This window comes from Brachyhypopomus gauderio, chromosome 7 (assembly GCF_052324685.1).
Source record: "Brachyhypopomus gauderio isolate BG-103 chromosome 7, BGAUD_0.2, whole genome shotgun sequence".
Classification (NCBI taxonomy): domain Eukaryota; kingdom Metazoa; phylum Chordata; class Actinopteri; order Gymnotiformes; family Hypopomidae; genus Brachyhypopomus; species Brachyhypopomus gauderio.
The window spans coordinates 28,595,670-28,667,758 of record NC_135217.1 but is presented as its reverse complement, the minus strand read 5'-3'; the positions used below and the strand labels follow the sequence as shown (position 1 = coordinate 28,667,758).

The 72,089-nt window shown below is 41.8% G+C and overlaps 3 protein-coding genes and 1 long non-coding RNA gene across 25 annotated transcripts; all 4 read left to right on the top strand.

The window, feature by feature from the left end:
• The first annotated feature begins 13,789 nt into the window (after nt 1-13,789).
• On the top strand, nt 13,790-43,632 carry LOC143519515 (uncharacterized). 19 transcript variants are annotated; one of them, XM_077013049.1, is made up of 9 exons: nt 13,790-13,960; nt 14,964-15,136; nt 15,706-15,857; nt 17,422-17,532; nt 34,069-34,263; nt 39,138-39,486; nt 39,864-39,912; nt 41,953-42,063; nt 42,209-43,632. In XM_077013049.1, exons 5-8 carry the CDS (start codon nt 34,126-34,128, stop codon nt 41,993-41,995), a joined length of 579 nt encoding a protein of 192 aa, XP_076869164.1. In that variant the 5' UTR covers nt 13,790-13,960; nt 14,964-15,136; nt 15,706-15,857; nt 17,422-17,532; nt 34,069-34,125; the 3' UTR covers nt 41,996-42,063; nt 42,209-43,632. The 19 variants fall into 19 exon arrangements, 13 of the variants coding, with proteins under 13 accessions (XP_076869164.1, XP_076869163.1, XP_076869161.1 ...); XM_077013048.1 differs by having other exon boundaries at nt 42,137-43,632; XM_077013046.1 differs by having other exon boundaries at nt 39,138-39,743; nt 42,137-43,632.
• Nucleotides 43,633-46,461: 2,829 nt separating this feature from the next.
• Nucleotides 46,462-50,907, top strand: LOC143519514 (protein kinase C delta type-like). 2 transcript variants are annotated; one of them, XM_077013035.1, is made up of 11 exons: nt 46,462-46,757; nt 47,307-47,399; nt 47,585-47,896; nt 48,580-48,710; nt 48,976-49,143; nt 49,380-49,471; nt 49,653-49,715; nt 49,822-49,960; nt 50,077-50,265; nt 50,448-50,573; nt 50,739-50,907. In XM_077013035.1, the coding sequence occupies exons 1-11, from the start codon at nt 46,562-46,564 to the stop codon at nt 50,895-50,897; spliced, it is 1,668 nt and encodes a 555-aa protein (XP_076869150.1). In that variant the 5' UTR covers nt 46,462-46,561; the 3' UTR covers nt 50,898-50,907. The 2 variants fall into 2 exon arrangements, with proteins under 2 accessions (XP_076869150.1, XP_076869148.1); XM_077013033.1 differs by having other exon boundaries at nt 46,464-46,757; nt 47,304-47,399.
• A 4,483-nt stretch (nt 50,908-55,390) lies between these two features.
• Nucleotides 55,391-56,605, top strand: LOC143518279 (uncharacterized). 3 transcript variants are annotated; one of them, XR_013132137.1, is made up of 3 exons: nt 55,391-55,835; nt 55,948-56,007; nt 56,105-56,605. It is a non-coding gene; the product is annotated as an uncharacterized LOC143518279 (long non-coding RNA). The 3 variants fall into 3 exon arrangements; XR_013132138.1 differs by having other exon boundaries at nt 55,478-55,530; nt 55,607-56,007; XR_013132136.1 differs by having other exon boundaries at nt 55,391-56,007.
• Nucleotides 56,606-67,328: 10,723 nt separating this feature from the next.
• Nucleotides 67,329-71,629, top strand: LOC143518278 (protein kinase C delta type-like). Its single transcript, XM_077010729.1, has 11 exons — nt 67,329-67,433; nt 67,978-68,073; nt 68,259-68,642; nt 69,324-69,454; nt 69,723-69,890; nt 70,127-70,218; nt 70,372-70,434; nt 70,541-70,679; nt 70,798-70,986; nt 71,169-71,294; nt 71,461-71,629. The coding sequence occupies exons 5-11, from the start codon at nt 69,789-69,791 to the stop codon at nt 71,617-71,619; spliced, it is 870 nt and encodes a 289-aa protein (XP_076866844.1). The 5' UTR covers nt 67,329-67,433; nt 67,978-68,073; nt 68,259-68,642; nt 69,324-69,454; nt 69,723-69,788; the 3' UTR covers nt 71,620-71,629.
• Nucleotides 71,630-72,089: the final 460 nt, after the last annotated feature.

Here is a 72,089-nt window from a genome sequence, read left to right as displayed (position 1 = left end):
AAGTATGAATATTTTTGCAGCTAATTTTAACAAATTGAACTGTGCAATAAAGAGGTGTAATTTAAATTTGTTTTATACTTTGTGTTTTCAGTTGCACATGTTTTATCAAGATTTGAGGAGAATACAGATTTAAAAAAGAACACATGTCTATTATTTACATTTAAAATATACCTGCAACATTGGTTAAAAAAAAAAAAGACTCGAAAGGACTTGAAATTCCAAGTTTCAGACTTGGGACTTGACTTGACTGTTGCCTGTCTTGACTCGAGACTTGACTTGACTTGACTGTCTTTGCTTGAGACTTGACTCGGGACTTGAGGATAAAGACTTGGACTTACTTGAGACTTGCAAAACACTGACTTGGTCCCACCTCTGATAATTCATATCCAATATACAGTCATGTCCTTCAGGTAACTTCTGTTTACCCTCCACTGACTGCAGGCCTTGTTGCATATATTTTGCAATTAGTAAATCATTATAGGCCTACAATTAAGACAGTAAAAGACCGTAAAGTAGGAGAAGGAGTTATAGGCTACTGAATGTTGTCATTACATGAATGCAGATGGGCATTTTTCACAGGTAATGGGGAACTTCCCGTTTCTTCTTTCACAAATGAATGTAATTTATGTTGCCTAACAAAACCTATACAACAGAAGACGTTCAGCTTAACACATAGATTTGCAAACTCTACCTTAATTATTTGTATGTGGTCGTCCTCACGTTATCTATCATTGATTTGGGCTAGTGCGACTAGTTTATCAGGTGACCAGTCGGCTAAAAATGCTTAGTAGTTTAGTGCTGTATGAGACATTTTACAACACAAGAAAATGATTTCACGTTGGGCTTAGAGGGCAAACGGTACGATTTGACTTGATGTGTATGTGACCTGGCTGGTGGGGACGGGAGAAGAAGTCTATCTGTGAGCGTGTGTGCTGTGCTGAAGACGCTTCCTTCCACTCGCTGAACTGAACTGCTGCAGCGCATCTGGTGTTAAAGGAAGAGAGAGGTCGGGTGTGTGAGGTGGTGGCTCATTTCAGGGCATTGTTTTTAATCGCTCAGGTTTTCAAAAGATCATTTCAAACCGACCTCAGTAAAATGATAATAATAAAAAAAAAAAACGAAGTTTCAAAAGGGCACTTTCGTTGATAAAGGGCAGAGTTGGTGGTGCTTTAGCACCACCTGATGTCTATGTGTGCACGCCACTGTTATATATACATATCATAACATGTATGTAAATTATCGAATGAATATCAAGTTCATTTCGGCATCATGGACAGTTAAATGACTTCATGAATTCAGTTAAATGATTTCGTTCATGTATATCAATATTGTGGCGTTGCCACTGGTTATAGGGGTGGAGCATGGAGTTCGCTACCTCCCATGAGCACTTGAACACAACTGAAAACACAAAGTATAAAACAAATTTAAATTACACCTCTTTATTGCACAGTTCAATTTGTTAAAATTAACTGCAAAAATATTCATACTTTAAACTACAATTTTCCAGAAATAAATATTCTGTGAAAAAGTCATAAGTAGAACTCCATGTTCAAATAAAAAGTGCTGATATTTTCACAGTACAATACAAGAACCATAACAGCATTTCCCCCTCTCTTCTCTTATCTGGTTTCTTGGAGAACATGTGTGTCCATGTGTGAGTGACACAAGACAAACAAATATAAGAACTGAACAATGAACAGGAATCAGGAATGCAACTTTAGACATTTCAGTAAACTATTCTGCATTGCATTTGCAAAAGACCAAACTGGCCAAAAGTCTGTATGTCATTTGTGCACGATGAGGCCGTAGAATGATGTCCCCATAGCTGAAAACTCGCTCCACTTTTGTCAATATTTTTTTTTCTCGACGTAGATGTCTTCAAATACACAATCCATGCTGAGATAGAACTGGATATGATGGTGACAGAGAGAGGCTCTCTTCCCTGAGTTCAGATACAGAACCCCGGGTTGCCAACTCTCACGCATTGAGCGTGAGACACATGCATTTGACTGTCTTCACACGCTCTCACGCCACACATCCGATTTCAATCAATCAATCAAATTTTATTTATATAGCGCTTTTTACAACAGTTGTTGTCACAAAGCAGCTTTACAAGTGCCGAGTCCTAGCCCCCAGTGAGCAAGCCAAGGGCGACAGTGGCAAGGAAAAACTCCCTAGTTTTTTGCATGAGGAAGAAACCTTGAGAGGAACCAAGACTCAGGAGGGGAACCCATCCTCCTCTGGCCGACACCGGTCACCATGACAACAACAACAATTTAAACAGAAAGAAATAAAGAAAAGGAAAAGATGTAGTAATGTCCATCATGGTGTAGGCTCATCCGGTCAGGCAGTAGGTGGCTGGCACTGGATGGATCGCTTGTCTCTCCTCATCTCATTTTTCCTCGAGCAGGCGGGCAGCCATGTGGAGAAAATAAAACAGGGAAAATTAGCTCTGTATGAGGACATATACAGGACAGATAAAATTAAACACATTTCAGGAGTGTGGCAGCAACTCCGGCATTAAGTTAAACTATTACAGCCTAGCTAAAAAGGCAGAACCAGAAGGTAACATAGGCTTGGGGGCATTCTGAGACAATGGCATCCATCCACTGCCCTGTCAACAAACTTGAGTGACCACGAGCAGTGACAGGACGACAGCACCAGCGCCCCAGTCTACCATAAAACCCTTCGTCTATAAACCCCTGGATCTGTACATTTATCTAAGGGGGGATATTAATTATCAAACGCTAAACCAAATAGGTGGGTTTTCAACCTAGACTTAAAGATTTTGACTGTGTCAGAGTCCCGTATGCAATTTGGAAGGTTGTTCCAAAGCTGGGGGGCGTTATAAGAAAAGGCTCTTCCCCCGTATTGATTTTAAAATTCTATTATTAACATATAAAGCACTGCACGGGCTTGCTCCTGAATACCTCCAGGAACTTATTTCCTACTATGAACCCCCACGTCCACTAAGATCACAGAGTGCTGGTCTTTTATTAGTTCCACAAATGAATGAGGTAACAGTAGGGGGAAGAGCCTTTTCTTATAAGGCCCCCCAGATTTCTCACGCCGAAAAAAAAAATCTAGTTTATTTACCTCTGATCCTTATCTATGATTCAATGAGTTACAAGTTCGCTCCGGCAACAACCACTGGCGATCGATCGCGATATAATACTTAATTTGTGTCCATTTTACACCCCGCCCGGTAACAATTCACGTTGTGACTCGAGTCCCCACCTCTGGTCTATACCTTTTAGATATGAAAAGGATTCTGCTGTCCATTTGGAAGAACTTGATGTGGACTCAAGCAGTAGGTGAAAAGAAAACTCTACATGACCAAACAGAATCTTAGAGAATATTGCACACTAGTGTCACACCAATTACTGTTTAATGCAGACAATTTATTATGTACACATGTTGTATTCAATGTGTCTTTGATTACCTTCATCTTCTAATGCTTGTTCTGTCCTCTGCTGTTCCGTTCGAGTTGTGCTCAAAAGGTATGGGTGGAAAAATGAAAAAGACCAAGTCAGCCAAAACTCATAAAGAGTGAAAAATATAAAATGTCATTCCATCAATCATGATTAAGTAATAAAAATGTTGGTGTCCTGTATCAACCTCTCTTCAATGTCTATACCTTTTAGATATGAAAAGGATTCTGCTGTCCATTTGGAACAACCTGATGTGGACTCAAGCAGTAGGTGAAAAGAAAACTCTACATGACCAAACAGAATCTTAGAGAATATTGCACACTAGTGTCACACCAATTACTGTTTAATGCAGACAATTTATTATGTACACATGTTGTATTCATTGTGTCTTTGATTACCTTCATCTTCTAATGCTTGTTCTGTCCTCTGCTGTTCCGTTCGAGTTGTGCTTAAAAGGTATGGGTAGAAAAATGAAAAAGACCAAGTCAGCCAAAACTCATAAAGAGTGAAAAATATAAAATGTCATTGCATAAATCATGATTCAGTAATGAAAATATTGGTGTCCTGCATGACACTCTCTTCAATGTCTATACCTTTTAGATATGAAAAAGATTCTGCTGTCCATTTGAAAGAACCTGATGTGGACTTAAACAGTAGGTGAAAAGAAAACTCTACATGACCAAACAGAATCTTACAGAATATTGCACACTAGTGTCACACCAATTACTGTTTAATGCTGACAATTTATTATGTACACATGTTGTATTCAATGTGTCTTTGATTACCTTCATCTTCTAATGCTTGTTCTGTCTTCTGCTGTTCTGTTCGAGTTGTGCTCAAAAGGTATAGGTGGAAAAATGAAAAAGACCAAGTCAGCCAAAACTCATAAAGAGTGAAAAATATAAAAAAGTCATTGCATCAATCATGATTCAGTAATAAAAATGTTGGTGTCCTGTATCAACCTCTCTTCAATGTCTTTACCTTTTAGATATGAAAGGATTCTGCTGTCCATTTGGAAAAACCTGATGTGGACTCAAGCAGTAGGTGAAAAGAAAACTCTACATGACCAAACAGAATCTTACAGAATATTGCACAGTAGTGTCACACCAATTACTGTTTAATGCTGACAATTTATTATGTACACATGTTGTATTCAATGTGTCTTTGATTACCTTCATCTTCTAATGCTTGTTCTGTCCTCTGCTGTTCCGTTCGAGTTGTGCTCAAAAGGCATGGGTGGAAAAATGAAAAAGACCAAGTCAGACAAAACTCATAAAGAGTGAAAAATATAAAATGTCATTGCATCAATCATGATTCAGTAATAAAAATGTTGGTGTCCTGTATCGAATTCTCTTCAATGTCTTTACCTTTTACATATGAAAAGGATTCTGCTGTCCATTTGGAAGAACCTGATGTGGACTCAAGCAGTAGGTGAAAAGAAAACTCTACATGACCAAACAGAATCTTACAGAATACAGGTGCTGGTCTTTTATTAGTTCCACAAATTAATAAGGTAACAGTAGGGGGAAGAGCCTTTTCTTATAAGGCCCCCCAGATTTCTCACGCCGAAAAAAAAAATCTAGTTTATTTACCTCTGATCCTTATCTATGATTCAATGAGTTACTAGTTCGCTCTGGCACCAACCACTGGCGATCGATCGATCGCGATATAATACTTAATTTGTGTCCATTTTACACCCCGCCCGGTAACAATTCACGTTCGCTGACCCCCCCATTTGATTGGTTGTGCTGCAGCTCATGCACACACACATACACACACACACAACGTACAGAGTGTGGAAAAGCAGAGGACCGGTCTGCGTCAGAAGGACGGAAATGAAATTAATGGGGTGCACTTTATAAATATTAATATGCGTTTTAAAATTTAGATTTGGGGTAAAAAAATCAAGTCTTTGCAAGTAAACAGGTTCAAGTCCAATTCAAGTCCCAAGTTATTGGTGTAAAAGTCCAAGTCAAGTCTAAGTCTCTGAATATTTTTTCAAGTCAGGTCAAAAGTCTTAATATTAATGACTCGAGTCTGACTCGAGTCCAAGTCATGTGACTCGAGTCCCCACCTCTGATGGCAACTAAAAATATGCCCTGTTGGCTATCAGCAGTGTTGGGTAAGTTACTTTTAAAAAGTAATCCGTTACAGTTACAAGTTACCTTGTTTAAAATGTAATTGTAGTGTAACTTTTCTGATTACTTTTGAAAAGTAATGTAACTAATTACTTTTGGATTACATTTTGATTACTTTAAGGTTTAAATGAGTATTGACGCATGATCAACATTTAATTTTTGAGAACTGACAGTGTGAACCTTAAAAGAGTACTAAGCTGAGAGAGAATTGCTGACAGGCAATCACAGGAGGTCCACAAGAAGAGATGCCTGCACCAGGCATGTAAGATCAGACTACTGTCATCGGGCCATGCTCTTTTCTGCTCCTCCCCCAGGCTCTACCATTTTCACAGTTTGCGGACTAACACAAGCAGGTTCAGAAACCACTTCTTTCCCACAGCGGTCACCTTATTGAACTCTTCCCAAAGACCATTCTTTCCTTCCCCTCTATCCATACCTTACCATCCATACAAAATCTGTACAGTGTTCCTCTTCAATTCACATCTGTATAGCCCTATCTACAGTGGTATAGGATAATCTGTATGATTCCATCTGTATTTATCACATTTATTTATGCCATGCTATTTTTCTTTGCCCTGTGCATTGTACTGCCATAACTACATTACACACACATGCATTTCCCTAGGTAATTTATCTACTCTGCACATATCTATTAACCATCTTTACTTACACTAGCTGTAACTAACTGCATTGTATCTCTAAATACTGCATTCTATACAATCTGCACGTGTTGCACTTGATTAGATACCAAACTGCATTTCATTACTTCATACAAATTTAATTCAAATGTATTGCTTGTCGAACGGTAGGTCTAAGATAGGTCCAATGATAGCCTACCAATTGGGTAGGCTAGGTCGTGTCATAGACATCGACAAACGTTTTTCCAACACCAAACAGTAATAAATATTCATTTGATACCGTCTGTCATTGTCTCTAATAGTCATGTATGATTCCAGCGAATACCTGTTTAGGACTTTAAACAGCTAATTTGGTTAGCCTGTAAATCAAGCTAGCATGCTAAAGAACAAACACATTCAAGTGAATGGTAGTAGCTAGCCTAGCAGGTAGCTAACTGTGGAAACCACAGTGTGACGGTCAGCATACCTTGCTGTTAGCTCGCTTACAACCTCAATAGTGGTTGCCTTCTGATCGGAAATAAACCTCCAAACTCCGAAATTTACACAAAGGCTTGGCATAATCACAAATAGTTGCCGATGGTGGCACATGGTTCACATTTATTGACAACACGAAAACAAAACAAACGCTTCTTAAATGTCCAGTGCTTGAAGGCGTCTGTCATTGCTGCTTGAGCTGAAACTGAACCGCGCGTTTGCAAGCGGGAAACAAGCGGCAAACGGCGATGTAGGGCGCAAAGCAATAAAAATATCATTAAATATTTCGCAAAGGTTTTTGTTTATATTTTTAAAATGTAACTAAAATTATAAGATATACATGAACGAAATCATTTAACTGAATTCATGAAGTCATTTAACTGTTCATGATGCCGAAATGAACTTGATATTCATTCGATAATTTACATACATGTTATGATAATATGTATATATATTCAGATTGAGGAGAAAAAATAACGTTGATACATGGCAACTAAAAATAGGCCCTGTTGGCTATCAGGCACCGGTCAGATCAGCACTGGGCTTTTTTTTTTTTTTTTTTTTTTGTTTTTGTCTTTTTTTCGTTTTTTTGGTATACCTTTTTTTGTTACACTTAATCTAGCGTGGGGTTCGAACCCGGGTCTTGCTGACCCAAGTGCTTCAATGACCAGTGCCCTACCCATTAGGCCAACATAGGGCCGCTTACGGATCAAAATTCATAATATACAAAGTTAAAGTTAAAGTTAAAGTTAAAGTTAAAGTTAGTCACTGCTCGTGGTCACTCAAGTTTGTTGACAGGGCAGTGGATGGATGCCATTGTCTCAGAATGCCCCCAAGCCTATGTTACCTTCTGGTTCTGCCTTTTTAGCTAGGCTGTAATAGTTTAACTTAATGCCGGAGTTGCTGCCACACTCCTGAAATGTGTTTAATTTTATCTGTCCTGTATATGTCCTCATACAGAGCTAATTTTCCCTGTTTTATTTTCTCCACATGGCTGCCCGCCTGCTCGAGGAAAAATGAGATGAGGAGAGACAAGCGATCCATCCAGTGCCAGCCACCTACTGCCTGACCGGATGAGCCTACACCATGATGGACATTACTACATCTTTTCCTTTTCTTTATTTCTTTCTGTTTAAATTGTTGTTGTTGTCATGGTGACCGGTGTCGGCCAGAGGAGGATGGGTTCCCCTCCTGAGTCTTGGTTCCTCTCAAGGTTTCTTCCTCATGCAAAAAACTAGGGAGTTTTTCCTTGCCACTGTCGCCCTTGGCTTGCTCACTGGGGGCTAGGACTCGGCACTTGTAAAGCTGCTTTGTGACAACAACTGTTGTAAAAAGTGCTATATAAATAAAATTTGATTGATTGATTGAAATCGGATGTGTGGCGTGAGAGCGTGTGAAGACAGTCAAATGCGTGTGTCTCACGCTCAATGCGTGAGAGGTGGCAACCCGGGGTTCTGTATCTGAACTCAGGGAAGAGAGCCTCTCTCTGTCACCATCATATCCAGTTCTATCTCAGCATGGATTGTGTATTTGAAGACATCTACGTCGAGAAAAAAAAATATTGACAAAAGTGGAGCGAGTTTTCAGCTATGGGGACATCATTCTACGGCCTCATCGTGCACAAATGACATACAGACTTTTGGCCAGTTTGGTCTTTTGCAAATGCAATGCAGAATAGTTTACTGAAATGTCTAAAGTTGCATTCCTGATTCCTGTTCATTGTTCAGTTCTTATATTTGTTTGTCTTGTGTCACTCACATATGGACACACATGTTCTCCAAGAAACCAGATAAGAGAAGAGAGGGAAAAATGCTGTTATGGTTCTTTGTATTGTACTGTGAAAATATCAGCACTTTTTATTTGAACATGGAGTTCTACTTATGACTTTTTCACAGAATATTTATTTCTGGAAAATTGTAGTTTAAAGTATGAATATTTTTGCAGCTAATTTTAACAAATTGAACTGTGCAATAAAGAGGTGTAATTTAAATTTGTTTTATACTTTGTGTTTTCAGTTGCACATGTTTTATCAAGATTTGAGGAGAATACAGATTTAAAAAAGAACACATGTCTATTATTTACATTTAAAATATACCTGCAACATTGGTTAAAAAAAAAAAGACTCGAAAGGACTTGAAATTCCAAGTTTCAGACTTGGGACTTGACTTGACTGTTGCCTGTCTTGACTCGAGACTTGACTTGACTTGACTGTCTTTGCTTGAGACTTGACTCGGGACTTGAGGATAAAGACTTGGACTTACTTGAGACTTGCAAAACACTGACTTGGTCCCACCTCTGAATTAATTCATATCCAATATACAGTCATGTCCTTCAGGTAACTTCTGTTTACCCTCCACTGACTGCAGGCCTTGTTGCATATATTTTGCAATTAGTAAATCAATATAGGCCTACAATGAAGACAGTAAAAGACCGTAAAGTAGGAGAAGGAGTTATAGGCTACTGAATGTTGTCATTACATGAATGCAGATGGGCATTTTTCACAGGTAATGGGGAACTTCCCGTTTCTTCTTTCACAAATGAATGTAATTTATGTTGCCTAACAAAACCTATACAACAGAAGACGTTCAGCTTAACACATAGATTTGCAAACTCTACCTTAATTATTTGTATGTGGTCGTCCTCACGTTATCTATCATTGATTTCGGCTAGTGCGACTAGTTTATCAGGTGACCAGTCGGCTAAAAATGCTTAGTAGTTTAGTGCTGTATGAGACATTTTACAACACAAGAAAATGATTTCACGTTGGGCTTAGAGGGCAAACGGTACGATTTGACTTGATGTGTATGTGACCTGGCTGGTGGGGACGGGAGAAGAAGTCTATCTGTGAGCGTGTGTGCTGTGCTGAAGACGCTTCCTTCCACTCGCTGAACTGAACTGCTGCAGCGCATCTGGTGTTAAAGGAAGAGAGAGGTCGGGTGTGTGAGGTGGTGGCTCATTTCAGGGCATTGTTTTTAATCGCTCAGGCTTTCAAAAGATCATTTCAAACCGACCTCAGTAAAATGATAATAATAAAAAAAAAAAAAACGAAGTTTCAAAAGGGCACTTTCGTTGATAAAGGGCAGAGTTGGTGGTGCTTTAGCACCACCTGATGTCTATGTGTGCACGCCACTGTTATATATACATATTATCATAACATGTATGTAAATTATCGAATGAATATCAAGTTCATTTCGGCATCATGGATAGTTAAATGACTTCATGAATTCAGTTAAATTATTTCGTTCATGTATATCAATATCAACATTGCACTGAATCCTATCGCATTATCAACGTGCCGAATTTGGAATGTTCCAGAAATCACAACAATTTTATAATTTTATATGCTTTACAAGGCAATAAAATGAGTTCATTGCTGTTGTGGTTAACTCATTTTGCTCGTAATCTGCCAGTTAAAATCCAAACAGTTTTTGTTAGCCTCAGATTTGGCACGAAATTATCACTTTAATTCTGATGCTAAATTAACGAGCTAATCAAACACGTTGAGATGAGTTTTAGACATAAAATCAGTCAAGCAGGTTCCAGCACAAAAGTCAGACAGGTGCGCTGTAAAAGGTTCGGTCACACTTTATCGCTCGGGCTGCGCTACAGCGTCTGTTCTCAGATGCGCTCCCACTACTGATCGGTAAGGGGGCTTTGACCTGCTCTGTTTCCGACCTGGTGGCCCGAAGCTCCCTCAGGGACATCATATCGACAGCGAGCTTAGTGGGGACAACCGATCAACACAGCGCGGTGCAGCCCAGAAGCCCCGAACTCACAAGCTCCTCCAAGCTCAGCCTCCAAGTAACGTGGATTACAGGTACGCGCCACTGCGCCCGGCGGCTTTTGGAGAGATCTGCTCAGCTCTTAATAAAGAGACTTAGCCGGTGCTGACATGTTTCCAGTGGCCTTATATATGAATAGTCTGTTTTAAAAACTACAAAAAGTGTGAATACAAAAGTGTGTTGGTCATGGGACTAATGTTTCAATCCAAATAAGCGCCTGGGGTTTATGGAATGAAAGTAATCATAAAATGAAGGTTAATTCAAGGTGGGTTCTTAAAACGCCTGATGAAATTAGTAATTTAATACGATAAATCGTTTCAAACTATAACTATAGGTGAAATAAAATGGAAAGAAAGCAAAAGTCCACTTTGTGCTTGAAACATAGGCTTCTTTGAGAGGTTTATCCGCTGGTGCGGTGTCACGGCATAATCGCAATGCGCATGCGCACGTTTCGAATATTTTATCTTTGTATATTATGAATTTTTGACCTTTGACCTTGCCCGTTCTTGGCGTAATGGGTAGCGCACTGGTCAGTCACGCAGAACGACGAGAGTTCAAATCCGCCACCGGGTGTGTGACCCCATAACTTCAATAATGATATTGAGCGTGGAGGCCCTGGATCAGGGAGCCGAGAGGAAACGCGCTGCGCTAGGTTTCTTAATGACAGTGATGAGAATGACGGGCTCAGTTACAGGAGGATCACAAGGGCCAATAGATCAATACCCAGTGCCCACCTCACCGGTGCCTGATAGCCAACAGGGCACATTTTTAGTTGCCACTACCGTTTTTTTTTTTTTTTTTTTTTTTGTTCAATCTGAAAAATCGAACTATGCATTATTTATAATATATACGTAAAATATCCAATGAATATCAAGTTCATTTCAGCACCTTGGACAGTTAAATGACTTCATGACTTTATTTAAATGACTTCCTTCGTGTATATCAAAATCACCTTTCCACTATACAAAAGCTGTTCAGTCCATCTCATGACATTATGTCAATGCACAGAATTTGAAATGTGTCGGATATCCTGACGTCGTAATCGCAATGCGCATGCGCATATGTCGTGTATTTTAACTTTGTATATTATGAATTCGCATTGATGAGACACAGTCAGGCTTTATGAGGAATAGGCACATCTCTAACAATATCAGACTAGTTCTAGACCTACTCGATTACTCATATTTGTTGCCTGATGATAGTTTTATTCTCTTGCTGGACTTCTATAAGGCATTTGATACAATTGAACATCAATTCATTTTTCAATCTCTGGAAAAATTTGGTTTTGGTCCCTTCTTCTGTAACACTATCAAAACATTATACTCCAATAGTAATAGTTCTATCAAAATGCCATATGGCTCCACCCCTAGATTTGACCTGAAACGAGGTATTCGCCAAGGATGTCCCATTTCACCATATTTATTCTTACTTTGTTCACAAATTCTTGCAACTCATGTCTCCAATAGTGCTGTACAGGGAATCACTATAGCCGATAAAGAGCTTCTAATCAGTCAATTGGCTGATGACACCACAATCTTTTTAAGGAATGCAAACCAGATCCCTCTCGCCTTAGATATGATTAGTGCCTTTTCCAAGGCCTCTGGTTTATGTCTAAATTTGAACAAGTGCGAATTGCTGGCAATTAAAGATAGCCCAGCAAATATTATTTGCAACATCCCTGTTAAACAAGAAGTTTCTTATTTAGGAATTTTAGTCTCTAAAGACCAAAATTTAAGATGCTCTTCAAACTTTACACCAATTATACAGAAAACCAAAAATAAACTAAACCAGTGGCTGCAGAGGGACTTATCTCTTAAAGGTAGAGTATTGATCACTAAAGCTGAAGGATTATCTCGATTAACATATGCTGCTCTCTCCTTACACTTAGATAACAAAATTGCTAAAGATATTGATTGCATGCTCTTTAATTTTATATGGAAAAACCGTACACATTATATTAGAAAAACTGTTGTTATGAATAACTATGATTCAGGTGGTCTTAATTTTCTGGATTTCTCTACCCTCAATCACGCTTTCAAAATTAATTGGGCTAAACACTTCTTTAAGAACCCGACTTCTATCTGGAACCTTATACCATATCATGTTTTCCTGCGTGTTGGTGGCCTTAACTTCATTTTTAACTGTAGTTACAATGTTGAGAAACTTCCTGTAAAACTCTCCTCTTTCCATAAGCAGGTACTCCTAGCGTGGACCCTCATTTATAAACACAACTTCTCCCCACACAAATACATTATCTGGAACAACAGAGATATTTTGTTTAAAAACAAGTCACTTTTCTTTGAGGCTTGGCTTCAAAATGGAATCCTACTAGTGGCTCAACTTGTTAATAAGGAAGGACGTTTACTCAATTACAGTGAATTCTGCTCATTATATAATTTTCCAGTTAGTCTCCAGGAATTCTCCATGGTAATTGATGCGATACCCTCGGGCACTTTAATGCTGTTGAAAAACACTAATTATACTCTGTCTGTTCCACTCAGTCTCCCTGACCTATCTGAATCCCCTATAGGGAAAATCTGCTTTTCACAGGAGAACGAGAAGAGTAATAAGGGAATACGCAGGCTATTCCAAGAAATTATCATATCTCGTCCATATATAACATTCTATTGGAACCGTTATGTCCCAGATATCCACTGGAGAATGGTTTGGTTGATCCCTAATAAATATTTAATTGTAAACAAGGTGAAGGAAGTGTCTTTTAAAATTCTCCATAAAATCTACCCTGCTAAGCACTATATGACAAAATTTAAAAAAGACATAAATATTAATTGCAGTTTTTGTGATGGCCCTCCAGAATCTGTAACACATCTTTTTTGGCTTTGCTCCTTCACACAAAGGTTTTGGAAGGAGTTTAGTAAATTTATTAATAACCACATTTTAAGGAATTTCACCTTATGCTGGGAAAATGTCTTATTTTGCTTCTATAGTTTCCCCAGAAAGGATGCAAACTGTTTTTTTATAATAAATTTGCTTATTCTTTTTGCTAAATTTCATATTCATAAATGCAAATTTGCTAATAAAACACCATGTTTTCCTCACTTTATCAAAGATGTGGAATTATATGTGAAATCAATATCAGACTCTACGAATGAAAAGGCTCAAAGGACAATTTCTATATGTACCTATTTATGTTTTTGTTTAATTAACACCCCTGGTCGTTTGTTCTCATGTTTGTATACCTGTTTTGTATACCTGTATTGTATTTGAATATTGCCAATAAAAAAAAAAAATAAAAAATAAAATATTATGAATTCGCTCTGTGCACGTGACGCTTCCGCATGCCCATATACCGGCAGTGGCTCGACTACAGAGACACGTCAACAATGACGTTTTACACGCGCTGTTTGCAGGACCTCCCTCGGGTGACGGTCAACGATGTTCATCGGATCGTCAAGACACACATGCCGCGGCTTCTTCGAGCGAGAAAGAGAAAGATTTCAAGATGTACATATCTAGTTATATTGACAACTACGAAGGTGAGTGTTCCGTGTTAGCGCTAGCACACAGCTAAACGTAAATCAGTTAGCGTTAGCATTGTGTGTGTGTGTGTGTGTGTGTGTGTGTGTGTGTGTGTGTGTGTGTGTGTGTGTGTGTGTGTGTGTGTGTGCGTGCGCGTGTGTGTGTGTGTGTGTGTGTGTGTGTGTGTGTGTGTGTGTGTGTGTTAGCTAGCTGGTCGTGTCTGAACACTAAACTTCGTAAGAGCTTAAACTCAAGATCAACACAAACCCGGCGGATCCCTGTGTTTAGCCCGGCCATGACTGGGTTAAACAGCGGAATCTGTGTTTGTAAACAAAGCGCAACTCGACGGTGTTCGCCGACGCGTGTTTGTTTACAAAACAACGAATATTGTGCTTTGTTTACAAACACGGAATCCGCGCCGGAGACTGCTGTTTAACCTGTCTCAGGACTGAGTTATCTCACTTCACTATTAAACACATACTGTGATTAAGTCTATTCTTTTATTTGCATTTTAGTGTGGAACAAAGATCAGGTGACAGGAGAGATGTGTGTGAGGGCGACCTGTTTTAGGTCCATGAAGAAGTCGGAGAAGCCACACAGCTCGAGTGTAGGGTGACAGTGCTTTAGAAGATAGATGCTATGAATGTTGTTTTTAGATTTATGTTTATGGGGATTAAAAACATTTTGTTGGTGAAAATGTGTGAGTAATGTTTTGAGTAATGTTACCTGGCAATGTGAGTATGACTTAATGTCAGGAAAAGTGAATGTTAAAGGCAAAACCCCCAGAAACTGTATTTGTTCAGATGTTTCCTGATTTACTTTATTGTAAATACTATTGAAGCTGGTAAATTGTTGATGTCAAATGAGAGCCACATTAGGCAACACTGTAGACTATTAGTGACAGTGTATTCTAATTATATAGCCTTTCCTGGCTGATTTTATTTTGTAAACAGTTTTTTTTTATTAAATTGCACTTGATACTGTTTCTCATTGTATTTGCTACATTTTGTATTTTTGCAGATTTCTTTAGATGATTCGAGACCTGCTCATGTGTTGCTGGGACAACTTTGTGCAATCATGTGGTGGCATTGCTTTATCAAACTGCACATTATTCACAACTAAGAGTTCCTGCTGTTCCTCCTGTCCTGAGCTGCACAGAGAGTGAGCAGCAATGGCACAAGCCAAGAACTTTGGTAAGTAATAATATTCTAAACTTTGTACATTTGTGTAAAAATGTAGGGTGCTATGAAAAATGTCAATAAACACAGAATACAGTCATATACTAATTATTTTAAATTACAAAGACATCATCTCGGATATTAAGACTGCAAAATGTAATTGATTTTAAAAATAAAAAGCAGATATACCACTGCACTGCTGACAGTGATCCACCACCCATATAATATCTGCTCAGGGGTGGTCTGGGCCATAGATGAGTGGAGTGAAGACAATCAATCTATGCAGAGAAATTGAATTATCTTTAGTTGTTGAACTACAAAGCTGGCCTGACAAGAATTGTGCCAACTAAAGTGGCCAATAATTATACCTACTCACCATAACGGAAGTACTGTTTTGCATAAACAAACTTTAGTATGCATCATTACAGTAACATACAAATGAATATAAAATACCACAGTATAGGTTGAGTTATTCAACCATGCACATTAGCAGTATGAGTATAAATAAATAGTGATCTCTGTAGATATATCTCTGATCATTAGGATCCTCTGCTCTGTAAGTTATGTTGACTGCTCTTACCTAGAAGCAAAGCAGGGCACACTGCAGCTGAAGCGTCATCATAACTACTACTGGCAGATCCAGGGGCAGATGCTCATCACAGGAATGGACTGGTGTGACTTTGTTGTTTTTGCTGAGGAGGACATGTTGGTGCAGCGCATATTGAAAGATGCACAGGTAATTAACACCATTAAACAAAAGGTGGACCATTTCTTATTTCACATATACATGCCCAGATGTCTATAAACTCAGTTTGTATGTTTGTATATATTGTTGTATTTGTTTAAAATGTTCTTATAACCCTGATAAGGATCTGTAGAATAGAAAAACATTTGAATGTCATTGGCACAGTTCTGATATTTTAAAAAACAACTCAATAGACAAATCACAAGCACTTTGTTTCAAAATAAAATTATTTTCCTTCACTTTGTCATTGTTTTACATTTCGTCAAGCTTAAGTACAAACAAGTGAAACATTTATATTAAATATTAAACATTAAAAGTGAAGCCCATTAGATGTGAAGTAACTATTTACAAAAAGTAAGTGGTCATAGTTCAAACTGCAGGAAGTGTACATGAAAAGTAAACACATGGATAACATGCATATGCACCCTTAAATATTTATCACAGGTTTCCAACATTGGTCCTGGAGTACCATTGCCCTGCTGTTTTTCCTTATTTAGTAAACCTACTTCAAATCATGAAAGCCTTAATTGCAGCAGGGAAACATCAGGGGAAATTCAGTAACATTTCTAAAATAATAACAAAAAGCCCTGTACATGAATGTAAAAAGTATTCTTGGGAAAGAGCAAATGTTATATATTCTGTACTCATACAGCCCTTTCCACCATCCGAGGCCCATTTCTTGACAAGAGGACCATTCTGGTAGTTGGAGAGAAGACATGCCACAGTAAACAATTTGATTGATACTTCCTGTGATGGAGAGTGGTATTACAGTGTCAAATAGTTTGTTTTCTTTAATTCGTCTAATCATCCTCTCCACATGTACCCTTAGACGTGCAATATGCTGGGTCTCTCTCACATCATCTTCCAGCATCTGTGTTCTCTTGTGCAGGAAATCAGGCCTCATCAGCTCATCAATTGGTGTTAGCTTCTGGATTGGGCAAAAACAAAGACAAAAGATTAAAATAATATACACAGTCCGGTCACATTATGAACACCCCTAGTAACCATACTGTGAGCGTGGTACTACGAGTGGGTGAATATGGAGGTGGGTTCACTACAGAGAGTGAGGTGAATACAGACATTGGTGTTCCCAATCCAGGTGTTTTAATTGTGTTTTCCAGCAAAGGAGTAAATCACCAATACTAGTAAACGAAAAGAAAAACTGTATAAAAGGAGAACAAACATATAAAAAGTACTCAAGCCCGCAAAGGCTTATAAGCAGTACCTCCAGTAAGCGCTGGCAATCAGCAGCCAGTCTAGCCCCTACGTTTCTTGGGCTCAACACAATAACATCCAATATCAAACAACCAACATTAACCAACCAACCTCAACCTCCTTAGCCTCTGAGAGGAAGGCCTCTTATACTAGTAGCCCCTCCCCTTAATTTAGCTGGGACACACCACTACTACTAGCAGGGGTTACCTACAAACACAAACATGACATACATACATTACTGCAGTAACACAATATATACATAACATTTTACATTTAGTGCACTACTATGACAAGAATAATAATTAATATGTCCATTTGTTGCATACAACTCCGTCCTCAGGTATTCCAGGAACTGTAACCCCCTCCCCTCCTTCAGTAGGCCGAGGGCCCTTCGGCCACTATAAGAGGAGGAGCTGGATGGGCCGCCAGTCCCCTGAGTATCCCGGAACAGGTAAGTACAACATTATAATCAATCACGTGTCTTTTAGAGTCTTGGTGATGGGCCAGAGCTGGATGGCTTAATCACCCCTAGCTTTATCTTTTATTCTTTATTCTTTATTCTTTGGAATAAAGGCTCACGTATGGGAGCCACTTGTCCCAGTCAGAGCCAGTCTCTGACACAAACTTGCAAAGCATGCACTTCAGGGTCTTATTGAAGCGCTCAACCAAGCCGTGGGTGAAAGGGGGTCGTCCTGATGCCTTTTATACCCATTAACGCAAAGACGTCTTTAAGCTGCTTGGACATAAAGTTTGTTCCCTGATCTGTGAGTATTTCACGTGGTATGCCTACTCTGGATATTAACTGTAGAAGGGCATTAACCAGCTGGCGTGTTTTCACTTTACTTAGTGCAAATGCTGCTGGATAGCGCGTTGCATAGTCAGCAATTACTAAAATATAGCGTTTGCCGCTCTGACTCTTGGATAGGGGACCTACTACGTCCATGGCGATCCGTGAAAACGGGACGTCAATAACCGGTAAGCTTATCATGGGTACTCTGTCTGTCTGATTTTCTTTTTGGTGCGGTTAGCTGGCACTCTGGACATGCTTTGCAGAATTCTATTATGTCTAACTGCTGACGTGGCCAGTAGAATCGGTTCGCTATTCTGCTCTGAGTTTTAGCGTGTCCGAGGTGACCTGCTGTTGGGAATTTTCTTCTCCGACCCAGACGGGCCCCAACACCGCCCCGATGAACCGACTGGTTTTTGACTGAGTGGTCCAAGCAAAGTCTTGACAACAAAAGTTCTTTTAAAATGATTTATATAGAATATTAATGAATGCAATATAATAGAAGTATACGTGGTACAAACTCTTCAGTGCACTGGTGCTAGTTGCCTAGGAATCTACCTAACCCAAGTGGATCTCAGCAGTGTCCAAGCGAAAAGCCTCTCGTGCTGGGCGATGTCCTTTCTTTCATACTCTCTGTCCATAAGTTTCGATTTGTTAAGTTTCGATAACTCCCCAATCCTGGCTGCTCTCCATGGAAAATCACCTGCTCCTCTTCTCCCAGCCTGTGTGCCTGGTTATCTAAAAACTGCTTGCTACACATCCTGCACTGAATAGGCCCCTTCTGTTCTCCTCAAGGCCACTGAGGCCTCCTTACTCCTGCTTTCCCACAGTCTTCCTGAAAAACACTAAATTGACACATCAAGTTATTAGCCTTTAATTTTCTTTTTTCCAACATTCCCCCTTTTAGACCAAAACATTGGTCTAACTCTAGTCTAATACTAAAATCTATCTAGCCCAGTGCACTTATTAAAAGAAAGACAATCATAAAAATCCCTAAATGTGTATACATTCATAGTGTGACTATGTCAGTTAGTACAATGTCTATGTGTTCTTTTATGTGATTGTTGGGTTCTGGATCACTCCCCAGTCGTGGGCCGAGACCTTTCAGACTATTCGGAGATGCCCCCCTTCATCTCCCACGGTCTCGTGACTTGACGTTGTCCCCGAGACCCAGGTCCCGCCTGGTGGGAGATCACCTCGACCCGTTCTATTAATGTGCCCATGTGTCATGCATATTACTTTTAAACTAGTGAATCAGCTTTCATGTGCTGTTGGTTGTGCTCTAATGTGTGGTGCGTCTTCATTCTTCATCAGTCGCTGACGCTGCCAATACCTACAAAGCAAGCATAATTAATCAAAAACAACAAGTTGTTCACACAGAATCGTCTTCTTCAGATGATATGTCATCATCATCCTCCACCATCAGTGCCATGGTGTATGGTGGTGGGTTCTTTGCATCCCCCTTCTCAATCGCGGCTGTGATCAACCTTTGGGTGAGAGATCTGATACATGGTATACAACAACATCCACAAATAACAACAATTGCAATAAACACTGCTACTGACATAAACAAGGACATAATTAGTGCCTTCCATTTCCCAAACACCTTCGTGAACCACTCCTCCATGGGGTTACTGATACCTGAGGCCTCCTGCATCTCCTTAGATAAAGCCTTCAGTCCGTCCAGAGCTCTGGTCACCGACCCGTCCGGTGCGGTGTTATTGGGAATGAAGGTACAACAGTTGTCGCCAAACATGAAACATACACCCCCTTTTTCCGCCAGGAGCATATCTAGAGCCATTCTGTTTTGTACGGCCATCAGTGAGGTAGCTCTCAGTTGTTCGCTCAGCCCCTCTATTGCGTCTCTCGTTAGGTTGGTTAATCTCAGTACATTGTAATGGACAAAGTTGATCCTATCTACATTCTTGTTCGGTGTTACTGGAAACAAGGCTGATATAATTGGAATGTTCTCAAAGCCCGTAGCTATTTGATCAACTAGCTTGTATTCATTGGGAACCCCCCCGAGGCACTCCTATGGAGTCAATGTATGTTGGTGACCCTATGGACAAATCAAAGGCATCACGCTTCTTTCTCCCTTGGGCGGTAGCAGGCTGCGGTGTGATTTCCCTCAGCCCTATCATTGTTATTGGTGTGATTAGTCTTACCATAGCACAGATTGCTTTAGCTCTTCCTGGTAGTAATGCCAACAGAGTGTGTCCTCCGCAGTACCACCAGATCCCTGCCCGGGCTACTCTCCCTATCCCCGGGACCTTCGTTGTGGCGTTACACCAATCTGGTTCAATTTCTCCCACACTCATGATTGCGTCTTTCTCGGTCAAGTTAAAACATTGGTATTGTCCTTTAAGTTTTACTGGCACGAAAGGAGCGTTACCTCCTTCCAAATTTTTGACATACGGAAAAATACTGTCCAGGCTGGAACAATTTGAGGTCGTAATACTTCTCACCTTAGTTAAATTCAACATACACTGATATCCTACTGGATCTGTTTCAGGATTCAGTGGGGCTGGTGAGGTCATTAACGCGGGTCGGGCCGCTGCACAGGCCACACAACCTTCTAACCCATTTTCTCTACTGTTTTGTTCTAGCCATGACAACCACAAATTCGAGCCGCTGTAACCGGTTGCTAATTCTATTAACTGCTGGGACGATAATTTAGTGAAATCTGTGGTTAGAGTGAACTTGTCTGCTGAATCCTCCATCTTCTCTATTTCTGCCTCAGGTTTTGCTGGGCTGAGTGGCTTGGGTTTGGCTAAATAGCTGAGTTTAATTATTCCCCATATGTCACGTCCTGATTGTTCCACCCCCAGGGTGAAGTACAACGGTCTGTTATTACCCCATATCTGCCCATTCCATTTGACAGAAAAAGTCACTGGATTTTGGGACACGTGATAATCTCGCTGAAACGACACATCGACCCACCATTTGCTCAAAGAGGTCGTGGAAGGGTTACCTTTCTTATCTCCTAATGTCGGTTTCCATCTCCCCGAGTACTTTATCACCGACCCCCAACCAGGACACCAGTCTGCACTATAGAAACTCCCCCTTCCATGACAGCCCGCATTAACTTGATTGGTCCAACATATGTACAAATCACATCCTCTGTATGAGGCATTGGCTCCCCCGCAGTCCACTACCTCACATAAGTCAAAAGTCCAGCTCGAGGCTGTACCATCTCTATAACTCAATTCCACACCTCCGTATGTCCGTACACACCGGTCCTTGGACTGTCCTACTGGCCTGGTTCCCGCTCCTCTTGGTTTTCTTACTTTAAAGTCTATTTTCTCTGGTTTGGTCGCGTTTACTAGCGGGTTAGGGCTGTGGATCTCATCGGGCCTCACCTCTTTGCAGACAGTGTGATTGTCGTCCCACCGACACAAAGTTACGTTCACGTTATTGGGTTGTTTCTGATTTCCTACACTAAATATCACCACTGCTCCTATTATCACCGCGGCTAGAAATGTTCCCCCCCATAGCCAAGTCCATGTTCTCAAAGTTAATCTCCCTACTCTAACATATTGTTGGTACTGAGCCTCATCTGGACGTCCCACACGTCCCGACAACATGTCTCTTATTTCCCACAGTTCCATCCTAGGATGGAAGATGATGCACCACCACCTTGGTACCGGTTGGTTTAAGTAAAGTTTTAATGATTTCACAGTCCTCCAGTCTAATCCGTCTAATCCACAACCCAGCTTCGGTATGGCTAGAGTGTTAATGTTCAATGATATTAACAATGTGGCCAGGTGTTGTATGCTTGAAATCAGATCTCCTAATTCTGGCTTCTCCCTGTAATATCTTTTGGTCACTAAATGGAATATGATGTGTGTCTGTGTGGTTTGTGTGGCACACTTGCCTATGTGCACCTTGGCTATACCTGTAGTGCCAAACGCTTGTCTGATCTGCAGAGCCACTCCAGCTCCCAGGTTCAGGTCTGCGCTCACACAGTGTGCTATAGCCTCACAGTCAGTCTCCAACAGGTCTCCTTCACCTTCCTCCCACCAGTCCTCGGCTGTGATGTATTCTCTGTAAAAAGCTACACTGGGGTCGGTACTCACCACCAACTCCTTCCCTGGGGCTTCTCCTGTCTCCTCCAAGTGTGTCTTGATCTCTCCTGTGGTTCTTGTTGGTTCTTTTGCTGCAACACAGTGTGAAATGTGGTACCAAGTCTTACCTTTGTCTTTCCTCACTTTCACTGAGTGCTCGTTGGCACCTTCAACCTCCCACGGGCCTGTCCACCGTGGCTCGTTCCACTTCCTCTTGTGCACCTTGATCCTTACCCAATCCCCTGGCTTCACCTTCACCTTGGGTGATTCCAGGTCTTCTTTTCCTTTTTCCTGTTGAACAGACTTATTGATTTCACAAAGCAATTTGGTTAATTCTCTCATGGACTCTGACATCTCCTGTTCCTGGATTTCCAAAGCTGGTCCCTCAATCCTTGGTCGAGGGCACCCTGGCATGGGTCGTCCTGTCATGAGCTGGTGTGGTGAGAGATTGTATTCTCCCGTGGGGGTCGCTCTCATGGACATCAACACTAGTGGCAGCGCCTGAACCCAGTCCATGTCTCCTGCTGCGCACACTTTGGCCAGTTTAGTCTTAATGGTCTGGTTGGCTCTCTCCACCAACCCCTGTGACTGTGGGTGGTAGACAGTGCCAAACTTGTGGGTTAGGCCCAGCTTTTGTTCTACTTCTGCCAAGTGTTTGTTATCAAAGTGGGACCCATTGTCACTCCTAATCACTTTTGGTAGGCCGTACCTGGGAATCAACTCATTTTGCAACCATTTTATGACTGATTTTGAATCTTCCTTTTTGGTGGGTATAGCTTCTACCCACTTGGTGAATCTGTCTACCATGACCAACAGGTACCTGTACCCCCTTACCCTGTTGTCTGGCCCCATGTCTGTGTAATCGATCACAATCTCCTCAAATGGCCCCGTGGGCACTGGGTATCCTCCAATTCTCACCCGGTATGGTTTCTTCACATTGTATGACTGACAGATATCGCATTCGCTCACGTATTGCTTCACGTGGTCTCTGAGGTATGGATGCCACCATAAACATTCTAATTTGGTCACCATGGCCGACACTCCGGAGTGAGTAGGCCCATGTGCTTCGCATAGTATCAATTTCATCTTCTCTAAGGGCAAAACTACTCTCCCTTCTGGACTCCTCCAGAGTCCTTTAGTGACTGTGGCTCCCCGGTCTATCCACAATTGCTTCTCATAGACCGTGGCTTGTTCTTGGATCTGTGCCAGGTGGCTCTCCGTCAACTCAGGCATGTTATGAGTTTCCAGCAACAACAAGCTCTGTGGGTTGTACCCTCCAGCAGCTTTGGCTGCTCTGTCAGCAGCTTCATTACCTCTAGAAACAAAACTGTCATTACCCTGATGTCCTCTTACCTTTATCACAGCCACTTCTTTGGGTAACATGATAGCTTCACTCAACTCATGTACTGCTCTCAAATGTTTGATTGGCTGTCCTGTGGCGTTAGTGTACCCATTATCCATCCACCTGACTAGTTCATGGTGGATGACCCCATGCACGTATGCTGAATCTGTGTAAATGTTCACAATCTGACCTGACGCGTGTTCCAGTGCTCTAGTGAGTGCGACCATTTCTGCCAGCTGAGCTGAAGCTGGTTGTGGAACCACTCCTGATTCCACCTCCTCCCACTCTTCCCCACATGCTTGTACCACAGCATAAGAGGCCTTCAGTTCGTTACCTTGTCTCCAACAACTCCCATCTGAACAGAGTTCCCATGCTCCTGGTTTAGTAATTCTGACCTTGTGCAGTTCTGGTCTGAGCTGAATGTATCTTTCTGTGGCGTCAGCGCAGTCATGTGGTGTCGCATCTTCTGCTACTTCAATGTTATCAGTCAGATTCACAAGTTTTGACGCAGTGTTGTACGTGATGTGTGGCTGTGTGAGTATGGCTTTTATCTTGTTCTGTCGTGCTCTTGACAAAGAAAAGGCTTGTGAGTTTATGAACGCCATTACTCCGTGATTGGTGCTGACTATTAGTGGGTGACACATTACCAAGTGTGCTGTCTTCTCTATCGCTGTGGTGAGTCCTGCCATGTATGTTGTGCATGGTCCTGTTCCTATCACTGGTTGATCTAATTTGGAACTGTGAAAAAATAAAATGTTCCTTCCTTCACTCTCCCCCTTCTGAAAGAGACAAGCATGAACATGATTGTCTCTTACAGAAACATTTAAATGAAAAGGTTGTGTGTAGTCTGGTGCTGCTAATTCAGTAGCGCTAGCAAGTGCTTGTTTCAGAGTTATGAAATCCCTCTCTGCCTCAACCGTCCAGTCAAGCTCCACCTTCCCGTTACTCAGACCTTTTGACACTGCGAGTTTTCTGAGGCTGTGAGCTAAATCACTGTAGTTAGGTATGTAGTTGCGGCAGTAGCCTGTCAGGCCTAAAAATGACATCATTTGGGACACTGTAGTGGGCTTTGGAAATGACAGTATTGACTGTCTCTGATTTGGAGTCAGGGTGTGACCTTTGTGTGAGATGTTTCTCCCCAGAAAGGTGACCATCGGCCTGGCCACCTGGAGTTTTGACTTGTTCACTTTGTAACCTAATTCAGCTAACAAGGTTAGAATGGTTATGGTGTCTCTAAGGCACTTATCAGGTGAAGTACTAGCTATTAACAAATCGTCCACGAACTGTATTAGTACGGTGTTAGAGTCAATCAAATCATTGTCAGTTAATCTAGACAGATCTTTCAACAGACATTGATTGAAGATGCCTGGTGAGTCTTTGTAGCCTTGAGGTAGCCTGTTGTATGTGTACTGTTGACCTTTAAAGGTAAACGCAAAAATGTCTTTCACATTCTCATCAATTGGTATAGAAAAGAAAGCATTAGCTAAATCTATGCATGAAAAGCTGCAGTGTTCAGTCGTTAGGTTCTGCAAAGATCGATAGGGGTCAGGTACTGGTATGTTCTCAGTTACAGTGACATCATTAATGCGCCTCAAATCATGCACCATACGATACTCATCTTTTCCAGGTTTTTTAACAGGTAGTATGGGCGTGTTCCACGGTGACGTCGTGGGTTTCAGAACTCCAACTTTGATCAAATCTGCAATGGTGTCTGTAATACCTGCCATGGCTTCTGGCTTGATTCGGTACTGTGGCTGATGAACGACTGTTTCTCCTGGCTTTAACCTAATAGGAGCCATGTGGTGTGATGCACATCCTACATCTACCTTTGTCGTGGTCCACAAGTTGGCTGGGACCGTCTCTAGTTGTTCTTTGGCCTGGGGGTGATCCAACAGTGCTCTGCCGTGTGTGGCTGTCAGGGGCTGGTTACAGAAGTACGCCAAGTCACTGGTGTCACATGCGACTCTCCAGTACTTACCATCCGACGTACCCTCTACCCCTGGCAGACAGGTTGGGCGAAACTGTTCCTTCATGGCAGTGGCCAGCATGGGGCCCAGCTCACGAGGTTCGTGTCCAGCCGAGACCAACAGCGAGACATGTGGTAGTGAATCCTGCTGGTCCGGGTTTCTCCAGTACGTCATCTGTTCTCCTGTTAACACAACTAGTGCAGCCACACCTTCAGGTCCAACAATCATTGATTCACAAATTATATTTTGTAATTGACCTTCAATGTTATTCCACAGCTGTCCGTAAACCCCATCCTCCCCTCTGATGTAATTAAAAGTGCAGTGTGTGCTGTCTATTGGTGGGGTCATACTCTGAAGTGACAGGAACCATGGTTTCCATAAATTAAACGTGTAAAGCAAATTTTTTGCAGTTGCTTGTTCCTCAGGATGTTGTAATGTGGCCCAGTAAATGTGAGCTGGGCCGTCTGCTGCTTGTTGATTAAGTATTCTGAGGCGCTCATCGTGGTTGGTGACAGAGACAGCTAATTTACCTTCACTCGGTGTGCATTCAATAATGGCTGAAAATTGACACAACAAATCTCTACCTAACAAATTAATTGGGCACTGTTCTGAAAACAAAAATGTGTGCTCGACCTGTGGGCCTGAGCCCACTGACACCTTCAAGGGCACAGTCAGTGGCTGCAGTGTAGTTTTTCCCAGAAATCCAGTAGTGGATAGTGACATCTTCGACAAGTAGCCTTTCCACTTCCTGTCTGTTAAGACTGACGTGGTGGCTCCCGTGTCGACTAAGAACTCCACTGGCTCCCCCTCCACCAATAGACATACAACTGGTTCACTGCATGTGGGGGAACTGGACATCGGGCAGCTTCATTGGCCACCAGGTGGCGCTGGCATGTATTGCATGCCAGGAGGCACAACCTGTTGTCCTTGTGTGAGTGCGGGTTTCTGCTGGTAATTTACGTTTTGGGGTTGCTGGTACTGTATTGGCTGTTGATACTGTACTGGTTGTTGCTGCTGATACTGCATTGGTTGCTGGTATGCTGGCTGTTGCTGCATCGGCTGCTGGTACAGCATTGGCTGCTGCTGCTGCGTCATCGGACAATCTCTTGCCCAGTGGCCCATCTGGCCACAACCAAAACAGCCGTTGCTTTGTGTGGTTTGGAAGTTCCCTGCTCTGCCTCCCCTGAATCTACCTTTGGACCTGCCTCTGCCTCGGTATGGGCCTGCCTGGGCGTAGTAACCGGGCTGTTGTGGCGCCGCCCAGCTGTTGACCTGTTGTGGCATAACATAAGGTTGCATCATGGGTTGTATGGGTTGCATCACTGGTTGCGCGGGCGGCTCTACGGCCACTGCCTGTACAGAAGTGTCTTCCTTTGACACTAATTGCTTTTTAGGCTTTGAATTGTCCTTCTCCCTTAACAATTTAAGTAATGCATCTTTCATCAACTTATCAGTGTTTTCGCCCTTCTCTGCCTCACGCTTCATATGGTGTGTAATTGCAGCTTCCCATTCACTGTCTTCCTTTTGATCCAGCGCGACCACATCTTTCAGTTTCGTTTGCACTCCCTCAGATAAACTCGCCACGACCGCTGCTCTGTACATAGCCCGCACTGGGATTGATTTATCATGCCTAACGCCAGTTTTAGCTTGCCAGATTTCTTTGCACCTATCTAAGTACGACATCGGGTCTTCATCTTCTTTAGGTTTAACCCCTGATAAGGCTGCCGTGTCAAACGTGTCCTGATTCTGCAATCTCAGCTGTCCCCACAAAGCACTTCTTATTCTACCGAACGGAGCCTCATCGGCCAGATGCTCTGTTCCAGCCGCCTTCTCGGCTGTAGACAACATACTTAAAACTCCCATGGCTTTAAACAATGTTCTTATGTCTCCCAAACCCAACATGTCCCCAGCCGTGTACTGTTCAAATTTAGACAAGAAATACTGAATGCCCTTTTTAGGATTGGGTAATTTATCTATCATAGTGTGCAAATCTCTGTGTGTCCACGGAGCGTATGTGTGTGCGTAACTGCTCCCTGGCACTGCCATTATCGGATAATGACCACCAGGGGTCGACATGTTCTTGGCTTTTGATCGCGTGACTACACCGTGCCTGTCATAGTAGGCGGGCACTCTCACCCATTCCTCGGATTCAGACAGGTTAATACATTCATCTCCCACCTCGCTCTCCTCTGAAGAGGGAGTTTTCACTCGTCTGTTCGCCCCACCCTCGTCATTCTCCGCTTCCCATTCTAAATTTTCACCAGTCACAATCAATGTATCTCTACAGTCAGGTGCGCCTCTATTTCTCCTTTTATCATCCGCAGCGCATTTCTTTTGCTGTCTCGCACGCTCTTTTTCCAACTTAGCCTCTTCCTGCCTGATGGCCTTCTCCACGTCACAGACCACTTTCTCTGCTCTGTTCAACGTCTGTTCGAACCGGGTGGGGGCACTCAGACTCAAACTCTCATCCATTCGCTGTTCAATTCTTTGCAATGCATTATTTATCTCTGTTTCTCCAGCTTTCTCGCGATCACGGTCTTCGAGCCTCGCTAGTCTACTCTCTATTTTATCCATAGCCACATCACTGACAACCTCCATTACCACTTGTCTCCCCTCATCACATTCACGCTCTCTCACTGATTTTGGACGTGCAGAAGCCCCGTCCACATCAACGTCACTCATTTCACTCACAGACACAGGCATCATCAGCGCTGCACGCGGACATTGAGGAGCACTGGGTTCACACGCTTTTTCTGCATAGGGAGGGGGCACAGGGAGTTCTGTCTTTTTGGTTTCAAATCGTTCTTTATCATTAATCTTCTGACAAATTTTTCGAAATGTTCTCACGTACGACAAATAAGTTTCAGCTTCTTCCAGCTGGATTTTACGCTTTTGCTTAGTTAGGGCTCCGCTAGCCTCTAATCTTTTTTTCTCTTTATTAACCTGTGTGACCCAATGCTTCTCGATGTGCTCCCAATCAACCTGATACACACCGCGATCATCCGGGTCTGGCCACAACCCTTCGGATCGCATCTTCTCAAAACATTTTTTCACATACATCACTGTGTCTGACCTCATTTTCGGCACAGCACGTTTCTCCATAGTATCAACCAAATAATCCTCCAAACCCTTAATGTTATCCATGATATAACTCCGGTTTTTAAACTACTTCCAAATTACTTTTGCTTCGATTCGATTCAGTAAATTTTAAAACTTTTTCGTTGTACTCACTAGCACTTTAATACCCCCAAATTAATTCAGTAAACTTTATCACTTTATCGTCGTGTTCGCAAGCGCTTTAATTCGCCAGCGCGCACCCCAAGGGCAGACAGACACAAGTTAATATCTCCACACTCCAAACAACTTCAGCTCAACACAGCTCACGCGAGTTTCACTTCCAGCACTTAAATCGTACGTTTACGGAGCGTCATAAACCAAATTATAATTTCATGCATGAAAATATATAATAATTTTTGTTTTACACTTTAACCTCTTATGAAATGTTTCTCTTGTGCTTGTGTACACAATGATGAACGTCTTTCTTGGGGGCTCATGCAATTTACTCAGGGGTTCAAATGTCCTCACATAAGAGGCTCATGGATTTATGGGCGTGGGTTTGTAAGTCCCCCAATGAAAGGCTCTCAAGTTTTATTATAGCACGTATGCTCAAACAATTTATACAGGTCTTTATTCAACATAAAACCACACGGTACATGAAAACCAACCCAACACTGCAATTTTGCAAACACGCATACACAGATACAGCTGTAGTTTCACCAATCACGCACGCAATTTCAACAAAACACACGGGGGCCCCCCAAAACCGGCTGAGCGCGTCCTCCGGAATTTCTTTGAATAATCTATTATTCTTGGAATCCCAGGCTACCTACTCATTCATTTAACCGTGACCGAGCGCATTCTCCACCGTTCTCTCTTTTTTTTTTTTTTTTTAGAACAATAGTTCCCCTTTTTTTAACGTGGGCTACCTACTCGTCACCTGAGCGCGTCCTCCACCGTTCTTTTTTTAGAACCAAAGTTCTTTTTAAGAACGTGGGCTACCTGCTCTTTCTCTGGGCACGTCCTCCACCGTTCTCTTTTAGAACCAAGGTTCTTTTTAGAACGTGGGCTGCCTACTTTCTCTGAGCGCGTCCTCCACCGTTCTCTTTTAGAACCAAGGTTCTTTTTAGAACGTGGGCTGCCTACTCTTCAACCGTTTACTGCAGTTTACAGGGCGTCCTCCTCCCGACTTTATGAGTCGTAGGGCAATCCTCCTGTCTATATATCGAGTTTGTAACACGTATACAATTTCAATACTAAATTTACAGAGAGTATTTCGCCTCGGCCATTTAGTGACTGAACTTTAATTTAGCCTATGACGTAGTAACATCAGCCAATAGGAGAGAATGGCTCCTTACCTTTTTTCAGACCGCGCGGTTTAGTTCAGTCACCTCACGGACGGATTGACCTCCTCTCTTGTCCTAATTGCAGAATTCGACTCCAGCCAAAAACCATCCTCTGCTACCAATTTGTTGGGAATTTTCTTCTCCGACCCAGACGGGCCCCAACACCGCCCCGATGAACCGACTGGTTTTTGACTGAGTGGTCCAAGCAAAGTCTTGACAACAAAAAGTTCTTTTAAAATGATTTATATAGAATATTAATGAATGCAATATAATAGAAGTATACGTGGTACAAACTCTTCAGTGCACTGGTGCTAGTTGCCTAGGAATCTACCTAACCCAAGTGGATCTCAGCAGTGTCCAAGCGAAAAGCCTCTCGTGCTGGGCGATGTCCTTTCTTTCATACTCTCTGTCCATAAGTTTTCGATTTGTTAAGTTTCGATAACTCCCCAATCCTGGCTGCTCTCCATGGAAAATCACCTGCTCCTCTTCTCCCAGTCTGTGTGCCTGGTTATCTAAAAACTGCTTGCTACACATCCTGCACTGAATAGGCCCCTTCTGTTCTCCTCAAGGCCACTGAGGCCTCCTTACTCCTGCTTTCCCACAGTCTTCCTGAAAAACACTAAATTGACACATCAAGTTATTAGCCTTTAATTTTCTTTTTTCCAACACTGCCCATGGGTCAGAATGCCCTAATTTAAGTACTTCCTGCCTCAAACCTACAGGTACCACAAGTTGTTCTATTTCACCTTTTACTCGGAAAAGAATGTCCCTAATTATTGTGAACTGGATCTCTGTTCCTCTGCCTTTAGGAATAGTGGCTCAAGTGACTTGTCCTGACGTTGTAACTGCGCCACGCTACCAGGCAATGCGTCTACCTCTATATCAGGACATTCTACTTGTTCCTCTATAGCAGTGCCTCTGATTTTATCTTGCCTTTTTTGTCGTTTGGACTTTTTAAATTTTAGGAGTCTCATTATAGGGTAACTCCCTCAAGAGGGTCTGATTTTCCCCTGCTACACTCTCCTGCTTAGCCTGCAGCCTGGTTACAACCATTACATCAGCTGTTTTCTGCCTATCTGCTAAGAGGTCTATTAAAACGGGTACATCTCTGCCTAAAATCACGGAGTAGGGAGATTGCTGAATTATACCCAGGTTTAACAGATAAGCCTGCCCCTGTACCTCTATGCTTACTTCTGCTGTGGGATATACCTGCTCGTCCCCGTGTATGCACTTTACCCGTAATTTCCCGGTGTGTACTACTTCATTGTTGGGAAAACATTTAGCCGATACCAGCGTCTGACTAGCTCCCGTATCAATGAGCGCTTTGAACTTTCTACTGCCTATTTTTACAGTAATTGTGCTGTCTTTAGTATCATCAACAGTTTTAAAGCTAAACTCTCCTTGGGCTTGTGATAGAAATTCTGAAACCCTTAAATGGTGAGCACAATAAAAGTCAGAAGCAGTTGGGTTAGATAATAAAGTACAATGATTTATTTCAACAAAGCATGGATTAACCCCTGAGATCTCCGTTACAAACACGCCAGGTGTCTGTCACAGAGAGAGCTAATTCCCCATTCCAAACTCTCATCTTTTATACGTTTAATCATCAATACACACGGTGTCCACGAGGTGAACACGAGGTGATCAACCAAATGTGATTGGACAATACATGAAATAATTAACACTGATTTGACAGATGCATATGACGCATGTCCCCTCCAAGCTCAGCATCCTCGTGATGTCATGACAGACTGAGTGTCGCCGTAGTCCCTTCCAAGTAGAGATTAGCCGTCTCCAGCGAGGTCAGTTTAGGAACACCAGAGGAACATCAGATTAGGCCTCAGCCGAGGCCAGAGAACACACGCACACACATCTGAGCCCTACTGAAGTCACGAGAATGGCTTCAGTGCCATGATTAACACACGTATATGTAAAAAGATCTAACACCTATATCTAATGTGTTTAATGTATACTAAGAAAGCCTGACATAAATGGAAATCACCAAATTTCCACCACATTTCCGTCCTTTTTGTCCTTTATGGACAAATCACATCGACTACAGACCACTCCAATACAGGCTTTCGATCGTAGTGTCACTTACAGAAAGTACATGGATGGTCAAACAAACTACACCTGATTACAAACAGAATCAACATCAGGTGGTAGATTTGTGGCCTTGACATCCGTCCACATCGTGAGGTCCTCAGGTGTTGGCGCCGTGTCTGCAGCCTGCAAGACACAACTCCTCAGAAGTGACAGCATACAAGGCCCACAGAAAGCCATCAACAACAATCGCCATTGTGCTCCATCCCTGGATGAGCAAAAGCACAGGGTTCATGGTGGGTGATTGTTGACCATTCTTGACAGCCGTTGTGCTTGGAGTGCGGGTCACGCCCTTTCTGCACTTCCACCCACTCAGCTGAGGCGCCTGAACACCCTCCTTTCACTCTACAGAAGCTGGGATGCTTCAGGACTGCTCTTCGTCTGCTCAGGTTCAAGAACCTTCTTGCAATGGCTGGCGTGAATCCATGTTCCAGGTTGTGCTGTGGACCTTAGGTAACGCCTCTTTCACCGCCCTTTGAACTTGTGACAAGAGAGAGGACAGGTTTGCACAATAATTCAACATGGCATCATTGCATCATTACTGTATTTGGCGGCCTGCCAAATAAGATCTCAAACGGACTCAGGCCCGTTCTCCCCCGGAGATCTCAGGGTTAATCCATGCCCCGTTAAAACAAATCACTGCACTCCCTTCTAGGATGTTCACACAGTATCTCACTGACCTCACCGTCAGTACGGCTACTATTACATGCACCCATTTTGCTGCTTCTGCGGAGAGAGACAACTACTCACCCACGCTCTCTCATACCACAAACACTCACACAGAGCGCGACCTTCACTCTCACTGGTTTTATGCAAACTGTGTGCTCGTCAACCCACAGTTGCGTGTGGCCACCTGGTGCTCGACTCCCAGTCGAGGGTGAAACTCCCAATCACTCAGTTACCCTGTCCGGTAACCACCGATGGTGCCACCTGTATAACCCCCCCCCCCACCCCCGTGGAGTTCGACCGCCAAACCTCTCGACTCTTGTCGAGTTAGATCCCCTGATCCTGACAGTTCCCTATGAACTGCGTCTGGCGTCGCCTGTGTATACACGCACCAGGAGGTCACCAAATTTCCACCACAGGCTGTACGACAAACGACTGGAGCTACTCGATAAATTAGGACAAGCACTAATTTTGTGGCTGGTTTGGTTACAGTTAAAGCACCGTAGTGTTTTATCTGCGGGGCGTCTATCGCTAGCTGCTCTCACATTAATCGCACTCGAGCGCCCGTGTGTAGGTGGTCTGCTATATTGTGGCATCGGAATACTACCCCGTCCCCCAGCAAACATACCAAACTCGTTGTGCTGACGCGGTTTGTTGACTTCGTCAAAGCGGAAGTTGCCTTCTGTCTGTCTCGCTGCCACGAATGCCTCTGACATCTCTACCGCTTGGAGAGTTGACCCGGGACTACGCTCAATAATCCACCTCCTGAGCTCTGGCTTGACCATGCGCAGGTACTGTTCCAGCATGATCACGTCGCCAATCTCTTCCTTAGTCTTCTCCTGTGGCGTCATCCACTTCTCGTAGAGACCTTTCAGCCTAGTGTAGAGCTCCCGTGGTGTCTCTGCCTCGAGTATGTCGTTCATCCGGAACCTCTGGCGGTAAGTGTCTTTGTTTATTTTGTATTTTCGCAGGATAACGTCTTTTACTTTGTGGTAGTCGCTGATGTCCGTACCATCCATAGCTACGTAAGCCGCCCTGGCTTTTCCTTCCAGGAGCGGGGCCAGATGTAGCGCCCAACTTCCACTTGGCCAGTTTGCCGTTTGCGCTATGCGTTCGAACATTGTGAGGAAGTGTTCGATGTCATCTGACTCTTTTAGCGTTGGCAGTCTTGGTGTTGGCCACACTGTGTGTGATGAAACTTGCGATGTAGATTGCCGTGTTTCACTTTCATTTGCTTGGTCTGCACTCTCTGCTTGAGTGCGTCGTATAATCCGAGAATGAGCGAAGTCCGTTGTTTCTTCACTCTAGTCTTGTTCGCGTCTCCCTGCAGCCCGGTCCTTGTGGACTTCTTCCTGCAGTAAACCGAACTGGTGCTGCATTGAGCACCATCTTTGCTCCTGTTTTGCTACTTCTTTTTGGAAATAGTCATCCCTTCCTTTTTGCTCTGTCATGAAGCTCTGGAGCATTGCACACAGCTGTTCTACATCTGCGGGTGGGTCGCCAGACGCAGCTTCGGTGCTAGAGATTAGAAGCGGGTCATCTTCTCTTTGCTGTGGTTGACTCGTTGCTGGTGGAACTCTTTTTGGCGGCATTCTCCCAGTCTTGTAGCTTGCCTTGCTTTTAGAAGAGTCTGCTAACCTGTTTCTCTTCCGCAGGTGACCCTGCGTGACCCCGCTTTCCGGGGTCTCCCTCTCCCGCCTGCAGGGGCGGGCATGCGAGGGTCACTGGGATGTGCGGCCCTGGGACTCCACTGCTCCTGGAGGGGCCGTGGGTGGGTGGGATTCCCGGGTCTTTCTCTGCCTGCCTCTGGCCTCTGGGGGAATGTTGTCGCGGCTTTCTTACCCTTGCTGGTAAGCATATTCCGTACATTTATACTATGTTGCACTTTTAGGTTGCACATAAACACACACTCACACATACACATGCATCACAGTCATGTGTGCTATATGTCTTGGGTACACTTTCTGCTCTTCTTTGCAGTAGTCATTTGAGCTGGTTGTTTTTCCTCCTGCCCTTCTGTCTTTTCCCTTTTTATTCTTTCTCTCCCCCTCTTTTCTTGGTCCACCTAACCCCAATAATTATCACTTTGCATATTGTTATCACTATATTATACAGAATTGTTTTAATTGTCATTTGAACTGTACATAAGAACAAAGTTGTCCTCCAAAGATTGGGGGGTGGAGGTGGGCCATTAACAAAAAAAAAAGACTGTAATCTGTCTCTTTCTCTGTATACTTTATTAACCAGATTTTGTCCTGTTCTACGGTAAATAGCAGCTATTGTTTGGGTGAGCATTGCCAGCACTGTCGTGACCAGAGGTGGGCAGTAACGAAGTACATTTACTTAAGTACTGTACTTAAGTACAGTTCTTGAGTATTTGTACTTTACTTAAGTTGATTTTTTAAAAAATACTTATGACTTTCACTTCACTACAGTTGAATAACAAATACAGTACTTATCACTCCACTACATTTCTGTCCAGCTCTCGTTACTCGTTACTTCCACACACAACTCTCCTCCCCTCCCCCGATAGTATTTTCACAGGTGACAGCCTATCAGCAATCAAGGATGTGTCTGTGAGTTGTAAAATCAAGTTCGGTGTCGCTAGTCGTTCTTTTCCTAAATAACAGCAACATGAGCGGAGACGGCGGTGATGGAGCATGCCAGGGTTGCCAACTTTTCAAGATCGCTTGGAGGGAGATTTGAACCTGGACTTGGTGGCGAGTGTAAATTGTTGATCGGGGGGTGGCGAACGTTACCGGGGCGGTGAAAAATGGACACAAATTAAGTATTATATCGCGATCGCCGGTGGTTGATAGATATAGATCAGAGGTAAATAAACTAGATTTTTTTATTGGCGTGAGATATCGGAACTGTGGCGTGAGAGCGTGTGAAAACGGTCAAATGCGTGTGTCTCACGCTCAATGCGTGAGAGCTGGCAACCCTGGCATGCTCTTTTGCACCCATGGCCGTATCTCGACAAAATGTTCCAGTTTTCTGAACGGATGAATCATTTCTATCGTTTTAAATGCATGCTTTGTTTGCCAAAAACAAACTATATCACTGCATACCAAAATTCACCGTCCCACCTGAGGAAGTATATTACGGTATGCAGCCTAAATGTTTTGTTAAGTGACTATGTAGTCAGAGGAGCTTTGCAGTAAGGCTAGTGAAATGACTTTGCCTGCTCACTCCACTGCTAGGTCTGCTAGGATCACTATAAATAATGTTAACATTATATTGGCAAGTAATTCAAACTACGGAAACATCAATAAGGGAAACTGTGTGGGTTAATCGAATCTTGTCAAATAATGTTTCCATTCTAATGTCAGTGTAGAATTAATGTCAATAATTCTAATGTGGCTGTGATTTCTAGTTTGAAAAGAGTTTGTTAGCATGTTGGGTGGCATGGAGTTGGTGGGCTTTAGCCATACTGCAAAAGGTTGTAGCAAGGTTAGACTACCAAGATGCCACACTGCTAATTTTACTTTGTCTTTGTTTATATTGACTGTAGCATAATGTTGTATTGGATGACTGAATACCTAACTAGCAAAGAGAGAAAACCGTTATTTTATTATTGACTTTTAATATGGTAACATAATTTGCTTAAACAGGTTAGGCTAGGCTAATCAGTGAATTGTGTTTTTAGAAAATGTTTTTGTTCCTTAAACTAAAGTGTAGGTTAAACTTTTCTGCTACCACTACCTGAATGATGTACATCATTGGAATATGCCTTATGGATTATTATCAAAGACTGTATGAATATTATGCCCAAAGAGGATTTGGTAGGATGTATAATACTTTTAAACTATAAAGTATTTTATACAAATGTGACGGAAGGTGTACTTCCGTCACATTATTTAATGTGATTTAATACGTATTTTTAAAAGCAAGTACTTCAGTACTTTCACTTAAGTAAGATTTTGAACATGCAACTTTCACTTGTATCGGAGTAGCATTTGACCAGTGGTATCTGTACTTTGACTCAAGTAATGAAATTGAGTACTTTGTCCGCCTCTGGTCGTGACCCTGATGTGGTAGTGGTGTGGTAATGTGGCTTTGTCCACATACTTTCCACTTTACTAGGCATACCTACCATGTGGGTCCACCTTGTAGGTGTAAAGTCAGAGACAATAACTGATCTGTCTGTTCACAGTTTCTAAGTCATCTAGATATTCATCAGTGTTCACAGAGCACTGCACACATTATACCTTTGGCTGTAAATTATTGGTAATTGCAATCCTGGTCCTGTAGACGCCCTGTCCTTTATATTTTAGTGTCTTTGCTGCTCCCAGCACACTTTTCAAGTTGCAAGGGGTGTTAAAGCAGTGAAAGCACTCAAATGTTCAGGGCATGCACAGGACCAGGTTTGGAGAAACACTGGGTTAGTGGACTTTTTTTAGCAAGCAGTAAATCTGAGTGTTTAAAAATGTACATTGGATCAAGCTTTATCTGATCCAATCCTGAATAATAGCTGCTCTGTAGTGTTTAAATAGGATCAATAAAGTATACAAAAAGGTACAGACTACAGTCTGATACTGTAGAACAGGGGTGCTGGATCCTGGTCCTGGAGATCTACCACCCTAAAGTTCACCTATATGATCAGTGCAACTGAGAACATCCACAAAGACTTGATTTACAAGGAGGTGGTCATAATAATCTGACTGGCATGTATAGATTACACATTAAATATGAGAAAGAAAAAAAAACAGATGTACTTACAGTGGGTCTTGACAACGCTTCCTCAAGGGCACTCAAGTGGGAGCCTCCACTGGCCTGACCAACACGAAGCATTTTGGATGTTGACGGCTCAATAAGACTCCAGAAGGCCATTAGATGCCCATATGTGGCAAACATAGTGTGTGGCAAAAATATATATATAACCAACACCGATTCCTAAGTTGATCCTTGCACTCCTCCAGACATGTGCATGTGTTTCCCTACTCCAGTTCTCAACACACCTCTACCATATTGTTCTTACTGATAAACATGTGTGTGTTAAGAGCTGGGTGAGGGAGAAAAAACATGCACTTTCAACATGGATAGCAAGGGTGAAATACCTGATTTAAGAAAATGCAAATATTTGTTACTACCAAAATAACGACATGAACTGAATTTTAGCCAGTCTTTTCAACATCCAAATAGTGCATTGAATACACCAGGGATATATTTTAGGATTCAAGCAACTGCTGCACGTTCGCCTGCTAAACTTAAAGTACATTAACTGCCTGTAAATAAAACGTATTTTGTATTCTATTTAGTGCACTACACAATGAGTGGGGAGCTATTTGGGTCATGATCTAATCAAACACAGCTACACGGTTACGCGGTTATGTCTTGTGATTATCCGTCTCACCTGTGGCTCGTCTCGTCATCACTTGGGGTTTATGGGGTCTGTCTATTTAATGTACGTTCGCGCAGTGTCCTGTGCTCGTCGTTGTCTGAGTCATACGTTTTCTGTGAGTAGCTGTGTGTTTTACGTCGGGAGCGGGAGCTGCAGGCGCTGCGGTGGGCGGTCCTCCTCCTGCCCTCGCCGCAAACCCTCCACCGGGTGCAGCGCGAACCCTCCACCGGGTGTGAGCCTTCCTAACCTGGCAGTGGGAGCGCTGTCTGTAACCTCTATCTCCTCTTCCTCCTCACTGCCCAGGCTCCAGCTCATGGGCGTGGCTGGGCTCCCACCCCGGGAGCCGTCCATCGCGCTCCCCTCGGAGCGGTAAGGGGGAGCGCTCACCCCCAGGCTGTTACTCCCCTTGACGGTCCCGGCAGAACGCTCAGTGGGTGGCGAACTACCCTCGTCCTCCGTACATAGCTCGCTGTCCGTGCACTCAGAGTCACTTTAATATGAGTACATATATTGCGCAGATGGCGCACGTAAAACACACAGCTACTCACAGAAAACGTATGACTCAGACAACGACGAGCACAGGACACTGCGCGAACGTACATTAAATAGACAGACCCCATAAACCCCAAGTGATGACGAGACGAGCCACAGGTGAGACGGATAATCACAAGACATAACCGCGTAACCGTGTAGCTGTGTTTGATTAGATCATGACACAAATAGCTCCCCACTCATTGTGTAGTGCACTAAGTAGAATACAAAATACGTTTTATTTACAGGCAGTTAATGTACTTTAAGTTTAGCAGGCGAACGTGCAGCAGTTGCTTGAATCCTAAAATATATCCCTGGTGTATTCAATGCACTATTTGGATGTTGAAAAGACTGGCTAAAATTCAGTTCATGTCGTTATTTTGGTAGTAACAAATATTTGCATTTTCTTAAATCAGGTATTTCACCCTTGCTATCCATGTTGACAGTTCATGTTTTTTCTCCCTCACCCAGCTCTTAACACACGCTTACAATGTTTATCAGTAAGAACAATATGGTAGAGGTGTGTTGAGAACTGGAGTAGGGAAACACATGCACATGTTCCCGCTCCCGATGTGGGTTCGGGGCACCGGGTCCTGTTGGCACCCCGGGACGGGTAGTGCCCTTGGTGGGGGAGTCTGTCACATTGAGGTCACATTGAGATTACAGTCTGATTATTGTATAACTACAAAGTGCTATATGATCTGATCCTATATAACCTAATTAACTGAAAACATCCACAAAGAGTACGGTTACAAGGGCTGTTTATAATGTGACCGGACTGTGTATATTATTTTAATCTTTTAAAAATATAATTTGTGTATGTTTTCTCTTTGTTTTTGCCCAATCCAGAAGCTAACACCAATTGAAGAGCTGTTCCTCTTTCTGATGTACTTGTCGGTTGGCCTAAAACAGAGGGATCTTGGGCACAGATTTTTTATTCACCGCACCACTGTGAGCCGGATCATCATTACGTGGGCCAACTTCTTTACACCCTTTACAGGCCTTTACACCCTGCTGGGATCCATGTGTATCTGGATGCCACCCGAAGTCATCAAGACTCACCTGCCCAAGGAGTTCTCAAGGTACCCAGACACACAGGTAGTGATTGACTGCACAGAGCTTCGCTGCCAGACTCCATCATCTTTACTGCTGCAAAGTGAAGTATTTTCAACATACAAGTCCCACTGCACTTTCAAAGGTATGTTGGGGATGGCACCACATGGAGCTGTGACATTTGTATCAGCACTTTACCAGGGGTCCATCAGTGACAAGGAAATCTTCAGGCAGTCAGGCATCACATCTCTACTGACACCTCACATGGCCATTATGGTAGACAAGGGATTCCTTGTTGATGACCTGGTTCCTTGTAAAGTACACAGGCCTGCTTTCCTGCACAAGAGAACACAGATGCTGGAAGATGATGTGAGAGAGACCCAGCATATTGCACGTCTAAGGGTACATGTGGAGAGGATGATTAGACGAATTAAAGAAAACAAACTATTTGACACTGTAATACCACTCTCCATCACAGGAAGTATCAATCAAATTGTTTACTGTGGCATGTCTTCTCTCCAGCTACCAGAATGGTCCTCTTGTCAAGAAATGGGCCTCGGATGGTGGAAAGGTCTGTATGAGTACAGAATATATAACATTTGCTCTTTCCCAAGAATACTTTTTACATTCATGTACAGGGCTTTTTGTTATTATTTTAGAAATGTTACAGAATTTCTCCTGATGTTTCCCTGCTGCAATTAAGGCTTTCATGATTTGAGGTAGGTTTACTAAATAAGGAAAAACAGCAGGGCAATGGTACTCCAGGGGGGTATTCCACGAAGCGAGCTAACTCAGTAAGCCGGGCTTTTAAAGACAAGCCTGGCTCATTTTGCTCAAATTCGGTTCCACAAAAGAGGCTAGACTTGAGCCTCGCTCAGTTACTACAGCAACATATACGTTTGAACTAACCTGCTCCGTACCAGGCTAGAGTTGAGGCTTAGCTTAGCCGGACCGCTTCTATTGGCTGAGCAGCGTGATGTCAGTCTCGCCATCCGGGAAACTGAATTGAGGAACAAGGTTCCGCTGCAGTTCTATCCATTAAATGGCTGTGGATGTAGCATATATTATAACATCTTTATACATTTAATTGAGTACTGTAATTATTAGTTTGGAATGATTGCAGGTTATTATTATCAAAATTTAATAATTATATTTCAAAATGCAATTTATATTTCGATCTTAAGAGTACATATTCAATGTTATTCAGTGAGGTTTCTGCACATTTTAATGTATTGGTTTAATCTTCACAAATTCAGGTCAGTGTAAAATGGAATACAGTGTCTAATCGCAGTTATGGTGCAGAAACATACATTAGCATAAACTCTATATCACAAAAAATACAATTCTTTGTACCTGAGTATTAATAATTATTAATACTGAGTAATTTAGGTGAAGATACTTTTAGGTATATATTTATCCCCATACTTCCTCTTTTGTGTTCAAATTACAAGCAAATCATATCACTTTGCAATTTACATATGTTCAGTATAAATAATGTAAATGTGTGGTTAACTTAATGGTGCAAAAAGGAAATGGATACAGACAAATACCTTACCAAGATTTTCATACAGGTGATACAAATAATCCAAAATGTAAGCTATAAAAAGAGCAGCTAACAGTGAAGGCTGAAGGCTGATTGACCATGGCATGCCCATTTGTAGAGAATCCAGTAGATGAGGGAGTGTGTATAGTGCACAGAGCATTCATGCTATCAGCTCCAAGGTCATTCCAGGACAGGACAGATCCACTGGGCTTTCCAGATGACTACTTATTTGAGCACTACAGGTCAGGGGCGCAGATGGCACTGGGGACGGGGGGGACATGTCCCCTCCAGATTTATATTGACCCCATCCGAAATCTAGCATCTACAAGCATAAACGCATATATTGTACAGCTTGGTCCCCCTCACTTCAGAATTTCCATCTGCGCCGATGCTACAGGTTCAGAAGACACAGTATTATATATCTTTGTAAATTACCGGGGCCATATATTGAGAAGACCACTAGACGTAGTAAAGCTCTTACCAAACCCCAAACAGTCTGTATCGCTTTGTGCTTCTTTGCCAGTCGTGCATTTCTGTACAGCTTTGGGGATGCATAACATCTTAGTAAGGCAACGTTCTGCAGCGAAATTCGAAAGGTTTACCTTGCGCTTAAGCGCTTCCTTAATATATTCATTAAATTCCCTGGTCACAGAGGCATCCTTCCCATCCTTTTCAGAACAGCTGGCATGTATTCATGAGAAGTAGTGTTGGTTTGATCAGTAACTTGGAGTTAAATTTATATGACTTTAACAGACGCTCTTATCCAGAGCACTTACCAAAGTGCTTTGTATTCATCTTAATCAACTATTTCATGCTAAAATTCCTTCAATTCAAAACGCATTGAATTGTCTAGGATTTCCAAATGTCATTGGTGCTATAGACTGTACTCACATCTGGATAAAGGCTCCATCTGTACCCATGGAGGCAGACTATGTGAACCAAAAAATTATTTCACAGCATCAATGTACAGGTACATGCAAGTTTTGCCTACCCAACAGAAATTGTAAAGCATGTCAGTTCATGGGTTTGAATAACTTTCACCCTTTGTCACTTTTGCCATTGTTCTAGATGGTTTGCACCAGCCAATTTCTATTCTCCAACATTGAGGTAAAATGGCCCGGCTCGGTGCACGATTCCAGGATATTTCGTGCCTCCTCACTGGCACAGAGGTTTGCTAAGGTAAGAATACTCCAACCACACAAAATAGTGCAGATTTGGCCTCAGTGTTTAACTCTACTCCTTATAATCGTAGGTGCTTTTCCTGGCTTACTGCTTGGGGATAGGGGTTACCCCTGCCAACCTTTTCTTCTTACCCCATATGCAGACCCTACAACAGATGCAGAGAGGAGGTTCAATCATGCACATTCAAAGACAAGGGCATGCATTGAGATGGCATTTGGACAGTTAAAGAGCAGATTTAACTGCTTGCACCATCTCAGAGTGACTCCTGAGAGAGCCTGTGACATTAAAGCAGCCTGTGCAGTTTTGCACAATGTGGCAATACTGCAAAAAGAAGAAATGCCAAGAGTGCAGTTGGAGCAATGGGAAGACGACATTTTAATTGCAGACCACATGGATGGTAGAGCTGTGAGGGACATGTATGCAAACACTTACTTTAGTTAAGGGAATATTTTGTTTGCATTTGTTCATTAACACTATTAACATAAAACAAGAGGCGTTTTTTTTGGAAAGAGAAATGTATTAATTGTCTTGCTGAGCCTGTGGACAGAAGAAACAAAGAACAAAAATGTAAAATCTGAGAAACAACTGAACCTACCTTTAACATAAGGCTGTGTATCATGAGGACAGACAGGATCAGATGATGTTCCTCCTTCGATTCCCACAATGATGGGGCGTCCGCTGTTTTGCTCTAAAGCAAGGTCTTCTGCAGGAGTGAGGGCTGCTACAGGAGGCCCACCAGCAGCAGCAGCAGTAGCAGTTTTCTTTCTGGTTGCTAAAATATTTTATACAGTTGCCACGTTCTCCTAACCCCGCTCATGTTACTTCTACATCAGGAAATTATTAACATTATTAATTTACTATAACACTTTTAAAATGCCAATGAATGGATTAAATTATATGCTCACGCATTTAATGTGTCTGCAATATTGTGCCAGGCAGCTTCTCTGGCTTTATTAATACAGGACATGTTGCCTTTCTTCATAATAACGTCTTTATATTCCTCATAAAGACGTATGAGTAGCTCCTGTTCAGCAGAAGAAAAAAAAGCTGCTCGTTCTTTCAGCTCTTTCGACATTTTCTTGCCTTTTCGAATATCGATTAGTGAGGCTGTGTAAATACTGTGTGCACGCGCATGATCGCAGATTACAAAAGCCGGGCTTGAATTAGCGGGGACAGGTTGAGTCTGGATTTCGTTAGTGGAACGGAACTAGACGGAAGTGAACTGTTTGGCTAACTCAAGCGAGGCTCACTCTAATAAGCGCCGCTTTCATAAGCTCGCTTCGTGGAATAGCCCCCAGGACCAATGTTGCAAATCTGTGATAAATATTTAAGGGTGCATATGCATGTTATCCATGTGTTTACTTTTCATGTACACTTCCTGCAGTTTGAACTATGACCACTTACTTTTTGTAAATAGTTACTTCACATCTAATGGGCTTCACTTTTAATGTTTAATATTTAATATAAATGTTTCACTTGTTTGTACTTAAGCTTGACGAAATGTAAAACAATGACAAAGTGAAGGAAAATAAATAATTTTATTTTGAAACAAAGTGCTTGTGATTTGTCTATTGAGTTGTTTTTTTAAATATCAGAACTGTGCCAATGACATTCAAATGTTTTTCTATTCTACAGATCCTTATCAGGGTTATAAGAACATTTTAAACAAATACAACAATATATACAAACATACAAACTGAGTTTATAGACATCTGGGCATGTATAGGTGAAAAAAGAAATGGTCCACCTTTTGTTTAATGGTGTTAATTACCTGTGCATCTTTCAATATGCGCTGCACCAACATGTCCTCCTCAGCAAAAACAACAAAGTCACACCAGTCCATTCCTGTGATGAGCATCTGCCCCTGGATCTGCCAGTAGTAGTTATGATGACGCTTCAGCTGCAGTGTGCCCTGCTTTGCTTCTAGGTAAGAGCAGTCAACATAACTTACAGAGCAGAGGATCCTAATGATCAGAGATATATCTACAGAGATCACTATTTATTTATACTCATACTGCTAATGTGCATGGTTGAATAACTCAATCTATACTGTGGTATTTTATATTCATTTGTATGTTACTGTAATGATGCATACTAAAGTTTGTTTATGCAAAACAGTACTTCCGTTATGGTGAGTAGGTATAATTATTGGCCACTTTAGTTGGCACAATTCTTTTCAGGCCAGCTTAGTAGTTCAACAACTAAAGATCATTCAATTTCTCTGCATAGATTGATTGTCTTCACTCATTTATGGCCCAGACCACCCCTGAGCAGATATTATATGGGTGGTGGATCACTGTCAGCAGCGCAGTGGTATATGTGCTTTTTATTTTTTAAATCAATTACATTTTGCAGTCTTAATATCTGAAATGATGTCTTTGTAATTTAAAATAAGTAGTATATGTGTAACGACCTGCGCTGGGCAGAACAGGGAGGCGGACACAAACGCTGAGGAGAGCGAGATTTATTAAAGGAAATTCCATTGACAGAGTCGAAATAACGGGCGCAGGTCAGATCGGGAAGGCAGTCCATACATGAAATATACACAGGCATGACAACGGGTACAGATAACAACCAGACAGACTAACTAAGGAACAAAAGGCAAAACACACGGGAGACGGATAACACAAAGGCGCAAACTTACGAACAGCTGGAATGACTAGGCACAGGTTTGAACAAAAAGACCAATACGGACATGGGAGACACAGGGACTTTTATACACAGGACTAGACAAGGACCAGGTGCGAACAATGATAACAGGGGCGTGGCAAACAATGGGAAATCACAGAGACAACGAGCAGGGCGGGATAAACAGGCAGGGAATACAGACATGAGGGAACCCAGAGTGACAGCTACGAGAGGAGGCGTAGCCCTACGTGACAATATGACTGTATTCTGTGTTTATTGACATTTTTCATAGCACCCTACATTTTTACACAAATGTACAAAGTTTAGAATATTATTACTTACCAAAGTTCTTGGCTTGTGCCATTGCTGCTCACTCTCTGTGCAGCTCAGGACAGGAGGAACAGCAGGAACTCTTAGTTGTGAATAATGTGCAGTTTGATAAAGCAATGCCACCACATGATTGCACAAAGTTGTCCCAGCAACACATGAGCAGGTCTCGAATCATCTAATGAAATCTGCAAAAATACAAAATGTAGCAAATACAATGAGAAACAGTATCAAGTGCAATTTAATTTAAAAAAAACTGTTTACAAAATAAAATCCGCCAGGAAAGGCTATATAATTAGAATACACTGTCACTAATAGTCTACAGTGTTGCCTAATGTGGCCCTCATTTGACATAAACAATTTACCAGCTTCAATAGTATTTACAATAAAGTAAATCAGGAAACATCTGAACAAATACAGTTTCTGGGGGTTTTGCCTTTTAACATTCACTTTTCCTGACATTAAGTCATACTCACATTGCCAGGTAACATTACTCAAAACATTACTCCACTACTTACTTTTCACCAACAAAATGTTTTTAATCCCCATAAACATAAATCTAAAAACAACATTCATAGCATCTATCTTCTAAAGCACTGTCACCCTACACTCGAGCTGTGTGGCTTCTCCGACTTCTTCATGGACCTAAAACAGGTCGCCCTCACACACATCTCTCCTGTCACCTGATCTTTGTTCCACACTAAAATGCAAATAAAAGAATAGACTTAATCACAGTATGTGTTTAATAGTGAAGTGAGATAACTCAGTCCTGAGACAGGTTAAACAGCAGTCTCCGGCGCGGATTCCGTGTTTGTAAACAAAGCACAATATTCGTTGTTTTGTAAACAAACACGCGTCGGCGAACACCGTCGAGTTGCGCTTTGTTTACAAACACAGATTCCGCTGTTTAACCCAGTCATGGCCGGGCTAAACACAGGGATCCGCCGGGTTTGTGTTGATCTTGAGTTTAAGCTCTTACGAAGTTTAGTGTTCAGACACGACCAGCTAGCTAACACACACACACACACACACACACACACACACACACGCGCGCACGCACACACACATACACACACGCACGCACACACACACACACACACACACACACACACACACACACACACACACACACACACACACACACACACACACACACACACACAATGCTAACGCTAACTGATTTACGTTTAGCTGTGTGCTAGCGCTAACACGGAACACTCACCTTCGTAGTTGTCAATATAACTAGATATGTACATCTTGAAATCTTTCTCTTTCTCGCTCGAAGAAGCCGCGGCATGTGTGTCTTGACGATCCGATGAACATCGTTGACCGTCACCCGAGGGAGGTCCTGCAAACAGCGCGTGTAAAACGTCATTGTTGACGTGTCTCTGTAGTCGAGCCCGAGATAACCGGAAATGATACTGCCAGTATATGGGCATGCGGAAGCGTCACGTGCACAGAGCGAATAAAAAATATATATTCCCATAATTCCACATGACGTCATAATACCTGCTCTGTCGTCATAACGACGGCACAACAAATGAGGGTATATATAAAATTGCATGTACAGTATAATTCCATATCAGTCCACATAAAGACAATGAAGTGGGAAGATATTACAAGGTGTTGTCTCTGGTGCTGGTGCATCAGCACCCAAGATTTGGATGACACAGACACAGAGGAGATATACGGAGGAACAGAACCAATACAGGAGACCGAAAACACCCATGGCCTCAGTGAGTAAATGAGTACAATAGTGACAATTTATTTTGGGGTCATATATTGGGGCTTATTTTGTTCTTTTAACACAGCTGAATTTGGTGTTTATTGGTAAAACCAATAAGTGAAAAATAGAAAAAAAAAACCTGATAATTTGACAGGTTAATTTTTATGAAGTCAGTGGTGTTGCTATGGCAACATACCAACAAACCCAGGTCCACAAATAGTGATAGTCTCAATATAAATCAAATAATAACGATTCTATTACATTTGTGTCTTTCTTCTTGGCTTTGTATATTTATTGATTAGAAAAAGTATTTGAAGGGATTTTTTAATGGGTTGTGTATACCGTATTTTCTGGACTATAGAGCGCACCTCAATATAAGCCGCACCTACCAAGTCTTTTTAAATGGAAAATGTTGTATAACCCGCACCGGGCTATATGTCGCATATATCTACTGCTTACCTAATGCTTATATTAACACAGTTCAGCTAAAAAAACATTGACCTGTTATTACATTGTAACGTGTACTTAGGACTTGTTGAAAAAATCATTTTTGCAGTAGCACCTTTGAATGACAGTATTCTGGATGAGGCCTGTGAGGAGCTGCTTCTCGTTCTCCTGGACGAGACTGAGGACTCCTATAACCCATCTCTAGGTGACCAAGACACATTCATACAGAATATCAATTTGATACCATATTTCATAATTTGCTGACATCAACGTGTTCAGTAGCTATTCATATCAAACAAGCACACATTAACACAATTCAGATGAAAAACATTCACCTGTTAATTTCATGTAATATTTAATTATGGCTTCTTGAAAAAATCTTTTTTGCAGTAGCACCGTTGAATAACAGTGTTCTGGATGAGGCCTGGGAGAAGCTGTGCCACGTTCTCCTGGACGAGATTGAGGTCTCTTTGAACATAAGTGTTCTGGACGATGCCTGGAAGGAGCTGCTCCAGGTTCTCCTGGACGAGACTGAGGTCTCGTTGAACACAAGTGCTCTGGACAATGCCTGGAAGGAGCTGCTCCAGGTTCTCCTGGACGAGACTGAGGTCTCGTTGAACACAAGTGCTCTGGACGATGCCTGGAAGGAGCTGCTCCACGTTCTCCTGGATGAGACTGAGGACTCCTACAACCCATCTCTAGGTGAATCTCAAGTTGATAACATATTGTAATTTGCTGATATCAACATGTTCAATAGTTATTTTCATATAACTCAACTCAACTCAACTTTATTTATAGAGCACTTTAAGAACGGCAGCCGAAACAAAGTGCTGTACATAAGAATAGAACATTAGACATAAAACAAATAATGATAAAACAATATTAACTAAAGCGGTAAAAGGAATCAATAGAACAAATCAAAGAATTAAACTAAAGCAGTAAAAACTAAAAATATACAAAGTCTCATGCTGTGTTTAAAGCCAATGAATTAAAGTGGGTTTTAAGACTTGTTTTTAAAATGGGCAGTGAAGGGTCTTGTCTAACATGCAGTGGTAGGTTGTTCCATAATCTAGGAGCAGCAATGGAAAAAGCTCTATCCCCTCTGAGCTTACGCTTTGCGTTACTTTTGGCGTCTCTTGCCACAGGGCATATGGTGTCACATGCATCCCTGTAGGGAAGAGCAGGGCTGCCTTTGTAATTCACCCAATGATAGAAAATATTTATTACAAAAAAAAAAAAGCTATATGCACTTGAACTTGGGTTAGACCAAGTGCCAAACTAAAGTGGCTAATCTGTGTGGCATCAGCCAGAAACTACTGGCTGAGGTATTCACCCAAGTTAGCTAGATGTCTGGATGTGTAAAAATGTACTGTACATCTCTGTAGATGCATCTCCATGTGGTCGACTGTGTGAGGGTTCGAGTCCTCGCCCCCTGTCCAGGATCAGCCACCAGACACACATCACTGTGGAGCACTTCACCTTTCACAGTGTACTGGGCCAGGGAAGCTATGGCAAGGTAGAGTCTTCCCCGTCACGCTGCTCCCACGTCCTCCACACACACACACTGACTCTGTGTCTCTCTTCACTTCTCCTGACTATTCACTTATCATTTTTACATGTCTGTCCTTTTGCCCTTCTATTGTTAAATACTATCTCCACAAGAATAGACCAAACAAACTCTATTCCATCAAATCTTCATATTTCATGGATGTGTGTGTATGTGTGTTTTATTTTTTCACTCTGGTCTGTTTGTCTATTTTTCTCCCTTGGTCCCTGCTCAGGTTTTTCTGGCTGAACTAAAGGGCAGCAAGGATTTGTTTGCTGTGAAAGCCTTGAGGAAGGACGTGATGAATAATAACGTAGAGTTCACCATGGTGGAGAAGCGGGTGCTAGCTCTGGCATGGGACTGTCCCTTCCTCACCCACCTTTACTCCACCTTTCAGACCGAGGTAGTAAAGAACAAATTAACGGTTACATTATACAGTTGCTCCACCTCTCAGTCAACAGTAATGGGGTGTCCAGCAGGACTCTTTTGTATAGGCAGTAATTAACCACACCAGGCATTGTCACAACTGTTTACTGTACCTTATACTTCATGGAATCACTGTGGTATTTAAATGATTGTTGAGTCAGTAATTCTGCTTGTACTCATACCAAAGTGTTTATGGCATTGTCTGCATGTTAGGAGCACTTGTTCTTTGTCATGGAGTACCTGACCGGAGGTGACCTGATGTTCCACATACGGGAAACAGGAAGCTTTGACCTCTACACAACCACGTGAGGCAACACACACACACACACACACACACACACACACACACACACACACACACACACACACACACACACACACACACACACACAATGATGTTTTTTTGTATGTCTTATATAAATATAAACGTAGGTGTGTGTAATTATAGTCCGGTCTGATGGCTCCTGGTTTGTTTCTTTCTTCCAGATTCTATGCAGCTGAAATTGTGTGCGGACTCCAGTTCCTTCATGGAAAGGGCATCATCCACAGGTAACACACAAACAAATCTACATGGACATTCTGTATTTTCACCTTTACTGTTCTTGTCTACTGAACCACATTTTTGCCACATTTTTGTATTTCTCTCCTGCATTAGGGATCTCAAGTTGGACAATGTGATGCTGGATGGAGAAGGTCACATAAAAATTGCGGATTTTGGCATGTGCAAAGAGAATGTTTTTGGAGACAATCTTGGCAAAACATTCTGTGGGACACCATACTACATGGCCCCTGAGGTATGAGATGGCATCAAATGAATTTGACATTGAATGTTCTCACCTGTAACAATGTCAATGTAATTCAGTATGCCCTGAATGTGAATGTGTGTGCATGTGTGTGTGTGTGTGTGTAGATCATTCTGGGTGAGCGGTATTCATTCTCTGTGGATTGGTGGTCATTTGGTGTGCTCCTATATGGGATGCTGATTGGTAAGCCTCCATTCGATGGTGAAGAGATAGATGATATTTTTGATTCCATCATTATGGACATACCTGACTTCCCTGACTGGATCACTCTGGATACCAGAGACATGCTAGAACGAGTAAGCATGCACAAAACCACACCTGATGACACATTAATAATAATAATAATAATAATAATAATAATAATAATAATAATAATAATAATAATAATAATACTTCACAACCAAGACATGAATAGACACACTGAGATATTTCTATTATGAATAATATTCTTGCTTTTGGTTTTCTTCCATGAACAAAGCTGTTTGAGCAAGACCCTTCTTATAGACTGGGTGTTGTGCCTAATATCCGAGGTCACTCATTCTTTGAGATCGTCGACTGGTCTGCTCTGGAGAGGAGAGAGATCCAACCCCCTTACGTGCCAGTGGTATGAGCTTTCTTTCCATCTCTTTCCATTTCTTACAGTCATCTCTCATTCCTGTTTTTTTTACTTTTCATACTGTATGCTCATAGAGCAAATTGGAAAAATACAGATACTGAAAAGCAGCCTCTGTTCATCATGTGATTTGCTTCCATTCTCCTCCAACCACAGAAATCATCCAATGACGGTGGCAACTGCGAGCAGGAGTTATTAAACGACCGCCTGTCCATGTGTGAGAAAGGCTTGATTGGCTTAACGGACCAGAGTGCGTTTGCTGGCTTTTCTTTCGTCAACCAGCACATGGAGCATCTCCTGCAGGGGTGTAAATAAAAAAAATGTAAATGTGCCATATTTTGTCAATTGTGATTTATACACCCCAATCAAAATTTGTCCTCCGCTTTTAACCCATCTGTGCAGTTAGAACACACACACACACACACACACACACACACACACACACACTAGTGATTACTAGGGGGCTGTGGATCACATGTGCCCAGAGCGGTGGGCAGCCCTAGCTGGTGCCCGGGGAGCAGTTGGGGTTAGGTGCCTTGCTCAAGGGCACCTCAGTCATGGCCTCAGGTCTGAGAATTGAACCCACGACCCTCCGGTCACAAGACCAGTTCCCTACCACCAGGCCATGACTGACCTGGACAAGTGATGGACAACCTGCTCCACATCTTAACATGGCAGAAGAAGATACAGTACAAATGTGTGATTAAACTATACAGCCAGTGTTTTTATGTGTCACTGGCTCTCCCTTCTCAAAATAAAACCTGTATTTTGGGCATGGTCTGGGGGTGATTCACAGAGGTGTCAACTGGCCATAACGGCTCCTCCAGGTTATGTATTCCATTTTAGGCAATATTTGATACACCCTTGCCAAATCCATGTAGATCAGGTATCACCAAATGGCGGACCGCGGTCCGGATCCGGACCTGAACACCGTCCTGTCCGGACCCAATCACATTCCTGATTAACTGGATACGGACCCAAATGCCAAAAAATTTTTAACGGGAGACTATATTTTAAACCGGAGAATTTATTTTCAGACGAGTGTAACATTCACCACCCATTTGAGTGTTACGTTCACCCCCCCCCCCCCCCCCCCCCCCGCTCAACAACTTTCGTTCGCCACCGTGGACCCGGACCTAAGGTCTGAGCTATCTGCCAAAAATGGACCGCGGAAAGATTTAATTGATTACCCCTGATGTAGATGTTTTGTTCAAGTAACCATTCATTATTGTAATTCAAAAACATTAGATAATCCCTCATTGATTGTGTCCATGAATCACTGATAACACCTTTAAAGTATGTGGAACGGCAGAGTAAGGGTTAATAACCCAGTTTGCAAAAGAGGTTACTGAAAGTATAGATAAAAAGATATAGATTATGTACAGTTGAAATCGTATTGTGAGTTTGCAGGGGTATATTTAATTTAAGCACATGTGCATATGGTTTCATTTTTGTGTGCATAAAGCTTAGAAAGGAAATAAATTCAATGCATTTTAAAAGGTATTGTAACGACTGAGAGCTAAGAGGACACAAATACTGAGGATAGCAGGGTTTAATAGCTGGAGTGTTAACATAGAGGATACGAGGGTAACGAGGCATACTAATTAAAATACAACTATCACAAATCAAGAACTAACAACCAGACAAGATAACTCAGATAACAAAAGACAGAGGATAAAACAAACACAAGAACTCAGAACAAGGCAGATAAACACACAACCAGGATTACCACCACAATGACTTCCAAAGAGGGACTGAAACACAGGGAGTACAAGTACCAAACCAATCAAGACAAACTAGAAACACCTGAGCTGAAAGCAAGGAAGGAGGGACAGACAAGACAAGGTGAACAACAGAAGACCTGGGCTGTGTTCGAAATAGACTACTACATACTGGATACTGCATACTGGACTCAGTATATACTGGATACTGCATACTAGTCCTCGTAGTAGTATGCAGTACAGTTTCCAGTATGCGACAAAAGCAAAGCACACTACGGGGTCACGTGAACGTAGCGTTGCATGATGGGATGCAGTACACCACGAAGATAGCTCTGTTCGCGTACTGGAATATTTTGCGGAAGTAGTAGGTCATCCGGGTATGTTTCGCGTACTGGAAATTTTCATTTTGGTCACATACTGCATACGGCATACTCAGGGACGGACTGGCCATCGGGCATACCGGGCATTTTCCCGGTGGGCCGACGTGCTATTTGGGCCGACAGTCCTGACACTTTTTTATCTATTTATATATTGGTCTGACCGGCCCATAAAACAAGTAGATCAGTGGGCCGATTCAGATGGAGGCTGGCTGATTGACACTTGTCTGGCGAATCACATTAACACACCTTTCGCGATGCTCCTGCTGCCTGCATAATGCATTTGGCAAAAAAAAGTCAGCGCGAGAGTTTACCGGTCCTTAAACACGCTGGTATGCAGCCCATTGGTTATTTTCTTTACTGACACAGAGCTGTACCAATCATATCATCAAACACCCCCTCCTCCATGCGCCGGTGCGTAGTGCAATCTAACGTTGATTAACATAACGTATGTGAGTATCTGAGATGGAGAAAAAGCGCAAAGGAGGTGCAGAGAAACTACGACAAAAAAGAAGCTTGAACTTCAAGTAAACGCTGCCAAATGTATAAAAATTACTCAAATGTTTGCCACAGCAGGGCCTTCATCAGCTCCCGTGGCTGATGACAGTGGTGACGGTGGCCAGTGAACAGAAACATGTACTGAACGTGCGGTAAGCCTGACTCCTTTCAGAGCAGCTATAAAATGAGTAGGGTTAAGCAACCAAACCCTTTGCCAAATCTGATAAATTGATAAAACATCAATAAAATCATTTTGGCTAATGTTCTATGGCCGAGTTAGTTTGTATTGTAAATGCAAAAGGTAAAATAAGTGAATAACGTCCTTACCTCTATTATAAGACTTTGTGTACACTGACTGAATGAGAAAATAAGCCTATTTTAGTACTTTTATGTCTTCCATTCTGAACTAAATAGTCTTAAATGTGAGAACACTTTTAAAACCTCCATTCACCAACAAAAACAGTACTAAGTCACTCAGCAGGCAGCATTCTATTTTCATTATTATACTATTAATATTTGTGGGGTGAGTAGTAGGCTAGGCTAAGGCTATGCTTGGTAGGAAGGGGAAATGTTTGGTAGCTTTTATGGAGGTGTTTAGGGAAAATGTACAGAAATTAAAGGAAATTACACTTTTTAAAATGGTAATTTTGTTTATTGCCTGTGCCATATGCCAATGCTGCTGTGTGCCTCTTCACAAATCTTCATAAATCCAGTATTTCTAGGTGTATTTTTAAAGCCACCATTCAATTAAACTGAGTTACTGGGCAGTTTTCTGATTTTGTTATTAGGCCATTGATTGTTTAACTTGTAAGCCTAGGTTTAGCTACTTTTTCTCCTGGATGTGTTTGGGGCCATTTAGCCTAGCTGGCTAAAGAAAATGTAGGCTCTAATTAAAGAAAATCTTATTTTTTACAATGACAATTTTTTTTGCCAGTATTATGCCAATGCAGCTGTGTGTCTGTTTTTCAGATAAAACAACAATAATTAATTCCTTATGTTGAGATAAAAAAAAACATACATTCATTCTTTTGACTGGGTAAGTTCACAATTTATTGAGTACTACTCTTGGAAGAGTTAGCATCTGATCCTTTATTTTTCATCTCTATTCTTTCTTTCTCTTGTCTTCCTCCCTGAAACACATAGGCACACCCAGTTGGATGAATGCTGCATTCATTACTGTGATGGAGTGGTTCAATATGCATTTTCATACTGTTAATAAACAAAACTTTTTGAAAGTATTTAATGATTTAAAAATTATTTTATTTCACTCTCACTAATTCCTGTAAACTCATGGCATGGCTTAGGGTACATGGTTTTGAAGAGTGTAAACTGTTGGTATACACATTCAAAAAACTGAAAAGTATGAAAAGCGTTATCGAGTGTGAGTGGGCCGGTCTGGTCCAAAAATGCCAGGGCCAATTTTTTGTCCCAGTCCGCCCCTGGGCATACTGATTTGGGGCTCAATCAGTACGCCAGTAGTATGTAGTAGCAGGGTTGCCAACTTTTGACGTTCGCTTGGAGTGAGATTTTAACCTGGAGCCGGTGGCGAGTGTATTTTGTTGAGCGGGGGGGGGGGGGGGGTGGGGGGGGGGGGGTGGTGGCGAACGAAAGTTGTTGAGCGGAGGGGGGGGGGGGGGGGGGGGGCGAACACAGATTCACAGATGGACACAGATTCAGTGTTATATCGCCGGTGGATGGCGCCAGAGCTAGCGAACTAGTAACGTATTGAATCATATATGTGGATCTGAGGTAAATAAACTGGATATTTTTTTTCGGCGTGAGATATCGGAAGTGTGGCGTGAGAGCGTGTGAAAACGGTCAAATGCGTGTGTCTCACGCTCAATGCGTGAGAGTTGGCAACCCTGTAGTAGGCTATTTCAAACACAGCCATGGACTGGACTTACTGGGGAACGGATCTAAACAAGGTCACACAGAAGACACGGACTGGACTCACAGCAGGAGAGAACACCGACAGGGGTGTGACAGACAGAGGGAAAGCATAGAAACAGGGCGGGATAAACAGACGAGGAGAACACAGGCACATTGAACAGTACCGGAGTGACAGCTAGAGAGGGGGGCGTGGCCCTATGTGACATGTATATTAACCATGCATATTTGCACAGGTTAACATTTAAATAAGTGTAGCCAGCATAGCCAAGGCGACGCTTTCTTTGTTTTGGTGCGCACATGAAGGATGACGTTCTAGAGTAGAGTAGCACCTGCATTGGGTGAGCCATTTACAGGTAGGCATATATAGGGACACCTGTGGGGTCCTAGAGGATAGCGTGGTGGCTAAAGTGCATGCAGGTGGCGGCGTCTAGAAGAAGCGTGTCTGTAACAGCGAGTCCGAAGGTAGGATTAAGTTGCATATTATACTTTTGCACAAGATGACTGATGAAGCAACTAAACATGGTTTGGTTTTAATTAGTGTGGGGACGCGAGGATAGGCGTGTTCAGGTGGAGTGGCCGCAGGTCATTAAGGTAGCAACAGCCGGTGTGTGTACAGAGTACAAGGTATGCGAGTTTGGTAATCATGCTCGAGCTTTAGTCGCACCCTTTCAGACATACGGAGTAAAGCTCCTTTGTTTATTTTAGTCTGTTGGTGACACGCCACATCCATTCTGTCTTCTACTGACTTACGAATGATCGGTTACCAGGTACAATTAGCCACCGTGCATTCTCTAAAGCTTTATAAACACCTGAAAATGTTTTAGTATGCCTAAACCAGAGGTTTCATATGGTTTTTTTAATTACACTCTGTATATCCAGTGTTCTGTGACAAGCTGCTATCCTGTCCATGAGTGAAGTTGGTCAACCCTGATGAATGTGGTATGTTTCGTCTTTTTAAATCATATTCGTAATGTTGAACGTAGTCAATGTTTTATTGACTGAATGTAATGTTTCTTTCTGTTTTGTGTATATGAAGGGCCACAGCTTCAGTGGGTGTCAGTTGCTGTTTTCTACCGTTTTGTTTTATTTTGTGTTCTTTTATCTAAAAGATCCTACCATAGCAAATCATAAAGTGGTCTTTTAATGATATGCTGCTCAGGGGTATTTAAGTGACCCGTTGTTTTAAAAACCCTTACTCTTGTGTGACTACCTGTGTGTCTAGTTATTGGTCGATGTACCTTTTTTTTAACTTGAGTCTCTTGAGTATTCTGATCCAGTACTATTTAGATGTGGCTATGTTGAGACTGAGATAGAGGCAGCCATATCGGGTGCTGTGTTCACTTTAGAGTGTGATTTGGAAACATTTGCAGTGTGTGGCTGAATTTTAGAGATTATTCACGAGTGGTATTGTCAATTGGCTGTCTTTACTCAGTCTCCAAACCACAAACAGGTAGTGTCAACACCTCTTAGATTGTTTCTTGTTTTATTTAATTTAAACTGACAGTCTATTGTCTTCAATAAAGACTGTATTTTTGCATCACCAACGTTTGTCTACCTTCTTTAGAGTTCCCCTTACTCTAAGTAAAAAAGCACTAATTAAGGGGTGGTGTAGTTTGGCACTTACTAACTAGGGGGGCGCTACATAAGTGTAAAATCTTTTTGTCTTATACTGTATGTGTATGGTGTATAGTGGAAAGATATTTGGTATAGGCTCTCTTGGCTTTGTGTGGTATATATGTGCACTGTATGAATATTGGTGCATTTAAGCTATTTTTTACTACTTGCCAATTAAACACGAGCATATGATCAAATGGTTTATAATACACTGCTTTTTGTTGGATTCTCATATTTAGAGATACATGCTCAGACGCTGCTTTATGGGAAACATTTGTAGGTACAGTCATTTGAAAAAGTTTGGGCACCCCAATTCATCTTAAGGAGATGAGACAGTTTACAGACAGGAGATCCTGAAATTGGCAGATTGGTGCTCAGAAAATAATTTATCTCTGAACACAAAGAAAACCAAAGAGATAATCGTCGACTTCAGGAAACACAGCACGAACCTAGCCCCTTTATACATCAACCTAGACCCTTTATACATCAACCTAGCCCCTTTATACATTAACGGCGAGTATGTGGAGGGTCCACACTTTCCGGTTCCTTGGTGTCCTTATCTCTGCCAACCTAGACTGGAAACACCACAGCAGTCATCAAAAAGGCTCAGCAGAGGCTACACTTTCTGAGAGTCCTCAGAAAACACAAGCTGGACTCCAACCTACTGCTGGTGTTCTACCGCGCCTTCATCGAGAGCCTGCTGACGTACTGCGTCACAGTGTGGTATGGCAGCTGCACCATGGCAGACAGAGAGAGACTCCAGAAAGTAGTTAAAACAGCACAGAAAATAATTGGCTGCCCTCTTCCATCCCTGATGGACATTTATACCTCACGCTGCCTCAAAAAAGCTAAAAACATAATGGAGGACAGCATCCACCCTGGCTTTGATCCGTTTGACTTGTTGCCCTCAGGGAAGAGCTACAGGTGCATCAGAACAAGGACAAACCGATTCAAGAACAGTTTCTTCCCCAAAGCAATCACCACACTGAACTCACACATGCACTGATCCCATAACTGAACCTCCAATCCCATAGACTCTCACCATATAATAAATGCAATAATAATAAGTGCAATAATATGTGGAATATGTGCAATATTACTATTTAACTATTTAACATGCAAATCTTAGTGTTTAAACTAGAACTGGAAATTCTCCACACCTTTATTGTATTTAAATTTAAAAATCTTTATTATTCTATAGTGTAAAAATTTTTGATACTTTTTATATTCTGTATGTTTGCACTGAAAAAGGTAAGCTTTCAATCTCATTGTACATGTGTATAATGACAATAAAGGCATTCTATTCTATTCTATAATCATTTGTAGTTGTCAATGAGTGCCCGGAGCGGTGAGCAGCCTCTACAGCGCCCGTGGAGCAATTCAGGGTTAGCTGCCTTACCCAAGGGCACTTCAGGGTTAGCTGCCTTACCCAAGGGCACTTCAGGGTTAGGTGCCTTACCCAAGGGCACTTCAGCCCTAGAGGCTGTAGAGCAGGGATGGGCAACTGGCGGCCCGCAAATAGATCAATAATAATTTAATAATTAAAAGAAAAAAAAAAGAGACATGTGGGTAAAATGCTATAATTAAGTATGTTTAGAGACACATTTATGTAACCATGCTTAAACAGCAAAAATGCCCATAGACTTGGTAGGGTTAAGGACATGTTAATGCATTTATATGCAGAAAATAGATGTATGTTGGTGCAATAAACATACAGATCTGAATTCATTGAAAATGTTCTTATTGAGAATAATTTGTAGTGTCTTTCATATCCAAATGGTCATGTGTGGTCATGTGGCCCTCCAATAATAGTGCTGAAAAATTTTTGGCCCTCTTTATCATGGAAGTTGCCCATCCCTGCTGTAGAGGCTGCTCACTGCTCCGGGCACGTGTGCTCACTTCACCTGTGTGTGTACTTAAATGTGTGTTTCACACATTGTGTAAGTTGTGTTTAAAGGTGTGTTTAAATATATTTCATTGTTTTATTATAGGTGTAATTATATTCATTAAAAAGATGCATGTAATTTTATAGAAAATGAATTATTATAATAAAGAAATTAGCATTCATCTGGTCAGTGTCTTGTGTAATTGATACAGTATGGTAAGCAATCAGAACTCTCAGGTGGGTGACAAATTATTACTAAAATAAATTAAACAGTACTTAAACAGTGAATTTATTGCAGTAAATCAGCATTTGGTCACAACACATGTAAACCACATTTAATGTACAAAAATGTACATGAATATATATATACATAACTACAGATAATTACATTACATCCTCTGTTGGGATTTTTGAGATAGATAGCTAGATAGATAGATTTATTAATGTATCCCAGAGGGGAAATCGTGTGTTACAGCAGCGCAATCCATATATAGATATATAGATCAATGGGCTGACCTGGCTAATATTTAAACGGAAATATGTCAGCACCCCGTGTGCATATAGCCTATTCTGAAGTAATTCCATTTTTGTTGAAAAATCCGACACTCTGTGTCCGCTTTTCTCTTTTTTTTTATAGGAACTGCAGATTTTAACTAAATGGAGTTTATTCTTTTTTAATAATGTAGGTTTATTCCGTGGGCTGGACTGAACCCCCTGGCGGGCTGGGACGCCCCTGGTGTATACCATCACAATCACAGCATCATTACTCTTAACAAGGTCTCGAGGAACATCAAACCAACTGAATAAATTATCGTGAAACTGTCAAGAAAAACTCAAATGTCTCGAATTTTTGCATTCCGAGTCAACAATGTTGCCTGTGGGGAACCCGAATATTCGAATGCCGACACAACTTCTCCAGGTGTGGCTGGAATGTTTAAAATGCACGTTTTACAGCCCTTTAAAGAAGTTATTCATGTTTAAGCAACTGCTTTGACGACAGAAATGCTTAGATACAATTTACAAAACATGATACACTCACCCATCACCAAGTCTCTAAAAGACATGTGATTGATTATAATGTTGTATTTATCTGTTCCGGGATTCTCAGGGGACTGGCGGCCCAGACAGCTCCTCCTCTTATAGTGGCCGAAGGGCCCTCGGCCTACTGAAGGAGGGGAGGGGGGTTACAGTTCCTGGGAATACCTGAGGACGGAGTTGTATGCAACAAATGGACATATTAATTATTATTCTTGTCATAGTAGTGCACTAAATGTAAAATGTTATGTTACTGCAGTAATGTATGTCATGTTTGTGTTTGTAGGTAACCCCTGCTAGTAGTAGTGGTGTGTCCCAGCTTAATTAAGGGGAGGGGCTACTAGTATAAGAGGCCTTCCTCTCAGAGGCTAAGGAGGTTGAGGTTGGTTGGTTAATGTTGGTTGTTTGATATTGGATGTTATTGTGTTGAGCCCAAGAAACTTAGGGGCTAGACTGGCTGCTGATTGCCAGTGCTTACTGGAGGTACTGCTTATAAGCCTTTGTGGGCTTGAGTACTTTTTATATGTTTGTTTTCCTTTTATACAGTTTTTCTTTTCGTTTACTAGTATTGGTGATTTACTCCTTTGCTGGAATACACAATTAAAACACCTTGATTGGGAACTCCAATGTCTGTATTCACCTCACTCTCTGTAGTGAACCCACCTCCATATTCACCCACTCGTAGTACCACGCTCACAGTATGGTTTCAATGGGTGTTCATAATGTGACCGGACTGTGTATATTATTTTAATCTTTTCTCTTTGTTTTTGCCCAATCCAGAAGCTAACACCAATTGATGAGCTGATGAGGCCTGCTTTCCTGCACAAGAGAACACAGATGCTGGAAGATGATGTGAGAGAGACCCAGCATATTGCACGTCTAAGGGTACATGTGGAGAGGATGATTAGACGAATTAAAGAAAACAAACTATTTGACACTGTAATACCACTCTCCATCACAGGAAGTATCAATCAAATTGTTTACTGTGGCATGTCTTCTCTCCAACTACCAGAATGGTCCTCTTGTCAAGAAATGGGCCTCGGATGGTGGAAAGGGCTGTATGAGTACAGAATATATAACATTTGCTCTTTCCCAAGAATACTTTTTACATTCATGTACAGGGCTTTTTGTTATTATTTTAGAAATGTTACAGAATTTCTCCTGATGTTTCCCTGCTGCAATTAAGGCTTTCATGATTTGAGGTAGGTTTACTAAATAAGGAAAAACAGCAGGGCAATGGTACTCCAGGGGGGTATTCCACGAAGCGAGCTAACTCAGTAAGCCGGGCTTTTAAAGACAAGCCTGGCTCATTTTGCTCAAATTCGGTTCCACAAAAGAGGCTAGACTTGAGCCTCGCTCAGTTACTACAGCAACATATACGTTTGAACTAACCTGCTCCGTACCAGGCTAGAGTTGAGGCTTAGCTTAGCCGGACCGCTTCTATTGGCTGAGCAGCGTGATGTCAGTCTCGCCATCCGGGAAACTGAATTGAGGAACAAGGTTCCGCTGCAGTTCTATCCATTAAATGGCTGTGGATGTAGCATATATTATAACATCTTTATACATTTAATTGAGTACTGTAATTATTGGTTTGGAATGATTGCAGGTTATTATTATCAAAATTTAATAATTATATTTCAAAATGCAATTTATATTTCGATCTTAAGAGTACATATTCAATGTTATTCAGTGAGGTTTCTGCACATTTTAATGTATTGGTTTAATCTTCACAAATTCAGGTCAGTGTAAAATGGAATACAGTGTCTAATCGCAGTTATGGTGCAGAAACATACATAAGCATAAACTCTATCACAAAAAATACAATTCTTTGTACCTGAGTATTAATAATTATTAATACTGAGTAATTTAGGTGAAGATACTTTTAGGTATATATTTATCCCCATACTTCCTCTTTTGTGTTCAAATTACAAGCAAATCATATCACTTTGCAATTTACATATGTTCAGTATAAATAATGTAAATGTGTGGTTAACTTAATGGTGCAAAAAGGAAATGGATACAGACAAATACCTTACCAAGATTTTCATACAGGTGATACAAATAATCCAAAATGTAAGCTATAAAAAGAGCAGCTAACAGTGAAGGCTGAAGGCTGATTGACCATGGCATGCCCATTTGTAGAGAATCCAGTAGATGAGGGAGCGTGTGTAGTGCGCAGAGCATTCATGCTACCAGCTCCAAGGTCATTCCAGGACAGGACAGATCCACTGGGCTTTCCGGATGACTACTTATTTGAGCACTACAGGTCAGGGGCGCAGATGGCACTGGGGACGGGGGGGACATGTCCCCTCCAGATTTATATTGACCCCATCCGAAATCTAGCATCTACAAGCATAAACGCATATATTGTACAGCTTGGTCCCCCTCACTTCAGAATTTCCATCTGCGCCGATGCTACAGGTTCAGAAGACACAGTATTATATATCTTTGTAAATTACCGGGGCCATATATTGAGAAGACCACTAGACGTAGTAAAGCTCTTACCAAACCCCAAACAGTCTGTATCGCTTTGTGCTTCTTTGCCAGTCGTGCATTTCTGTACAGCTTTGGGGATGCATAACATCTTAGTAAGGCAACGTTCTGCAGCGAAATTCGAAAGGTTTACCTTGCGCTTAAGCGCTTCCTTAATATATTCATTAAATTCCCTGGTCACAGAGGCATCCTTCCCATCCTTTTCAGAACAGCTGGCATGTATTCATGAGAAGTAGTGTTGGTTTGATCAGTAACTTGGAGTTAAATTTATATGACTTTAACAGACGCTCTTATCCAGAGCACTTACCAAAGTGCTTTGTATTCATCTTAATCAACTATTTCATGCTAAAATTCCTTCAATTCAAAACGCATTGAATTGTCTAGGATTTCCAAATGTCATTGGTGCTATAGACTGTACTCACATCTGGATAAAGGCTCCATCTGTACCCATGGAGGCAGACTATGTGAACCAAAAAATTATTTCACAGCATCAATGTACAGGTACATGCAAGTTTTGCCTACCCAACAGAAATTGTAAAGCATGTCAGTTCATGGGTTTGAATAACTTTCACCCTTTGTCACTTTTGCCATTGTTCTAGATGGTTTGCACCAGCCAATTTCTATTCTCCAACATTGAGGTAAAATGGCCCGGCTCGGTGCACGATTCCAGGATATTTCATGCCTCCTCACTGGCACAGAGGTTTGCTAAGGTAAGAATACTCCAACCACACAAAATAGTGCAGATTTGGCCTCAGTGTTTAACTCTACTCCTTATAATCATAGGTGCTTTTCCTGGCTTACTGCTTGGGGATAGGGGTTACCCCTGCCAACCTTTTCTCCTTACCCCATATGCAGACCCTACAACAGATGCAGAGAGGAGGTTCAATCATGCACATTCAAAGACAAGGGCATGCATTGAGATGGCATTTGGACAGTTAAACAGCAGATTTAACTGCTTGCGCCATCTCAGAGTGACTCCTGAGAGAGCCTGTGACATTAAAGCAGCCTGTGCAGTTTTGCACAATGTGGCAATACTGCAAAAAGAAGAAATGCCAAGAGTGCAGTTGGAGCAATGGGAAGATGGCATTTTAATTGCAGACCACATGGATGGTAGAGCTGTGAGGGACATGTATGCAAACACTTACTTTAGTTAAGGGAATATTTTGTTTGCATTTGTTCATTAACACTATTAACATAAAACAAGAGGCGTTTTTTTTGGAAAGAGAAATGTATTAATTGTCTTGCTGAGCCTGTGGACAGAAGAAACAAAGAACAAAAATGTAAAATCTGAGAAACAACTGAACCTACCTTTAACATAAGGCTGTGTATCATGAGGACAGACAGGATCAGATGATGTTCCTCCTTCGATTCCCACAATGATGGGGCGTCCGCTGTTTTGCTCTAAAGCAAGGTCTTCTGCAGGAGTGAGGGCTGCTACAGGAGGCCCACCACCAGCAGCAGCAGTAGCAGTTTTCTTTCTGGTTGCTAAAATATTTTATACAGTTGCCATGTTCTCCTAACCCCGCTCATGTTACTTCTAAATCAGGAAATTATTAACATTATTAATTTACTATAACACTTTTTAAATGCCAATGAATGGGTTAAATTATATGCTCACGCATTTAATCTGTCTGCAATATTGTGCCAGGCAGCTTCTCTGGCTTTATTAATACAGGACGTGTTGCCTTTCTTCATAATAACGTCTTTATATTCCTCATAAAGACGTATGAGTAGCTCCTGTTCAGCAGAAGAAAAAAAAGCTGCTCGTTCTTTCAGCTCTTTCGACATTTTCTTGCCTTTTTGAATATCGATTAGTGAGGCTGTGTAAATACTGTGTGCACGCGCATGATCGCCGATTACAAAAGCCGGGCTTGAATTAGCGGGAACAGGTTGAGTCTGGATTTCGTTAGTGGAACGGAACTAGACGGAAGTGAACTGTTTGGCTAACTCAAGCGAGGCTCACTCTAATAAGCGCCGCTTTCATAAGCTCGCTTCGTGGAATAGCCCCCAGGACCAATGTTGCAAATCTGTGATAAATATTTAAGGGTGCATATGCATGTTATCCATGTGTTTACTTTTCATGTACACTTCCTGCAGTTTGAACTATGACCACTTACTTTTTGTAAATAGTTACTTCACATCTAATGGGCTTCACTTTTAATGTTTAATATTTAATATAAATGTTTCACTTGTTTGTACTTAAGCTTGACGAAATGTAAAACAATGACAAAGTGAAGGAAAATAAATAATTTTATTTTGAAACAAAGTGCTTGTGATTTGTCTATTGAGTTGTTTTTTTAAATATCAGAACTGTGCCAATGACATTCAAATGTTTTTCTATTCTACAGATCCTTATCAGGGTTATAAGAACATTTTAAACAAATACAACAATATATACAAACATACAAACTGAGTTTGTAGACATCTGGGCATGTATATGTGAAAAAAGAAATGGTCCACCTTTTGTTTAATGGTGTTAATTACCTCTGCATCTCTCAATATGCGCTGCACCAACATGTCCTCCTCAGCAAAAACAACAAAGTCACACCAGTCCATTCCTGTGATGAGCATCTGCCCCTGGATCTGTCAGTAGTAGTTATGATGACGCTTCAGCTGCAGTGTGCCCTGCTTTGCTTCTAGGTAAGAGCAGTCAACATAACTTACAGAGCAGAGGATCCTAATGATCAGAGATATATCTACAGAGATCACTATTTATTTATACTCATACTGCTAATGTGCATGGTTGAATAACTCAACCTATACTGTGGTATTTTATATTCATTTGTATGTTACTGTAATGATGCATACTAAAGTTTGTTTATGCAAAACAGTACTTCCGTTATGGTGAGTAGGTATAATTATTGGCCACTTTAGTTGGCACAATTCTTTTCAGGCCAGCTTAGTAGTTCAACAACTAAAGATCATTCAATTTCTCTGCATAGATTGATTGTCTTCACTCCACTCATTTATGGCCCAGACCACCCCTGAGCAGATATTATATGGGTGGTGGATCACTGTCAGCAGCACAGTGGTATATGTGCTTTTTAATTTTTAAATCAATTACATTTTGCAGTCTTAATATCTGAAATGATGTCTTTGTAATTTAAAATAAGTAGTATATGTGTAACGACCTGCGCTGGGCAGAACAGGGAGGCGGACACAAACGCTGAGGAGAGCGAGATTTATTAAAGGAAATTCCATTGACAGAGTCGAAATAACGGGCGCAGGTCAGATCGGGAAGGCAGTCCATACATGAAATATACACAGGCATGACAACGGGTACAGAAAACAACAAGACAGACTAACTAAGGAACAAAAGGCAAAACACATGGGAGACGGATAACACAAAGGCGCAAACTTACGAACAGCTGGAATGACTAGGCACAGGTTTGAACAAAAAGACCAATACGGACATGGGAGACACAGGGACTTTTATACACAGGACTAGACAAGGACCAGGTGCGAACAATGATAACAGGGGCGTGGCAAACAATGGGAAATCACAGAGACAACGAGCAGGGCGGGATAAACAGGCAGGGAATACAGACATGAGGGAACCCAGAGTGACAGCTACGAGAGGAGGCGTAGCCCTACGTGACAATATGACTGTATTCTGTGTTTATTGACATTTTTCATAGCACCCTACATTTTTACACAAATGTACAAAGTTTAGAATATTATTACTTACCAAAGTTCTTGGCTTGTGCCATTGCTGCTCACTCTCTGTGCAGCTCAGGACAGGAGGAACAGCAGGAACTCTTAGTTGTGAATAATGTGCAGTTTGATAAAGCAATGCCACCACATGATTGCACAAAGTTGTCCCAGCAACACATGAGCAGGTCTCGAATCATCTAATGAAATCTGCAAAAATACAAAATGTAGCAAATACAATGAGAAACAGTATCAAGTGCAATTTAATTAAAAAAACTGTTTACAAAATAAAATCAGCCAGGAAAGGCTATATAATTAGAATACACTGTCACTAATAGTCTACAGTGTTGCCTAATGTGGCCCTCATTTGACATAAACAATTTACCAGCTTCAATAGTATTTACAATAAAGTAAATCAGGAAACATCTGAACAAATACAGTTTCTGGGGGTTTTGCCTTTAACATTCACTTTTCCTGACATTAAGTCATACTCACATTGCCAGGTAACATTACTCAAAACATTACTCCACTACTTACTTTTCACCAACAAAATGTTTTTAATCCCCATAAACATAAATCTAAAAACAACATTCATAGCATCTATCTTCTAAAGCACTGTCACCCTACACTCGAGCTGTGTGGCTTCTCCGACTTCTTCATCGACCTAAAACAGGTCGCCCTCACACACATCTCTCCTGTCACCTGATCTTTGTTCAACACTAAAATGCAAATAAAAGAATAGACTTAATCACAGTATGTGTTTAATAGTGAAGTGAGATAACTCAGTCCTGAGACAGGTTAAACAGCAGTCTCCGGCGCGGATTCCGTGTTTGTAAACAAAGCACAATATTCGTTGTTTTGTAAACAAACACGCGTCGGCGAACACCGTCGAGTTGCGCTTTGTTTACAAACACAGATTCCGCTGTTTAACCCAGTCATGGCCGGGCTAAACACAGGGATCCGCCGGGTTTGTGTTGATCTTGAGTTTAAGCTCTTACGAAGTTTAGTGTTCAGACACGACCAGCTAGCTAACACACACACACACGCGCGCGCGCGCACGCACACACACATACACACACATACACACACGCGCGCGCACGCACTCACACACACAATGCTAACGCTAACTGATTTACGCTTAGCTGTGTGCTAGCGCTAACACGGAACACTCACCTTCGTAGTTGTCAATATAACTAGATATGTACATCTTGAAATCTTTCTCTTTCTCGCTCGAAGAAGCCGCGGCATGTGTGTCTTGACGATCCGATGAACATCGTTGACCGTCACCCGAGGGAGGTCCTGCAAACAGCGCGTGTAAAACGTCATTGTTGACGTGTCTCTGTAGTCGAGCCCGAGATAACCGGAAATGATACTGCCGGTATATGGGCATGCGGAAGCGTCACGTGCACAGAGCGAATAAAAAATATATATTCCCATAATTCCACATGACGTCATAATACCTGCTCTGTCGTCATAACGACGGCACAACAAATGAGGGTATATATAAAATTGCATGTACAGTATAATTCCATATCAGTCCACATAAAGACAATGAAGTGGGAAGATATTAAAAGGTGTTGTCTCTGGTGCTGGTGCATCGGCACCCAAGATTTGGATGACACAGACACAGAGGAGATATACGGAGGAACAGAACCAATACAGGAGACCGAAAACACCCATGGCCTCAGTGAGTAAATGAGTACAATAGTGACAACTTATTTTGGGGCATATATTGGGGCTTATTTTGTTCTTTTAACACAGCTGAATTTGGTGTTTATTGGTAAAACCAATAAGTGAAAAATAGAAAAAAAAAACTGATAATTTGACAGGTTAATTTTTATGAAGTCAGTGGTGTTGCTATGGCAACATACCAACAAACCCAGGTCCACAAATAGTGATAGTCTCAATATAAATCAAATAATAACGATTCTATTACATTTGTGTCTTTCTTCTTGGCTTTGTATATTTATTGATTAGAAAAAGTATTTGAAGGGATTTTTTAATGGGTTGTGTATACCGTATTTTCTGGACTATAGAGCGCACCTCAATATAAGCCGCACCTACCAAGTCTTTTTAAATGGAAAATGTTGTATAACCCGCACCGGGCTATATGTCGCATATATCTACTGCTTACCTAATGCTTATATTAACACAGTTCAGCTAAAAAAACATTGACCTGTTATTACATTGTAACGTGTACTTAGGACTTGTTGAAAAAATCATTTTTGCAGTAGCACCTTTGAATAACAGTATTCTGGATGAGGCCTGTGAGGAGCTGCTCCTCGTTCTACTGGACGAGACTGAGGACTCCTATAACCCATCTCTAGGTGACCAAGACACATTCATACAGAATATCAATTTGATACCATATTTCATAATTTGCTGACATCAACGTGTTCAGTAGCTATTCATATCAAACAAGCACACATTAACACAATTCAGATGAAAAACATTCACCTGTTAATTTCATGTAATATTTAATTATGGCTTCTTGAAAAAATCTTTTTTGCAGTAGCACCGTTGAATAACAGTGTTCTGGATGAGGCCTGGGAGAAGCTGCGCCACGTTCTCCTGGACGAGATTGAGGTCTCTTTGAACATAAGTGTTCTGGACGATGCCTGGAAGGAGCTGCTCCAGGTTCTCCTGGACGAGACTGAGGTCTCGTTGAACACAAGTGCTCTGGACAATGCCTGGAAGGAGCTGCTCCAGGTTCTCCTGGACGAGACTGAGGTCTCGTTGAACACAAGTGCTCTGGACAATGCCTGGAAGGAGCTGCTCCAGGTTCTCCTGGACGAGACTGAGGTCTCGTTGAACACAAGTGCTCTGGACGATGCCTGGAAGGAGCTGCTCCACGTTCTCCTGGATGAGACTGAGGACTCCTACAACCCATCTCTAGGTGAATCTCAAGTTGATAACATATTGTAATTTGCTGATATCAACATGTTCAATAGTTATTTTCATATAACTCAACTCAACTCAACTTTATTTATAGAGCACTTTAAGAACGGCAGCCGAAACAAAGTGCTGTACATAAGAATAGAACATTAGACATAAAACAAATAATGATAAAACAATATTAACTAAAGCGGTAAAAGGAATCAATAGAACAAATCAAAGAATTAAACTAAAGCAGTAAAAACTAAAAATATACAAAGTCTCATGCTGTGTTTAAAGCCAATGAATTAAAGTGGGTTTTAAGACTTGTTTTTAAAATGGGCAGTGAAGGGGCTTGTCTAACATGCAGTGGTAGGTTGTTCCATAATCTAGGAGCAGCAATGGAAAAAGCTCTATCCCCTCTGAGCTTACGCTTTGCGTTACTTTTGGCGTCTCTTGCCACAGGGCAAATGGTGTCACATGCATCCCTGTAGGGAAGAGCAGGGCTGCCTTTGTAATTCACCCAATGATGGAAAATATTTATTACAAAAAAAAAAACTATATGCACTTGAACTTGGGTTAGACCAAGTGCCAAACTAAAGTGGCTAATCTGTGTGGCATCAGCCAGAAACTACTGGCTGAGGTATTCACCCAAGTCAGCTAGATGTCTGGATGTGTAAAAATGTACTGTACATCTCTGTAGATGCGTCTCCATGTGGTCGACTGTGTGAGGGTTCGAGTCCTCGCCCCCTGTCCAGGATCAGCCACCAGACACACATCACTGTGGAGCACTTCACCTTTCACAGTGTACTGGGCCAGGGAAGCTATGGCAAGGTAGAGTCTTCCCCTTCACGCTGCTCCCACGTCCTCCACACACACACACTGACTCTGTGTCTCTCTTCACTTCTCCTGACTATTCACTTATCATTTTTACATGTCTGTCCTTTTGCCCTTCTATTGTTAAATACTATCTCCACAAGAATAGACCAAACAAACTCTATTCCATCAAATCTTCATATTTCATGGATGTGTGTGTATGTGTGTTTTATTTTTCTTTCACTCTGGTCTGTTTGTCTATTTTTTTCCCTTGGTCCCTGCTCAGGTTTTTCTGGCTGAACTAAAGGGCAGCAAGGATTTGTTTGCAGTGAAAGCCTTGAGGAAGGACGTGATGAATAATAACGTAGAGTTCACCATGGTGGAGAAGCGGGTGCTAGCTCTGGCATGGGACTGTCCCTTCCTCACCCACCTTTACTCCACCTTTCAGACCGAGGTAGTAAAGAACAAATTAACGGTTACATTATACAGTTCCTCCACCTCTCAGTCAACAGTAATGGGGTGTCCAGCAGGACTCTTTTGTATAGGCAGTAATTAACCACACCAGGCATTGTCACAACTGTTTACTGTACCTTATACTTCATGGAGTCACTGTGGTATTTAGATGATTGTTGAGTCAGTAATTCTGCTTGTACTCATACCAAAGTGTTTATGGCATTGTCTGCATGTTAGGAGCACTTGTTCTTTGTCATGGAGTACCTGACCGGAGGTGACCTGATGTTCCACATACGGGAAACAGGAAGCTTTGACCTCTACACAGCCACGTGAGGCAACACACACACAAACACACACACACACACACACACACACACACACACACACAATGATGTTTTTTTGTATGTCTTATATAAATATAAACGTAGGTGTGTGTAATTATAGTCCGGTCTGATGGCTCCTGGTTTGTTTCTTTCTTCCAGATTCTATGCAGCTGAAATTGTGTGCGGACTCCAGTTCCTTCATGGAAAGGGCATCATCCACAGGTAACACACAAACAAATCTACATGGACATTCTGTACTTTCACCTTTACTGTTCTTGTCTACTGAACCACATTTTTGCCACATTTTTGTATTTCTCTCCTGCATTAGGGATCTCAAGTTGGACAATGTGATGCTGGATGGAGAAGGTCACATAAAAATTGCGGATTTTGGCATGTGCAAAGAGAATGTTTTTGGAGACAATCTTGGCAAAACATTCTGTGGGACACCATACTACATGGCCCCTGAGGTATGAGATGGCATCAAATGAATTTGACATTGAATGTTCTCACCTGTAGCAATGTCAATGTAATTCAGTATGCCCTGAATGTGAATGTGTGTGCATGTGTGTGTGTGTGTGTGTGTAGATCATTCTGGGTGAGCGGTATTCATTCTCTGTGGATTGGTGGTCATTTGGTGTGCTCCTATATGGGATGCTGATTGGTAAGCCTCCATTCGATGGTGAAGAGATCGATGATATTTTTGATTCCATCATTATGGACATACCTGACTTCCCTGACTGGATCACTCTGGATACCAGAGACATGCTAGAACGAGTAAGCATGCACAAAACCACACCTGATGACACATTAATAATAGTAATAATAATAATAATAATAATAATAATAATAATAATAATAATAATAATAATACTTCACAACCAAGACATGAATAGACACACTGAGATATTTCTATTATGAATAATATTCTTGCTTTTGGTTTTCTTCCATGAACAAAGCTGTTTGAGCAAGACCCTTCTTATAGACTGGGTGTTGTGCCTAATATCCGAGGTCACTCATTCTTTGAGATCGTCGACTGGTCTGCTCTGGAGAGGAGAGAGATCCAACCCCCTTACGTGCCAGTGGTATGAGCTTTCTTTCCATCTCTTTCCATTTCTTACAGTCATCTCTCATTCCTGTTTTTTTTTACTTTTCATACTGTATGCTCATAGAGCAAATTGCAAAAATACAGATACTGAAAAGCAGCCTCTGTTCATCATGTGATTTGCTTCCATTCTCCTCCAACCACAGAAATCATCCAATGACGGTGGCAACTGCGAGCAGGAGTTATTAAACGACCGCCTGTCCATGTGTGAGAAAGGCTTGATTGGCTTAACGGACCAGAGTGCGTTTGCTGGCTTTTCTTTCGTCAACCAGCACATGGAGCATCTCCTGCAGGGGTGTAAATAAAAAAAATGTAAATGTGCCATATTTTGTCAATTGTGATTTATACACCCCAATCAAAATTTGTCCTCCGCTTTTAACCCATCTGTGCAGTTAGAACACACACACACACACACACACACACACACACACACACACACACACACACACACACACACACACACACTAGTGATTACTAGGGGGCTGTGGATCACATGTGCCCAGAGCGGTGGGCAGCCCTAGCTGGTGCCCGGGGAGCAGTTGGGGTTAGGTGCCTTGCTCAAGGGCACCTCAGTCATGGCCTCAGGTCTGAGAATTGAACCCACGACCCTCCGGTCACAAGACCAGTTCCCTACCACCAGGCCATGACTGACCTGGACAAGTGATGGACAACCTGCTCCACATCTTAACATGGCAGAAGAAGATACAGTACAAATGTGTGATTAAACTATACAGCCAGTGTTTTTATGTGTCACTGACTCTCCCTTCTCAAAATA

Excerpts from the sequence above, each read along its gene's own strand:
- LOC143519515 (XM_077013040.1), top strand. The coding sequence starts at position 34,126 with ATGCGAGGGTCACTGGGATGTGCGGCCCTGGGACTCCACTGCTCCTGG. Across the intron at positions 34,264-39,137 it reads CGGCTTTCTTACCCTTGCTG|AAGCTAACACCAATTGAAGA; the intron begins GTAAGCATATTC and ends TGCCCAATCCAG.
- LOC143519514 (XM_077013033.1), top strand. The coding sequence starts at position 46,562 with ATGAGGGTATATATAAAATTGCATGTACAGTATAATTCCATATCAGTC. Across the intron at positions 47,400-47,584 it reads CTCCTATAACCCATCTCTAG|TAGCACCGTTGAATAACAGT; the intron begins GTGACCAAGACA and ends TCTTTTTTGCAG. Across the intron at positions 49,961-50,076 it reads CATACTACATGGCCCCTGAG|ATCATTCTGGGTGAGCGGTA; the intron begins GTATGAGATGGC and ends GTGTGTGTGTAG.
- LOC143518278 (XM_077010729.1), top strand. The coding sequence starts at position 69,789 with ATGAATAATAACGTAGAGTTCACCATGGTGGAGAAGCGGGTGCTAGCT. Across the intron at positions 70,987-71,168 it reads CCAGAGACATGCTAGAACGA|CTGTTTGAGCAAGACCCTTC; the intron begins GTAAGCATGCAC and ends CCATGAACAAAG. Across the intron at positions 71,295-71,460 it reads AACCCCCTTACGTGCCAGTG|AAATCATCCAATGACGGTGG; the intron begins GTATGAGCTTTC and ends CTCCAACCACAG.